The sequence below is a fragment of the Triturus cristatus genome, chromosome 6 (genome assembly GCF_964204655.1).
Source record: "Triturus cristatus chromosome 6, aTriCri1.1, whole genome shotgun sequence".
NCBI lineage: Eukaryota > Metazoa > Chordata > Amphibia > Caudata > Salamandridae > Triturus > Triturus cristatus.
Window position 1 is genome coordinate 1870435746 of NC_140589.1, and position 72089 is coordinate 1870507834.

Here is a 72089-nt window from a genome sequence, read left to right on the forward strand (position 1 = left end):
ACCAGATGGCCGGGACCGAAAGGACTCCTGTTAGACCTGTCAGCCCTTTGGGTGGTCCCTCCTCATCATTATTTATTTTGTCCCACTTTTGCCTCAAACCCTGTTATAATTTTTCCTTTTTGGGAACCACCAGACTTTTTAGTGTTGATACAGGGTCAGGGAGCCATTTTCCCTACCCCTGGAACTTCTGTCTGAGGGCCTGAGACACAAAATGGTGGCCACCCCTTGTCACCTGTGACATCACCAAAACCTCCTGGAACATTCTAGAACCCTGTGACAGTGGGAGGCAGTTAGAATGTTGGGAGGCCATCTCAGAATGGCAGTTGGCAACTGACTGGAGAAGAGAGAGGACAGAGATAGAAGGAGGTCGGAGTAAGGCAGCAGAGGTGGAAACCAGTGCTTGGAGTGGGGTCCAGAAACCCACCCTTGATGCTAGTCTCTACTGACCAAGCCCAACCTAAAGCCCTGTGTGGGATCAAGACCAGAAGAACCATCTTAAAGAACTGAATATTTGGAACAGGCCTTAAAGAAGAAGAACAGCAAGTTCCTGACCTGTTCAGCAGTGTCCTCCTGGAGTCCTGACGTCGAGAAGCCTGGAGACCTGGGGCCTGAGGTAGAGAAGCGGCACTGACAGAAAGCAGACGTCGTACCCGGAGCCGCCAGAGGTCGAGTGAGGGCACCGACGGAGGTCGTGGAGAGGCACCGGAGGTCGAGTAAGGAGTCACCCGAGGTCGAGTGAGGGCGCCGACGGAGGTCGTGGAGAGGCGCCGGAGGTCGAGTCGGGAGTCACCTGAGGTCGAGGTGAGGCGTCGACGGGGGAGTGAAGTCCGCCCACCGGAGTCGCCGGAAACTGAGGTGAAGCGCGACGGAGGTCGGGAGTGGAGATCGCACTCCGGAGACACCAGGAAGTGGGGAGTCCGAGTCCCTGCGACGCCGGAAGGCGACATTGAGATGAGGCCGTCCAGCGACATCGAGCCAAGGCCGTCCAGCGACATCGAGCCGAGGCCGCCCAGCGACATCGAGCCGAGGCCGCCCAGCGACATCGAGCCGAGACCGCCCAGCGACATCGAGTCAAGACCGCCCAGCGACATCGAGTCGAGACCGCCCAGCGACATCGAGTCGAGGCCACCCAACGACATCGATCCAGAGCCGCCTCACGGCGTCAACACCGTGCCGAGCGGAGCCGATCATCTTAAAAAGGACAGTAAGTGGTAGAGGGGGCGTCTGACGTCCCGTGGAGCCCTAAAAGACCATTCTAGGGGCTAAAGGGGTGTTAGAACCAGCCTGGGAGTGCCAGGGGTGAACTGAGACTGGTACAGTGACCTCCATAAAGGGTTGTGTGGTTTGGAGGGCCAGATCTTTAGGTTACTCTTGTTCTGCCTCAGCTTAGGCCCCAGCCTTGATCAATCTAGGTGGGACACCCCCATGCCATCCAAGTGTCCTTAAGTTGTGTATGGGCAAAGTAAGACCAAGTGACCTCATGAAAATGATTTGAACTGTAACTGTCATTGATTGTTTTACCTTATTTATTGTGGTGCTTTATTTATTGTCATCCACTAATTTATTCCTGCACTATACTTATTGTCTGACTGTATTTATTTGCCGTCTGTATTTATTGCACATCTATTTATTCCTTGCTTAATGATGACCTGAACCTATTTATTGAAATTCCAAAGTAGTATTGTTTATTTGACCTGCTCTTTTGAAGGAAAATCTTATTGTATTGTATTTATGTTTTGAAACCTGCAACTAAGAGAAAATAAGATAAAGACATATATATTTTCAACTTGACTTCCATAATTTTTACGGTGTAGTGTCGTTTTTGGAACGGATGAACGCATGGTTATTGTGTGGGTGTGACGTACGCTTAACACGGTGCTGGGAACCTGGTGACTGCTAGCCCGGTTGCCCGGTTTCCAACAACTCCCATCTGTCCAACCCTGAGCCTTCACGCTAGGGTTCCCGCCTGCCCACGCAGGGCTTGGGGGCTGCAGGGCTCGGGGGCTGCAGGGCTCGGGAGCTGTAGGGCTCCGGGCCTTCAGGGCTCCAGGGCTGCAGGGCTCAGGGCTGCAGGGCTCTGGGGCTGCAGGGCTCTGGGGCTGCAGGGCTCCAGGGCTGCAGGGCTTCGGGGCTGCAGGGCTCGGGAGGGGCTCGTAGACCCCATGCTGGGCCTCAGGCATGGGAGGCCTGCAGGAGCTCCTGGAGCCCGGATGCCCGGGGGACCAATGGAGCCCGTCCCAGGCACTTTGCCTCGCAGCGGGCTGGAGGAGGGAGCACCGGACGCCGGACGCCCCGGGGAGGTGTCATCTGGTCCCCCCCTGAGAACAACCATCCCCAGGAGGGGCGTCCCGGCATACCCTGCCCCTAGTAATCTGGAGAAAGGCTACCCCCCTTTCTAGTAAACAGTGTGCACCGAATGACAGAGGGGACCCTAGGCCCGGACGCACCTGACCTCCTGGAGCCCTGGCTGGGATCCGGGAGGCAAATGAGCCCTCATCGGGACTTCCAGGCCGGCCCGGCCATCTGGTCGCCCCATTGGAAAGCATTGCGCGTGACCAGATGGCCGAGGGGAGAGGTGCGACCAGATGGCCGGGACGAAAAGGACTCCCATCTGTCCAACCCTGAGCCTTCACGCTAGGAATCCCGCCTGCCCACGCAGGGCTTGGGGGCTGCAGGGCATGGGGCCTGCAGGGCTTGGGGTCTACAGGGCTCGGGAGCTGTAGGGCTCCGGGCCTGCAGGGCTCCATGGCTGCAGGGCTGCAGGGCTCTGGGACTGCAGGGCTCCGGGGCTGCAGGGCTCCAGGGCTGCAGGGCTCGGGGGGGCTCGTGGACCCCATGCTGGGCCTCAGGCATGGGAGGCCCACAGGAGCTCCTGGGTCCCGGACGCCCGGGGGACCCATGGAGCCCTCCTGGGCACTTTTCCTCGCCGCTGGCTGGAGGAGGGAGCACCGGACCCCCTGGGAAGTGTCGTCCGGGCTTAGCCCATCTGGTCCCCGCCTGAGAGCCGCCATCCCCAGGAGGGGCGTCTCAGCATACCCTGCCCCTAGTAATCCGGAGGAAGGCTACCCCTCTTTCTGGTAAACCGTGCGCACTGAGTGACGGAGGGGACCCTAGGCCCGGACGCACCCGACCTACTGGAGCCCTGCCTGGGTTCGGGGAGGCGAATGAGCCCCCATCGGGACTTCCAGGGCAGCCCGGCCATCTGGTCGCCCCATTGGAAAGCATTTCGTGCGACCAGATGGCTGAGGGAAAGGTGCGACCAGATGGCTGGGACCGAAAGGACTCCCAGCTGCCCACACCGAGCCATAGCGGTAGGGCTCCTGCCTGCCCTTGCAGGGCTCCGGGGCTCTGCACCAGGGACTCTTGTCCTGGGCAGATGGACACTTGGCAGGCCGCAGGACTTGGGCTCCCAGGCCCTGACCGAAACTCAGGAGACCCGGGGCCGGTCCCTGGTTCTCAACACAGCCAGGTCGGGGAGATCGGGGAGCCTGCCCAAGCACGAGGGACCCCAGTCCCGGGCACACGGTCCCTCAGGTTATGCGCTCGTTTTCCACAATTTCTTACAAAATTGTGCGTAGTTGCGCTAGGCAAAGTCCGCCCAGCCTTACTCAGGACATGCGCTCGTTTTCCACAATTTGTTTCAAAATTCCACGCAGTGGAATTACGCAAATTCCGCCCAGCCCTAATAATAACCTTGGGCCCTTTGTAGTAAAGAATTTTCACTTCCCAAAGCCTGTGCTGTGTAAACTAGCAGGCTCTATGAAAAGAAAACCCAAAATGTAATGAACTAAAGTTTGTGGCACTGGGCAGCACAGCTAGTCTTTTTGCTGTGCTTCCCTGTGTCAAAACGAAAGAGCAGAAATGCACCATTTCTATGATATATGGCCATTCCTGTGCCTTTCAGCCAGCACTGGTGCATAATTTGGTGCCTAGCGCTAATGCAGGCATGCTTGCACCATGGTGGAAACGTGTCTGTGTTGTTGTCAGGATTGCTTTTGTGTAGGAAGGGACACCTTCCTGCGCACAAAGAATCCTATTCTATGTGTGCTGCAGAATGCAGCACACATGAAAAGAGGAAAAAACGAGGAGAAATGAAAACATTTCTCCTTGTTGCGCCTGCCCTAGGGAGGCGTGAGATTTTGGTGCAGCCCAGGTTTATGTGATTTTGTAAATCCTGAGCAGCATCAAAATCCATGAATGTTGAGTGGAACACCCATCGCAATGCCTATGGAACACCTCATTGACGCACAGTAAGGCAACATAGTGCTTTGCACAGCCTTGACCTACTCCATATCTATGAGGCTATGCGAATCCACACAGGCTGGCTTTGCGTCACCACATATATTTGATTGAGAGGCCTTTGCCACAGGGGCATAAAAATAAGTGACACTCCGTCATCGCAGGCCTCTTGCAAATAACCCCCTTTGCATTAACAATTTGGGAGGGGTATGGCCAACAAGATGGCCAATTGGACACCCTGAGCTAGTGCTCCTGGCCATTAATATAGAATCCTAAGTAATCCTCCTGTCCCCAGTGGATTACCAGGCCTGATGACCAGGTGTTGCAGTGTATGAAGGCCAGACACAGCTGATTGTTCCAGTTGGACCCCAGGTGCTTCCATCTGCAGCAAACAAGTGAGGAGGTGATGGGCCTGCAAGGGTTGAGTCAGCCTTGCTGTCCGAAAGGCTATGGGGAGCGGAGGGCACCCATAGGAGACGGAGAGGAGTGGTGCTTGGAGATGTGGGAGGAGATCAAAGGACAGAAGTCGCTTTGCACGTGACCAGGGGAGCTCTACCGGAGTTGTGCAGGACAGAGCACTGTCCCTCTAATGAGGGATCCTTGGGAGGCGTTACTGGGCTTACATGGTTGCATTAGACCGCTCTACCCGGATGGCTGCCTGAAGTGACAGACCGTCAGATGCAGCGACAAAGCAAGGTGCCTGGATCCGCTGGGACTGACAACAGAGCTGATTGGTGCCTGGCATTGCTGTAGCTGATCAAAGGGTGGGGGTGGCCTTGCGGGAGACCTATGGAGCACTGCGGCTGTGGCCTGGATCAGACTGCTGCCCCCTGCCACGGAGGCCCGATGAGGTGACAGTAGGACTGTGCTCTTATCCTGGGCCTTGTGGTGGGAGGGGCTGTCTGGGAAGATGGATGTTTGCCTACAGTGGTATAGCATGGTGCCTGGAGGTGCTGTGCCTGCCCTAGTGGCCACTCAAAGCTGTTGCCTGGAAAGGGCCACAGGACTGATCTGACTGGAGGCCTGCTATGCCAGCCTGGGTCGTTGTGCTGTGATCCTGGGGCAAGATTGCTGCTGGAGTCAGGCCCAATTGGAGCTTCAATAAAAATAAATATAACCTCCCAATTTAAGAAATGCCCAGAGGAGTGGATGGACCCTGGGGAGATTGTTGATATTGACCAGATACCTTAGGCATTGTGGGGTGGCTGCCGCACACATCTAAGGAGGGGCTGCTGTGGTGCCTCTACCCCATTGGACCATGAGGCAGTGGTGCGGTCGCGGAGTGAAATCTGAGGGGCGCAGTGGAGGAGCTTGGGGAGTATCTTCCCCGAGTTGGGCTGTGAGGGCCCTGCCTCTTGAGGAATGCGTGATGAATGAGGATGTGGTCTGCCCCTGTTTGGCCCACGATTGCAGAACTACTGGAGGTACGGCAGCAGGACTCTTGTGGACAGTGTGGCATGCCGATTGGCGATAAGGTCTACCCCATAACACCAGAGGCTGGAGGGACTATGGGCCGAGTGCTGTGGGGCCTTCTGTTTACTGGTAGGGTGCGGACCCTACGGTGGGTGAATCTTTGTCTGCAGTGATGTCCCCCCTCTCTTGAAATTGCCCTTGATGGGCATAGTCCAGGTGCCAAAGACATAATGCTACTTTTATTGATCTAGGTAGGTGGAAACAGTGTTTGTGGTGGTATTATAAACTGTGTGTTAGCTGCCACTTTGTCTTCCATTGTTCCAGCACCGGATTGCTGGGTTGCTATTGCCTTTGTGGACACAGGATGGTTCGTGATAAGAAACTGCGCGCATTCCAGCAGTCACGATGGATCAGTACGTGGCCGCTGGTGCAGCATGGGCCCATCGGGTGATGGATGCTGATGCTCTACAGACCGCTCAGGGTCCTTCTGGAGCCCACTTCCTGGCGGCTATCGAGACCTTCTGCGCAGGTAACTGATAGAGATCTCACAATCTGAATTTTATTCATGCAGAAAAGTAACAGAACACTCTGTTAAAACTGAACACAATGATTCTACAATGCAAGCGAAGATGAGGATACTAAAGGCCAATGTGCTGACTCTGAAAGCCTAAACACAAAGGTTAGAACTGCATGCTGAAGATGCAGAAGGTAGATCCCGGATATGCAATCTGCACTTCATGCGTGGAGGGATCTCGTCCTGAATTCTTCCTAGAAAAGTGGATCTGTGAACAGCTTCTAGACATTGGTTTATGCTCCATTTTTGTTGGGGAATGTCCCCACAGATTGCTGGTGCACTCCCCTCTCACTGGGGCCACCCCTAAAGCCATCAAAGCCAAGATACTGAATTACAGAGATCGAGACACTATATTGCAGGGTGATCCCACCTTCAAAATCACATAATCCGTATATTTTCTGACTACACCAGGTCTGTGCAACAGCAAAGACAATCATTCACTGGGGTCAAGCAGAAGCTGTGGGCCAAGAGACTGCAGTATATGCTCTCATATATGGCCTTGTTCCCAACTAAATTGAGAGTTGTCCATGGAGGCCGCACGCATTTGTTTGCATCCCTGGTGCTGTGTGGGACTGGTTGGAGGTACGTGGAGATGACTGGATTCCATTGGGATGATGGCGCGAAACAGTGGGAGGAACGGGGGACACCTGAAGAACACTGGCAAAAATCAGGAGGCACAGAGGATGGAGGAGACACCTGAGTCTGGGTCACGTGTGGTGGTCTGAAGGGATGGTACTTTGGACCTTGAACAGCAAAGACAAGAGCATGAACAGGCCAGGGCCCTCATGAAATCAGTGCAAACAAACAAAAACTTCTCCAAAAACTTCATACAATGAAGACAATGTGTTCTAATATGCAAAAGCTATGAATCGGAACAGTAATTTATATAGTTCATTCATCTTAAATACAATTCTTTTTTTATATATGAGTCCTAGTACAAATGGTTATATAGTAAATATACATGATTTGTGAGCACCTACATCAAGGAGCAAACAGTACATATATTCAATCGAATACAGCACAGAGACACTAAACATATAACCAATAACAATACAGTGATAACAAAAACAACATACATCAAGAAACTATACATCACAAAACGTCGCATAACAAACATCAAAATTAAAAAATATAAAAAATTTTGCTCATTATGCTAATTATTCTAGTGTAATGAGTATTGTCAGAAATGTGCCTGTGCGTGTTTTGGAAGTTAACAATAGATGTGATCAACCTTCATCAGGACGCTGACTGTGTAGATTGATTCTGTGGCAGAACGCCATCCTATTCAAGTTAAGATCAATAAAGTTGTGCACTAGGGGGCTCACAATCTTCTCAACAACCGACAAAGCCAATAGCCCTGGATTGCAAAGATTTCTAACTAACTGTTTTATGTCACGCCCATAATTATATTGGCCACTCCTGATGTGAAATGACCTTTACAACGCGGTTGTTACACCACAAAACATTTACATTACAGTCATTACGACTTGCGCTGGATGACGCTCTACACTAAGGAATAGTATGATTTACTATTCCAAAATCTTCCCTACTGTTACACACACTGGAGTTGGAATAATAAATCATACTATTCCTAAGTCCAGTGCCTCTAGCGCAAGTCGTTGTAACGACTTGAGTTGTAACAACCGCGATGTAACGTACCGCGATCTAAATGATCGCGTTGTAGCGTCACATATCCCTCCAGACTGCGACTCTCTGCGATCATTGTTTTGGGGAAAACATGCATCATTTACAAAAATGTAAGTTTTAAAGATGTGTTTTGCAATTAAATTTCTATGAAAAATAAATAAATAAAAATGTTTCATGAGAGGAAAAAGAAAAGAAGGCAGCACTCGCCCATCTAGAATCACACTGATGGCAATAGCAATATTTATGCGAAATTGCATAACCTGAACAATCATAGAAAAATGAAATGCGCTTAAAACTTTTCACACATCCGGTGTGACCGACAAACTGCTTCAGCTGCTCTGCTTGTTGACTATATGATGTTTCAGCTACTCTGCTTGGCGATTATATTCACCTATATCAGCATTTGTCTAAGCAATGTGTTCTGGGGCAACGGAAAATCAATGTGAAAGTTCTTTAATGTCACCTATTTTCACGTCTCCCCTCTACATCGTGAACAATTAAGAAACAGTGTCTTTTGGTCCATATTTTGGCACATGCCGGTCATTCTCAGAGTCTGTCTCGTATTACAGGCTGCAGGTCTTAACCTCTCTGAGTCATGGAAGCCAAGAGGTGTGCTTGCTTGACGTCAAAGGGCATATGCAGGAGGTTATGTGTCATATGATGTTTTTGTCCCGCAGAGGCTATATATAAGTCCTCTGTATTCCAGCTACAACAAATACAAGAAAAGGCTCACAGATGACCAAGAGCACCCTTGAACGCGTAGTGATGGCCAAACAAGGTAAACAATAGATGAAACCGCCTAGGAGTGAACCAAGCACATAAAGGCAGGACAATTACAATGAATGCACCAATAACAAGCAAAGATTTCCAAATGCCACAGGTAGAAACCAATGGCAATCAGTGGGTTTTCCCAGAGCCCACAGAAGAGATTACAACAGGTGGATTGAGGCTCGACCTAAAAAAGGAGGGGCTGATTATCTTCCTCAACACATTCTTCATACGCTAGGGGGATCTCCATTTGTCTGGCACCCGGTTGCCTGTTCCTACACCTGGGTCATTTGGCTTATGTGGTGGGGAGATATGTATTGGTATACGGTAAGCTGGATTGGGTAGAATTGGGCTTCCTAAATGTCTATGCCTCAAACGTGGACGACAGAGTTTTTTCCCGCTGTGGAGACTGAACTCCTTCCTTATGTGGCTATGCCTATAATTTTTTGTAGTGATTTTAATTGTGTTCTCAACAGTGTCTTGGATCACCATCCTCAGTGTGAGGGCATGAAGCCTGCTATGTCGACTGGCCTTGCGGAGACTATGCACAGTTTACAATGTTGGGACATTTTAAGAGACCTACTTCCCCCAAATACCATGTCCATTTTAGACTGGATTGGTTTCTTGTCACCATGGGGAGGGTGCTGAATGTCAGGAGTGCATGCTATCAGGTTTGGTTTCTTTCTGATCATGCCCCCCTACTATTGGAACGTGACATCAGTAGGAACCTCTGAAGTACTGGGTATTTTAGACCCAGCGGTGCAGGGGCACACACCCTATGACTTCTGGGTTCACCCTGTTCCGGACCTACAGAAACACAGAGTCTTCTGGGTGAAGTCAAAGAATCGTTTATTGGCTGCAGACCAATGACAGGTATCCTAGAAGTACAACAGCGTGTATGTTCTCAGGAGACTGCTGAAAATCATAGGAACGGACTTCATCTTAAATACCCTTTTCCTTGCCTCAAGCATACATTCCTAGGTTTTATGATACAGCAATATACAAGTGTACATTACAAAGAAAAGGCAGAGTCATGATGACCATCCCACATTCCAGTTCGGCCAGCCCACAATGATTTATACAGTAAGGTTCAGATCCCACATCGTATGTCAATAGACCCCCCAATAAACATGATCATCTCCTGTTTTGGGAAACAAGTCATAAAGCAGGAACAAGCAGGTGTGGAAGAGATTAGCCGGGGGATTGTGTAGAATGAAAGGGTTTTATGACGGGTCAAGCCCTGATGCTAATCACAGGTGGACGGAGGAAGGGGAGCTCGTGAGACCGGTTTGACCCGGGGCAGCAGAGCCAGCTGCCCAGGTCACAGAGAAGTCAGAGGGAAAGCCCATGTACTGTGAGGCCCGTATTTACTCCATTATAGCCTATGTGAGGGCAATGACAAGATGGCCACTGCTTCCAAAATGGAACCCGCGTAGTGAAGCAGAATAACGTGTACACAGTGCATTCATAGCTAGAACGATATATAAAGCACTCGTACATGCCGCATTTACCATTTGCGGTTCGCTAATACCAAGATAGACAGGGGTAGGGCCCTGTCCCCTACGCGGTCCCGAATATTAAAGTACGACAGACCCTCCTTTTGCCATTACATAGGCAATCACTATACTCATCTTAATCCGAGTCTAGGTCAATGTCCGCAAAGTCATGGAGATGTTGCTGTAGCATCATCCTATTACTTAGTTCGTCCCTCGATACAGGTTTCCTTACACATAAGGTAGCACAGAGGCCACATATCGCAGGAGCACACTGTATGCACAGACAGAACAGGAAAAGAATGGCTAAGATCATTCCAATGACCATCAGAACTTTCCAACCCCAGGCAGATATCAATTCCCAGAACCACCCCATCAGTGACCAATCTCCCTTATCCACGTGTATGGATTCAGATATTTTATGGAGTTTGGAGATGGCTTGATACACTGTTGGAGCATTATCTGGTATGAAAATGCAGCAACTGGATTGGATGACCTTGCATACCCCACCGCGGTCTGCAAGAATAACGTCTAGAACCATGCGGTTCTGCAGAGTCATAAGGCGATCCGCTTGGAGCTCAGCTGTCAGATTACTAAGGGCACCAGCCGTTACATTGACAGTGGATTCAACCACACGTGTCAGCTGTCTCAGGTTCCTACTATTGACCATAGGTCCCCAAAACGGCAGAAAACCCAAGAAGAAGTCTCCCGCTTCCTGACCGGCAGTATCCTCCTTACTAATCACACCTCTCACAACTCTGGTCTTGTGATAGTCAGAGGCAGCAGTAAATGTCGGCGGTAGCAAGTTCGCAATATAACATGTGCCCGAGAAATCAGGGGGCAGCCATGTATATGCTCGGTCATGACAGATGAAATATGTGCCCTTGGCAGCCAGAAACGCAGGGGAAAACTGTGACGGGAAGGTGTACGTTTCAGTACAGTCACTCCTTCCCAGTTGAGCTCTAGGATTCTGACCATTACCCTGTAAGCAGAACCGACCCATGTGGGGTACGACCCAGATTGGAGATGAGATTTTTCGCTGTCTTTCACCCAGACTAATACTATACCCCGTCGCGTTCCATCCTACATAAGGTCTCAACTCTTCTTTGGGAATGGATGAGTATGCATCGATATCCCTACTCATATCGGCAACTCCTTTCATCAAAGCATTATTATTGGTGATAGGTCTGATGGAACGCGGTTGGCGAGGGGAGTATGTATCTAGAGCATAGAGGAACATGGTTTGGAATGCCCATGACGATCCATTGTAACTATACGGCAGCACCAGGTAGGGAATACCCTTGTTAATGGTATGTGGCATTAACCCACATACCCAGCAATTGGTCGTATTCATTATCAGTTGGTGCTGGTGCAAGAGCTGGATAAACGAGTTATTTACGAACTCTGATCGTCTGGTCTGTTCGTGCTCAGGCAAAGGGTGAAAAGAGTGAGAGGAGGCAGTAGAAAGAGGTATAGGCTGTTCAGTGGGTTCAATGGGCTTTTGAGCGGAGAAAAACACAAATCCTACAATAAACATTGTTATGCTACACAGTGTAAAAAGGCACAAAAAGACAAAACATTTACTTTTTACAATTCTACACATCCTTGCGTTAGAGTTCATTTCCTCAATTGGTCTCTCCATCTTAAAAAACTCCATCCTCTACTCGGGCCGCTCGCGGTGGATGAGTTTCTTCTGCTGAGGGGCACGCCTGTCAGTCCAGGGAAACGCCCTAGACCAACCAGAACCGTCGACCTAGCGTCTTCGGCCTGTACCCCAAAGTCTTGGCACCGCGACCCTGCGGCAGAACCCGGATGGTGGTTCGAAAAACAAAAATCAAGAAAGTCCTTCAGATGGGAGAGCAAAAAATGTTAAAAAGGAAATAGTAAGGAAATCTTTATTTGTCCATGGGCCTTGGTCTCAAATTATAGCGGAGACGGCCAGGTGCTGTTTGGTCTTGAAACAAAAGTTCAGGCTCAGTGGTGTCCAGTCGACTTAATGGTGGCACAGCTTCCTGCAGAATATTGTCACTCTCTTGGTCTGAAACTGTGCCTCTTATGCGTGCGTCACTGAATGGTACAAAACGAGGTACAATGTCTGTCTCTGAGTCGGCGATACCCTCCTTGACCCACTGGTCATATGGCAGAGGCAAAGGGACTACTTTGCAGTGGGTACCATGAATCCAGTGTTTCTTCCCTTTCACTCGCACTGCTGATCTTGTCGAAAGAAGAACAAGATGAGGGCCGATCCAGCGAGGCTCGTCGTTGCTCTTGCGCTGGAAATTTCGGACTAGCACCCACGTACCAGGGTTGATAGGGTGACCAGGAGGTTCAGAGGCTTGGGGAAGAGTATCATGTACCTGTTGGTGCAAAACACGCAGTTTAACAGTCAAATCATACAGGTAATCGAGCAGTACTGGATGCTCTATCTCACTAAATTTCGCCGGTCTTGGCACGCCCCATACATTAGCCGGGCGGCCAAAGACGACCTCATAGGGACTATGTCCCACTCGTGAGTGTATGGTCATTCTGGTGGACAGGAGTGCTAAAGGCAGAGCGTCAGGCCATTTAAGACCGGTGCTCGCCTGGATTTTGGCCAGCTTGAGCTTTAAGGCTCCATTGTAGCGTTCTACTAATCCAGCTGATTGGGGGTGATTTGCAGCATGGAACTTCTGCTTTATCCCTAGCCCTTCACATACATTCTTCATCACTTTACCCACAAACTCACTTCCGTTATCACACCACACCATTCTTGGCATCCCAAACCTAGGGAAAAACCTCTTCACAAGGGCTTTGGCTGTGGATAGGGCAGTGTTATCTTTCAGAGGATAAGCCTCTATCCATTTGGAGAAAGCACAAACAACCACCAGTACATATTTCAGGTTGTTGCATCTTTCCATGTGAATAAAGTCCAGCTGCAAAACTTCAAATGGACATGATGGGGGTGCAAAGTGACCAGCCGGAGTTGGTGTTCCCCTACCAGGGTTGTACTTCAAGCATACTATGCAATTCTTGACCACATTCTCTGCACACTTGGGAATCCCAGCATTCTGCCATACTGGAGCCAACAACTTACATATACCTTTCGTACTGATATGTGCCATTCCATGTGCCATATTAACCACTGGGAGCACATATGCATCAGGCAACAACCATCGCCTATGTTCTGTCAGATCAATCCAACAACCATTCTCATCCAACTTACCCATACTTTCTCTCCACTTGCTTAACTCTTCCTCTGTGGCTTCAGCTTGAAGCGACTTCACACTCTCTATTGTGTTCTCACACATTCCCACATCATTAACCCATCTTGCGGGGCCTGCAACATACATTCTAGTCTTCACATTCTGTGCTGTTTCTTTTGCGGTCTCATCAGCAAACGCATTCCCACGTCCAACATCATCTGTGACTTTCCTGTGCGCACTGCATTTCATGATCGCAACTTGCAACGGTAGGGTCAGTGACTCAAGGAGATCATTCACCAACTTGCCATTCTGAATTTTAGCTCCATGCGACGTCAGGAACCCACGCTCTTTCCACAAACGCCCAAAATTATGAGCCACGCCAAAGGCGTACTGGCTATCTGTGTATATATTCACTCTCATTCCTTCGGACAACACACATGCTCTCGTGAGGGCGATTAATTCTGCTGCTTGGGCCGAATTATGTGGCACTCGTGCAGTTTCCACGACCGTGTGCAAAGTCGTGATAGCATATGCAGCAGTCGTGTCACCATTAGGGAGCTTAAAACATGACCCATCTACCCATAAAGTGCCATCACACTCAGTCAGGGGAGTATCTTTTAGATCTACTCTCCCTTTCGTCTCTTCTTCTGTTCTAAACAGACAGTCATGTTGCTCAATCTCATCTGAGTCTGCTGGAATTGGCAACAATGTAGCTGGATTCAGCGTATTGTATCTCTTTATGTGTATGTGATTAGCTAACAGTGTAAGTTCATAACCTGATAACCGCGCACTAGTCAAGTGTTGTGTCTTGGTCCTATTTAATAATGTGTCTACAGCGTGTGGAACCATAACAATCAATGTGTTGTCCATTACCAAACCAGCAGATTGTCGGATAGACATCGCTGCAGCAGCTGTCGCTCTCAGACAGCTTGGCAATGCCCTCGCTACAGGGTCCAAGGTTGATGAAAAATATGCGCATGGGCGCGGTCTGTCACCAAAAGGCTGTGTTAACACTGACAACGCACATCCATCTTTCTCGTGAACATACAATGTAAAAGGCTTACTATAGTCGGGGGTACCCAACACAGGTGCTGAACATAATGCATTACGCAATTCTACAAAACTTTTCTGGCACTCTTCAGACCATGGGATAGGATTCGGTGTGTCTTTGCATGTTAAGGCTAACAAAGGTTTTGCCAATAAAGAAAAACTAGGGATCCAATGCCTACAGTATGAAGTGATGCCCAAGAAAGCACGCACTTCTCTCTGTGTTTTTGGCACACTCAACTGTGCAATGGCTTGAATTCTTTCTGGGGTCAGTTTCCTTCCCTCCTTCGATAAGAGATGACCTAAGTAGGTCACCTCTTGTCGACAATATTGCAGTTTAGAGAGAGACACCTTGTGATGGAAAGCGGATAAATGGCGCAACAATGACAATGTGGCTTCTTTGCAGATCTTTTCAGTATCCGCGGCAATTAGTAAATCATCCATGTACTGAATCAGGATAGCGCCACTAGGTAAAACAAGTGCATCAAGCTGCGCTTTCAAAGCCTGACTGTATATGGATGGACTCTCACAGTAGCCCTGGGGAGCGCGTTTGAAGCAGAAGCTTCGGCCTCCCAGACTAAAACCAAAAATGTCCCTACTCTCTTCTGCAATTGGGATACTAAAGAAAGCATTCTTTAAATCGATCACTGAAAACCATGCCGCAGAGGCTGGAATCATCGTTAACAAGGCAGTTATATCGGGGACAACCGGAAACTGTGGCACAACAATCTTATTAACCTCTCTAAGATCGATCACAAATCTGTAAACAGGTGGCTGTGAAGGATCCGTTCGTTTTAAGACAGGTAAAATCGGACTATTGCAAACGTTGCCTCTTGTCTCTTCAATCACACCCTTATTAATCAAGTCGCTGACAATGTCTAACAATGCTTTCTGCCCTTCATTAGAGATCTTGTACTGGGGAATACGTGGCAGTCTGACATTAGCCTTTAGAGTCACCACATATGGCGGTATCTCTAAGAGGCCCACATCATTGGGACCAGTAGCCCAAAGGGCATCCGGAAGGGATGACAATTCAGGTGGCATTGTATTTTTAGACAAATACATTGGGGAAATCACTTTCTTGCCTAATGTAAGTTGTACTCCTGAAGGAGAACAATACAGTGTAGCATGCAATCTTTTCAACAAATCTAATCCCAGCAAATTCTCACCACAACCTGTTGTCAGAATCAGGGGTGCTTTCAGCTCGCAAGGTCCAACAGAAAGTGACATGGGACTAGAAATCGGGTTCCTAACAGGGGCGCCAGAAAAACCTACTGAAACATTTATATCGCCAGACAAAGGTGCGCCAGGGAGTTTTGAATGCATGATTGAACTCTTTGCAGCACCAGTGTCTAGCAGAAAAGGCTCCGTTACATTTGCTGTAGTCACCTCAACATACGGTCCACTCTGATCCACTGGCACCGAAACAACTCCCTCTCTCTGTCTACGGCTGTCCTAGTAATCATTATTCTCTGCATCACCGTCCTCTGTATAATAATCATTATTATAATACTGAGCCGTATTACTAATCGCGTTAGCTTGCTGATCAAAGCTATTGATGGTATTTTGAGGCGGCAGAGGACGCGCGTTCTGGGGAACACTTCCACGCCCTCTGCCTCTAGGAGCTTGCTGACCACCCCTACCTCTTGTGCTATACACATTACCGTTCCGCTGCATTAATTTAGGGCAACTATATTTAAAATGACCTTCCTCTTTACAGTATGAACATTGGTTGGGACCTATAGGGACACGTGGTTGGTAATACCCGTTCATTTGCTGGTTGCTCTGAAACTGTTGGGGTTGGTGATAGACACCTTGGGGTTGCCTATAATTATTCTGACCTCCACGTGGCGGATAGGCCTGCTGTAAAATGACCTTTGTCTTCAGTTCCTTCGTTTTCTTTTCTGTTCTATCTTTCTCGTCCTTATCTCTGTTTTCATAATACTGTGCAGTAGCCAGTATTTGCGCTGAAGAAGAAACAGCCCAAGAACTTTCTGAATCTTTTAACTTTTTACACAGGTCAGGAAGTAGATTCTGCACAAACTTATCCACAAACAGCCGTTGGCCACCCTCAGTACTCATATCTTGCCCACTGTGATCAATAAACGTTTCTTCAAACCTAGTAAAGAAGTCTGACACTGTCTCATCTTTCTTCTGCTTGCATGCAGATAACTTGTCCCAATTTACGCGCATCGCAGGCATTATTGTCTTCATATACGTGATGATTCTACCAGGCAATTCAGCTACTAAAGGTTCTGGTTTCGCACCACCAGTTTGTCTAGCATCAGCAGCAACAATGTTAGCCCATGTATCCCCTAGCTCTGCATTGTGATCTACATTACGAATTGATCCCCATAGAGGCTGTGGAACAACATTACCAAACAACATGTCTATGTCGGCCAGATTCATAATGCATGACCCTGCCGTCTGTGACAACTCTTTATAATAACCTGCTGGGTTTTTACGGGGATCAGGCAAGGACTGCTTAAGCGCTAACACCTCAGAGCGCTTCCATGGAACATGCACTCAAACACGCTGGAAATGCGCTGCCACAGCGGGGTTACCACCGGCAGCTGCAACCGCTTCCTTCCATACCGGGGGAACTTCTCTCATAGGGTATTGTCGCGCTTTTGCCTTTTTCCCCACAAGGACATGTTGTTCAAACAATGACTGTTGGCAATCATCATTCCTAAAGGACAATACAACCGCAACTGCTTTATCTACTTCGCGGTCCACAATTATACCAGTTCCAAAATCGAACCTCACTCTACACAACTCCTGCGGGTTCGGATTTTTACCACTATCCTCCAATTCTTCACAGAGAATTTCGCACATTTTCTCAAACACATATCTCTGTTTCGGGGCATCCCATTGATGGAAAACGTTAACAACTGATTCCACATTATACAGTGAAGGAAAAACGATCCATCTACGCGCCATGTTATCTATTACCTTTTTCTCATCGGGGTTAGGCAATTGGCTGCGCAACTGCTTACGCTGTAAACCAGGAGTCGCACCAGATGACTCAAAGAGAGGAGACATTAATGTAGTAACCACATTAGCTAAGCGCTGTCGCGCTGAAGGAGAAGCTGAGGCGAGAACAGGGGGAAAAACAGAGGGAAGAAAAGAGGATGTAGAGACGGGTACTGGAGTGGTGGAAGGAAGAGTGTTAGGGGAGGCAGTTGCTGTATTAGGCAAAGTCGCAGGAAGTGCGGGGGCAGTTGGAAGCACAACTGGCGGCGCTTGAGAGGGCTGCGCTACAGGGATAGGAACCGGCTGCAAAGCAACTGGCGGTTGCGGCAAGGCTTGCAGTATATGCACTAGAGGCGGCATATTTACAAGCTGGGGAGGCGCCGTGGCAGTTTGAGCATACGGGGGTGGCGAACTCAACAAATGTGACATCAGGGGATCTTTCTCCTTTTCTTCGGACTCATTCTGCTTAGAATGCGGTAAAGCTGGGTAACATTTGTCAATCCCTAACTTATGCTGCCTGTGCAATTGCTCATTCATTTGCTCCTCTTCATTGTCCTTGAATCGTACAGCTGCTTGCATTACTGTCATACCTTTCTCTCTCTTATTCTTTTTCGCTAACTTAATTTCCTTTTGTTTGGCTTCCTTTCGCCATAAGCGGAAAGAGTCAAACATCGCCGGCCGGGCTTTCTTCTTAAACAATTTAATTTCCAAATTATCTAAAATATCGGTATCAAAACTACCATTTTGGGGCCATTTTAAAACACCATCTTTCCTGGTGTAGTGGATCCACACTTCGTTATATGCAATGGGGCCTACGCCATGTTTTACATAGAGCTCATAAGTTGGAGTTCCAACCGGAGGAACCGGACATGATTCCTCTAGCTGGAAATCTTTTCCACAACCCAAACAGAATAATCTACCAAATAGTCCAGAACCAGGCATCTTTGCTCACTAGTCTAGATCCAAACGTCAAAGGATTATCGAATACGATATTCTCGTGAATACACGAGTCCTCTGGTTTTGGCGTTTGCAAACTCCAAAGTACCAAATTACCAAATCAAACGATCCCGAAGGATACCAAAAACAAATGGGAGACGCTCCACTTATACTTAACTGAAGCGATGATCGATGGCGTCACCAGAAGACTCTCTCGATTGTTTCGCTCTCTCAAAACTCGTCAAGGGTCCAAAACAGGTCGATTAATCAGGGCAGCAGTCCTTCGTAGCCGTCGGGACGCGGAGAACCTCGCAGAAAAGACTTTCGGACCACGTCGACATGCAGGGGTCGATAAAGTGGCGGCCTTCCTCCGGAATTTCCACACGAAGCTCCTCACGAACCTTTGGCTTGGACTGGTACCGCTGAAATCGTCCCGAGTTGGGCGCCAAACTGAAGTACTGGGTATTTTAGACCCAGCGGTGCAGGGGCACACACCCTATGACTTCTGGGTTCACCCTGTTCCGGACCTACAGAAACACAGAGTCTTCTGGGTGAAGTCAAAGAATTGTTTATTGGCTGCAGACCAATGACAGGTATCCTAGAAGTACAACAGCGTGTATGTTCTCAGGAGACTGCTGAAAATCATAGGAACGGACTTCATCTTACATACCCTTTTCCTTGCCTCAAGCATACATTCCTAGGTTTTATGATACGGCAATATACAAGTGTACATTACAAAGAAAAGGCAGAGTCATGATGACCATCCCACATTCCAGTTCGGCCAGCCCACAATGATTTATACAGTAAGGTTCAGATCCCACATCGTATGTCAATAGACCCCCCAATAAACATGAGCATCTCCTGTTTTGGGAAACAAGTCATAAAGCAGGAACAAGCAGGTGTGGAAGAGATTAGCCGGGGGATTGTGTAGAATGAAAGGGTTTTATGACGGGTCAAGCCCTGATGCTAATCACAGGTGGACGGAGGAAGGGGAGCTCGTGAGACCGGTTTGACCCGGGGCAGCAGAGCCAGCTGCCCAGGTCACAGAGAAGTCAGAGGGAAAGCCCATGTACTGTGAGGCCCGTATTTACTCCATTATAGCCTATGTGAGGGCAATGACAAGATGGCCACTGCTTCCAAAATGGAACCCGCGTAGTGAAGCAGAATAACGTGTACACAGTGCATTCATAGCTAGAACGATATATAAAGCACTCGTACATGCCGCATTTACCATTTGCGGTTCGCTAATACCAAGATAGACAGGGGTAGGGCCCTGTCCCCTACGCGGTCCCGAATATTAAAGTACGACACCTCCCGTGGATTCCGCTGTGGCGGCTCTGTCCGGAGTTGTTGGGAAACCCTGAGTTTCAAGTTGACATGCAACAGTTCAACCAGGGCTTTTTTAATACTACGGAGGGCTGGTGTACTGAATGGGGTGCCAGTAAAGTGGTGATCAATAGGGAATGCCTGGGTAAAGTTTATAGGACAAAGAGGAAGCTCGAGAAGGAGTTGTTGGAGGGGGAGGCCCGACTTCCTCATCTACAGCGAGGATTGAGGGGAGGAGAGGAAGATTTGGGGTACAAGAGGAAGAAATACGGGATAGACAGTTCCGACATGTGCAGCGTAACTATCAACAGCGACTCCACAGGGAAGGAGACATTCCGGTCGCATGTTGGACTGGTTGTTGTGCAAGAGAATCCCCCCTGTGATACTCTTCTTGACAATGATAAATGGACTGGTTGTGGTGGGCCAATTTACTTATAACTGGGTACTGAGAGTTTATTTGGCTGAGGTTTAAAGAGCCATATCAAAAAAGGTAACGCCCTAGTGAAGTACTTAGAGATCTAGGTGCAGAGGGGAAAAATACTAATAGGGAAGAAAGAAGCCCCTACTTGACCTGTATTTCTTCAACTAAGCTAATTTATGCTGTTGGTTCTGCTTCATTAATAATGAAATATTTACATATATACGGTTTTTCATAAGATCAAGTTTATTTCGGTTTTTTCCATATTTTTTCCAAACTGTCTCTAAATCCATATAAGTTAATTGGAAAACAGCATAGTTCTTTATACAGTCTTCAAATACATTTCAACAATTCTTTCAATGTATTGTGACATAGCTGTTGTATCAGGAATAATGGTATTACCATTACAAAAATGAACCACCTCTCATCATAACCAAACCTCTCACTCGAACAAACATTCAGACTGTAACACTAACATACTAAGCATTCATGCTAACGTCCCAGCATAGTACACATACATGAAAACAAGCCTCAGCAGAAGTACAGAATGATCCGCCGTGGTGTTGTGGACTGGGATCTACTTTCGAACAATAGGTCAACACACGTTTCGGTGTAGGCATATGATACCAGCAATCACCTTCTTCAGGACCACACAACAGTATTATGGCGCCATACATTGGTGGATATGGAGAGAAGAATTATTATGTTTACAGGAACGTCCCTAATCTTTAGATGCACTCATTCCTTTAGGTCATATACAAATTCAGAGGCGTGGCCTTAATTTTAATATAGTTTGAAGTTTCCCTTAGATGCGTCTCTACGCTATATATCCTTTGTGAGCTACTAACTGAGTAGGTTCAGATCAACTTGTCAGGCTCCTAATTTGGATGATGGATATCCTATTATGATATAAATTTGAGTTCCTCTTTCACCGGCATGGAGGTCTGCACAGGTGTTAGCATTTGGGGTACATTGTGGCTGCACATAGACAAGTGGAAGAAATATGGAATAGAGGGGACTGACATGTGCAGCAGAACTATTGACAGTGACTCAACAGTGAGGGAAACCGTTCCGGCTGCATGTTGGCCTGGTTATTGTGCGAGAGAACCCCCTGTAATACTCTCATTGACAATAATAGATGGATGGGTTGTGGTGGGTCAATAAATAAATAAAAATAACTGGGTAATAAAAGATTTTTTGGCTGAGGTTTAGAGAGCACCCGCAAAGGACTCGGCTTAGTTCTTAAGAGAGATTTCTATCCCATATTTATTGGCATCTGATAGAGAGGACTTGGAGGAGGATATTCAGCTTGAGAAGTTGAAGGTTGATCTCCAGTATATATCAAGGGGAAGGTCTCCTGGCCTGAATCACCTTTGGATGGAGATCTATCAGATGTACTCAATGGACCTCTTGCCTAAACATTTGGGAACAATCCAGGAGGCGGTGTCTGTGAGAATCCTACCAGGCCATCTGAGGGAAGCCCTTATAATGATGCTGTTGAAACCATGTAAGGACGCTAACAACCCATGGTATTATAGACCACTTTCTACAATAAATGTGGACATTAAGTTGTTAGCGAAGGTTCTGTCTATGCATCTAAGGCAGGTGGTCTCAGGATTGGTGCACACTGATCAGTGTGATTTTATGCCAGGTAGGGGGGCACACATGAACCTTGGAAGGTTTTCACATGTTATGCATGCCATCAGAGGCATGGAGGTGGGGGCGGCAGTGGTCGCCTTAGATTTAGAGAAGGCCTTTGACACCATATCAGGCGCAGTGGGTTTGATCTGTGGTATATGGTATGGATGCGCTTGCTATACTAGGTGCCAAGGGAATGAGTGAGGACAGGACAAATGATCGCGGAGGTTTTTGTTATTGGGCGTGGCACCCGTCAGGGCTGCCTGTTGTCGCTGGTCCTCTTTTCCCTACCCATGGAGCCTTTGGTGAGTTACCTGCAGTATAACCTCAGTGATAATGGGATGAGGGTGGGCAACACAATGCATATATTGTCGACGCACGCCGACGACATGTTACTTTATGTGACAGACCCGACTTGGTCTGCCCTGATATTGTTACAACTTTTGGACAATTTTGGAGGAGTGTCAGATCTTTGTGTGAGTAGTCAAAAAACAGTGCTGTTTTACTTGGCTGCATTGGCCTTGTGCACGATACATGTCCTTCCAATCCTGGATGTTCTCTGGGAGTCTAGCAATTTTAGATATTTAGGAATCCAGGTGACTCATAATAATCTTCATTATGACCTGAACATGGGCCATGTGCTGATGGAGCTTACACGATCCGTAGAATTTTAGAAGACTCTACCGCTGTCGGTTATGGTCTGTGTGGCACTGAGCAAAAGGGTTTTACACCACAATGCTTATGTGTGATGCAAAACACGTTTTGCATGCACTCTGTTGCACTATTTAGGAAATTGGATGTGCTCAGGTGTTATTGGTCTAGGCAGGTATGCACACACCAACTGGAGACCCTGACGCAAGATCAGGAGCATGGTGAGTTGGTACTCCCTCACCCCCAAATGTAGTACTTTGCGGGACTGTTTCAATATGCCGCTTTGTGGTGTGAGGAGGAATCCAACTTGGAGAAACAGCTTCTGGAGAGATTGGTGCTGATGGGGGGACAGCAAACCCCAGTGGGCACAAAATGTATAGTCGTACATGTGGCGTTGATTTAGGAGAGGGCGCTGACATATGTGCTGAACTGAGCACCATATGCTACGATGCTTCCACTTTGGTGGCTTAGGCCCTTTTTATGCCTAAAGGTCACTATGAATATACAGCCCTGGATTGAAGGGAACTGCTGAACCGGGGGTGATTTATAGCTTAATGGTGCCTTCATCACATTTGTGGAGGCGGGTGAACTGTTTGGATAGGCCCGGGACAATTCTTACAAGACGCGTCCCTGTCATGTATGGCCTGGGTGGTGTATACCGGATATCCAGACAAGCCAATGGAATCCCAGACACTAGGGTCCCGAGTACGACTTTTCGCAGTGCAAGGGCAGGCGACTCACCACTGCTGTGCCCCCAAACCATCAAGACTCGCCACTGCCCGCCTACAAGTTTTTTGTAGTCTGCTGGGCAGACAACATGGCATTTCTAAGGCAGTGTCTCTTTCAAAGGCAGCAGTGCCTTTGAAAAAGGCACTACAATGGGAACGCCTCACAAAGTCTGTATGCGGCCATGAAAGTAGATAGGCCATATTATATAGTAAAGTTGCATCATAATTGGGACATGGATCTGGAGGCCCCTATGACTGATGCAGAATGGTGTAGATCAAGGACACTAGTGCATGAGACTGTAAGTAATGCAAGATGCAAACATACACAATGTTATTATGCCCTTAGAACTTACTTAACAAATCAGCGCCTGAGTCGAATTCACCCTACTAGAGTGGTGGATTGTTTGAGAGGTGGGTTTTCCTAAGCTGAATTTACATGTTACATGGGACTGTATACTGTTGAGGCTCTATTGGGGAGAGGCTTGTTCCAAGGTAAACCGGGTGACGGGGGTCCGATTGGCTCTCACCATTAAACTCTGCCTGTTGGGTCTCCTTACCCTCACTAGGGAGGGACCCAAGACGGGTTATACGTTTGCACTCTGAGCCCTAGTACTTGCCATGCAACGGATAACTATTCATTGGGCACGGTGCCACCCCCAACACACAAAAAATAGAGATCTCCCCAATTGGAATGGGACATTGTGAAGGCCATCTCCACAGTGTCCGTACAGATGAGAATACGGAGAGAAATCTTTATCTGATGATCGATCATATGTGGGGATAACAGTAAGGAGTCGGTGTACTCTAACTCTAGCCACTCCCGCTCTTTCATGGCATCTCAGCACTCCACCACTTCCTCCAGATGTGATTTGAGATGTGGGAGGCATGTGGATAATATATGCCTTGCGGTGGCAAATGTATACCTTGCTCAGACTGAAGGATTTGATCGAGGGTCTCGAGCTGGTGTGGTTTGCATTGAACCATTTTTGCTCTCCTGTGTGGGCCTTTTATCAGGGCCACAAACTGCGTCCTCTCCCTCCCCCTATGGTTGATGAATATCATGTGACTGTTTCTACTGATTCTGTGCCCCTTGTACCATTTCTTGCCCCTCTCCTAGGCCGATATGATTCCTTTTCTTGATAATTGAATATATTTCAATGTATCCTTACATATGATTATTGGGGAAATCTGCAGTCACCTTCCAATGTATTTGTGCTGTTGTGTATTGTCTAAAACCTTTTTGGGATAAAACAGCGAGGATGGTATTTTCAGGCATCCCAGCATTCGTGCAGATGATGTGACTGCAGTTTTAGATTACCTTATCAAGCGGTTTCTTTAACACGCCACTTTCATCAGCAACACAGTTGTAGTTAGTTCTTAGACAGCAGCAAAATTGAGACTGAACCTGATGGACAAGGCTGACAATGGTCTGGCACAGTTAGGATGGCTCCCAGTGTTGCTCTTTTAATACTACTGGCTGAAAGCATTATTTCCTCTGTGTAGCGCCAATCCTTTACAAATCTATCTTCTACATGGTGTAGTGGCAGTCTCCTATCCACAAGGGAGAAATCAGAAATGTAAACCATGTCAAATAAGCGCTCAGCGAATGACTGAGGCAAACTCACCTGGTTTCAAGGGAAAAAAATAGAAAAAATACCATATGGGGATTAAAAACCAGGAATTGGAAGTTAAAATGAAGAGATGTAGACGGAGTCCAAGGACAGTCATGCACATGCGAATTGATTTGATAAGACAAGTGATGACCAATTGTATATACATGGTGAGAGTCAAGGACGGTCATGCTTTTGCAACTTGTTTTGATAAGATAAGTGATGATTAGTCACATTGCCACATGGTTATTTCCCTTGCCCCTTCTTCCCATAGATCAGCAGGCATTAGTCTCAGTCATACATGCCTATGTCCTGATGACAATGCCGGGACTCTGCATGTAAGGGAGCGAAACGTTGTCGACTTTTTGACATCTTGACACTGTCATATGAATTATCTAATTAATTGTGCTATGGTGTTTGACTTCATATTTGCTTGACAATTGTTTACTCCTTTTCAAGCATTTAGAAATGCCTGAGCCCCCCTTTTTTGTTTCCTTTTAAATGTCACAGTGTTCACGTTCCACTTGATTGTCTTTTTGTAAATATAATATATTAAAGAATTCTGGTCCGGACGGACAACTTAACATAGATCTCATTGTATTGCTATACTGACCCTTTTTTCTAATCCTTTCTGTAAGGGACTAGGGGTGGGCGGAATTTGCGAAACTAACTTTCGCAAATTATCGCGAAAATGTTTTATCGCAAACAAGCGGAAATCTCGCGAACATGCGGGAAAAAAACTTCTGCATCTTCGCGAGATTTTCTGCATGGTTGCGGGTCGCCAACTTACCCACGTGGTTGCTTGCGGGCACGGCCATCTTGTTTTGAGTTGTCTCGCGGTGCATGATCGCGAGAAGAAAGACGTGATCGCGCGACGCATGACGTCACTGCAGGCACGAACTGTCGCGAGACAGCGCAAATGGCTAAAAACAATACAACATCTCATGGAGAACGCGACCGGATCAAGAAAACTTGTCGGCGAACGCAGGGATTCAGGTAAGGCGATCGCGCGCGCGCGAGAATGTATTATTTTACAGCGCGAGCAAGAAACAAATTATCGCCAAGCTGCGGAAACCAGAAATTTTGATATTTTCGCGCTCTCCGCGGAACGCGAAAATGTCAAATTATCGCAATTTCCGTGAACGGAACGAAATTTTCGCCCAGGCCTATGAGGGACCACTGTTTGTATAAAATAAACATACCCAAGGTCCCTGACCTTTTAAATTGGGTTCCCTTGTTTACATATAATACAGCTTTTTAAAAGTGGCAATCCTAAAGCAGTAGGTTAAATCCAACCTCACCAGTAAGGAGGGTTATCAGTACCATTCCAAAGATATAAAACATGGGTCATCTGATCCTTTCTAATGAGGAATTACAACCTAAAAGCATATTAAGGAATAACCAATGTTAACCTATAAGCAGCAGGCCTCACCGTAGTGAAAAACAAATTTAGCTGTTTGTCACTACCAGGACATGCAAGAGATAAAAGTACATGCTCTACCTATTTACTTACATAGCACCCTGCCTTTAGGGCTACTGAGGGCCTACAATAGGGGTGACTTATGTGTAATAAAGGGGGAGTTTAAGGCTTGGCAAGAAGTTTTAAATGCCAAGTCGAGGTGGCATTAAACTGCACATACAGGCACTGCAATAGCAGGCCTAAGACAGGTTTGAAAGGCTACTTATGTGGATGGCAGAATCAGTGCTGGAGGCCAACTAGTAGCATTTAGATTGCAGGCCCTGGGTATATGGTATGCCACTTTTCAAGGGATTTACAAGTAAACTAAAGATGCCAATCATGTATACACCAATATGGCCATGTTTAGGGGAGAAGCACATGCACTTTAGCAATAGTCAGAATTGGTAAAGTACTCAGAGTCCTAAGGTCAACAAAAAGAATCATCAAAATGAGGAGGCGAAAGGCTAAACGTTTGGGGGAAGACCACCCTAATGATGTCAAGTATAAAAATATCACTGTATGTGCCAATAGATGGGGAGAAAACTTCCCTTAGAATACCCCTTTTGCAAAAATGCCACACCCCATCTATTCCCACAAAAGCCTCGGTGAACATACATCAGCAAATATCTCCACCGAAATAGGCAGTGTACAGTACTGAAGATCAAGTGATGTAAATAATGCTCCTGCTCCAATGTACATCACGTATCCACTGCTTGGTACCCTTCATTTATCCAAACTGCATTGCCACTAGCACGATCAGCTGAGCCCAGCTCACAAAATGGCAATTGTCATCCATACAATTCTTCAAACCTGGATCCTTTCTGTAATGTACCATCACTCCCTTTAAAAGGGTGCTACCATACACTGCTACCAAACTTGCAAGGAGGACCTATATACATGAAAAGGGTCCCTAACTAGCACCTGATCAGAGGGAGACAGCACAATCCCTAATTAATCAGATCTCCCACTAAATCTGACACAAATACAAGTGCCTTTCACTTGTGTACTCAGATGTGATTTTTGCCCAGTTTATATCTAATAACTTGTGTTGCCATGACAACAATAATCTGATCATATAAAGTCAGGACTTTGTGGATTGACTCTTAGCAATGGAAGCTCACTCCATTCCTCCCCATGGCTCCTCAGTTCAGTTCAAAACTGCGCCAGATTTTGCAAACTTTACCATAGATTTTTCCAAAAACCAAAGTTGCACAACTTTGTGCGCTTTGATAGGGCATGCTGAGCACATGGATGCTAGTGCGAGATTCTCCAGTAACAATTCAAAATAACCGCCACAGGGCCAAGAAGCAGGGTCTTATGTTCAGTAGATGACATCCATGGACCGGGAAGACTTACTTCCCTTGACCATCACAAAAGCATTGGCAACAAGGGTCATATACCTTCTCCGAATAAAAAAAAGGATTGACTGTGTATTGACCACGACAACATCTGAAATCTTGCTAACTCATGATTCCAGCAACGAGCAGTCACTTTGTAGGACCAGCGTCCAACCGTCCCAAAGCCTATTAGGTGGCCCCTCTGAGCGTCCCTCCGAGCGCTGCTAAAACTCTGTGGAATATTCATTCATGGCATCTAGCTGATTTAAAGGCAAAACTTATGGATCCCGATTGGGGACTTTATATTGATGAGCACGACATATGTGTTTTTCGGAAAACATGGTATCTGGAACCTTGTTTCATATGGGGCTATTCAAGATTTTTCTGCCCTGCTTTAGCTCAGGATAGAGGCCTTCCTACAGGGGGCGTACTAATTTGGGTGAGAAACTCATTGAACTGCAAAGTTACTTTACTTCGTAGGTCCACACCGGCTCTCTTTGGACTCAAGCTGTGCAAAGATAATACTTGTTTTTACCTTTTTAACGTGTATAATAGGCCCTTGGGAATGAATGAGGAATCCCCTACTCCTACACTTCTGGATGACCAGCTCAGTTCTCCGCCCCATGAAGCTTTTATAATAGTGTCTGGAGATTTTAATGTGACAATGGAACCACTGCATAATTTCATTCTGGACACCTTTGCGCATATCCCTGGAGTAGGCATCTCCCAAGAAAAGAAATGCTCACCCTTGTCCCTGCAGTTGTTGGGCATCACACTGAGATCTGGGTTAACGGCTTGCAATGGGAGGTCTCTGTTAGATCAAGAACAATACAAGCGGGATTGATTATATATTTCGATCCTTGCATCTTTGGACTCACATGGGTTCTATGACTGTAATAACAAGAGGGTACAGTGACCATAATGCTTTGAAACTGGAACTTATTGTGCTATTTGAAGTCTATTCAGTAGCAATTAAACCTAGTCTTCTGGGGAATGTAGTCCTCTCTAGTAACAAAAATGCCCTAAAATGGGAGGATATGCAGGCACACACTGAAATCTTCAAACATGTGTATGCAAATGTGAAACATTTTTGGAATATGAGCTTTCAAGTGAAGGGAAAAGCCTGGCAGCTAACATTTTAGAAAAGCGTGCGCTACTCCAACCTCCTAATTCACTGAAAAATCTACAATCCATATTGGGATTCTTAAATTTTGGCAGAACATACATTTTGGATTAATCAGAAAAAGTGAACCCTTTCTACAGCCTGATTTTTCAGTTAGGCATTGGACACAGGAACACAGAGATATCATTTGTTTCCTCCAAGCTGCCATGATAGCATCAAAACACTTGCAGACTCGCGTAAATGACTGCAACCTGGTGATAAGGGTCGTCCCCGGGTTATCAGGATATACCTACATCACTTTCAATAAAGGTGAGACAGTCCAGATTGCATACAAATCACACCTGTACACAAACTCAGAAATGCGTTTTGCTTCAACTGAAAAAGTTTTTACAGCAGTACAGACCACTGTAGCAAGAAAACGTATACTGGTTTGAGGGAAACGAATAATTATTGTAACTCCAGTACCAGCTTTAGAAGCTGTTACAAAGGATATCGTTCCTAATGGTAAAGCCTTACTTCCAAGAAGGTTTACTGTTAGAAATGGGATCTCTGGTTGGCTAAGGCTTGCACCAAAGCCAGGCAGAGACCACCACTCTAGTCAGGGCAAGGAAGTTACACGCCGACGATAACCCCTGCTCACCCCTTGGGTAGCTTGGAACGAGCAGTCAGGCTTATCCCGGAGGCAATGTGTAAAGCATTTGCGCAACACACACACACAGCAGCAACACACTAGGCACACCACAAAAGGAACTCCACACAAGGTTATATGAAACATAGCCTTTGTATTATCACAAAACACATCAGATGGTAATCACACAATATACACTTTGCCAACTGGCACTGGGCAACATTTACCTGGGATTATATACACATGACAGGGCCACATGGACCACTGTCAGAATCATCACTTAGTAGAAATAGTAAAAGTAAGACTTATCATAAATGTAGTGCACAACCAGTAACTACTGTCACAATAATGACCTCAGCATTATCCTATTAGGCATAAAACATATTAGGATCACACCTTATGCACCAACCTCAAACGTACATTATGTAAGAATCATGAGGCATGAAACAGATTAGGAGAACGCATTGCGCACTAGTCATCACAAGCATAAATACATTATGCAATACCCAGCATAAACCTTAGGAAATAAATTGGCATAAAAACAGTGTGCCCCAATCGGGGGCACAACGCACTGAAACTGGCCCCAGGCCAACTGGCCTCTCACAGGGGCTCAAAATGCCCAATGTCCAGAATGTCAGGGTGGGCGGAAAAAAAACAGCAAAGCAAAGTGCGCAATTGCGCCGGCCTAAACGTTGCAGCTGCCTTCTAATTGCTGGGCAGCTGTGAAAATGAGCACAGGCACCAACATGCCCCCTGAGCCCCTCTCTAGGACTCTATCACCCAAAACCTGCCCCCACGTTGCAGCTTCCACAGCCGCTGCCGCCGAGAAGACCAGCAAGGTACTGGCACGTTGGAGTCCCCTCCGGGACTCAGAAATAACCAGAGAAATGCCAAGAGGTTGCAGCGCCGATCAGTAATGCAAACACGGGCACCACTGTGCTTCTGGGTCCCCACTGGGGCTCTAAGAGTAAATTATGGGCACCGTTGCAGCTGCCCACTATGGCGGTGCAGCTGTGGCGAGGAAATGCACTCTGGAGCTCTTGCAGCCAATTTGCCTCCTCCCTCCCCGACGTTGGAGCGGCCCGCTCTCCTGCAGGTCCGCTCAGCAATCAAGGCACCAAAAAGAGAGCCCTCGCTCACTGGGCTCTTTGCTGGAGGGGGGGAGTCTCCTCTGGTCCTCTCGGCAGCGGCGGCTGTGGAAGCTGCACACAGGGCTCTCCTCTGGTTCCGCCTCTGTCGCCCTTCAACTTCGTGGGACCGGTGTCTGCAGCTGGCAGACTCTCCACCCACACGCAGGGCTCTCCTCACTCCATGGGGAGCCCCCACCTTACGGAGCAAAGTCTCTGTTGTCTTCGGGCCATTTGCGAGTATGGGGTAGACTCCCGCCTTGCTCCGTATGGTGATGCGGGGCTCTCACCGGCACGGGAGCCTCGAGGGGCCTTGAAAATCACATCCCAGCGCGGGGTGGGCTCCTGCCTGGTTCTTCTCCTAGGGCCGCGCTGTGATTGGGCGGCCTGTGCAGCTTCCGATTGGCCCGCCCCCAACCATGCAACGGCGCCTGTCTTCCAGGTCACGCTGATAGCGGCCCAGAGGGAATTTGAAAAGCAGCTTGGGCCGCGGCGGTGATTGCGTTTTCTTCTGGCGGCAAATGAGGGGTAGGCTCCCTCTCAAATCACAATATAAAGCGGGGTGGGCACCCGCTCAGAGTGGAAAAATGCGGGGTAGGCTCCCGCTCCCCCTCAGAGCACGGGGCAATCCTCCACACCTCGGGGAATTCTTTAAAACTGCTCACGAAGCACAGTGCTATGAAAAATAAAGCAAAGCTTTTTTAAGAAATAAAAGCAAACGTCCACAGTCCAAGGGAGTCTTTTAGGATGAAGGGGGGGCAAAGGCTGAGCCCAGGCAGGCCAGCTCACAGGGCCCTCCAGCAGGGAGGCAGTCCCATGTGGCGGTTCCTCCTGGAGCCCGGCAGCAGCAGGCCCCCCCAAAGTCAGGAACAGCACCCAAAAGCACAACATTTCCATGGGGTCACAGCCCCCTCTTTTATAGGACATTTCCTCTGTGTGTAGGTACAGGGCTGGGGGAGAACCAGATGCAACTGGTTCAGGGGGGAAGTGTAGCAATCTGTTTACCCAGCTCCTCTTCCCCTTTTTCCGGTGGGGGCTCAGTGCTCAGATGCACCAAAGGGGATGGGGCCAGCATTGTGGAGGGAAGGCACAGCCCTATTCAGGTGCCAGGTGCAACTCCTACCTCCCATCTAGATGCAGATCTCTCTATTCACCACTGGGCTGACTCACCCTGTCTCCTGGAGCCACCCACACCCCTCAGCTCCTGTCACTCACAAGCCAGGCATGCACTCCACATCAGGCAGGCAGACACATAGCACACAGACATGCCAACTTCTAAAAGTGGCACTTCTCCACCAGTCACCATAAATCTGCGCACACCATTGCGCAGCATTTATTCTCACAAACTCATACATATTAAACTCACCCCTGCACGCCTCTCATACCAGGAATTACCATGGACACACTTATCCACCGTGCATTCCTATGGGAGAGCAGACCAATCTCACCACACGTACTCAGAGCGCTCACGCACTTTACACTGGGCCAAAGGGTGCAGAGGCCAAAAACTACCAACATCAGGTCACAAAAAAGGCAAAAAGTTTAGGGGTGAACCTGCCAAAAGGGCCAAGTCCAACAGATACAATGGGCAAATTCTCTCACTACCACAGATGTAAAATACAGATATGACTCTGCACTTAAAACACAAGCATTTCTGCAATACGAACAAGAATATCCTCTCCTGAATGAAAGAATGCCTCTAGATCAGTATGAATACCGACGAATCTGCTCAGCTGGCCATAGGAAGTAAACAGCAATACAACGCCACATGTGCGATTGTAAAGGGTTGTATGCAGGAACGCAAGTTCCATCCTAGCAGTATGAAGACACAGTCTCTGGGAGACTGCACAGCACAGCTAGCAGAACTAAAAGCCCTGTTACTGCCACTAATAAATACGGATCAAGAATTCCCCACACTGGTCGTGTGCAATTCTTTTTTTTGTGTCTAGTCATACAATGAGTATCTTCACTACTGGGGGCAGAATGTGTTTAAAGACTCAAAAGGTTGCACAATCAAGCATAAAAAAGCTATGGGAACAGGTAGCTGAGTTTGAAAAACAAACTACCAAAAGCCTGCATGACACACATGCTAAGTCATCAATGTGATGGCGTTCACGTTGAAGGGAATTCATTGGCTGATGAAGCTGCAAAGGGGGCAGTACAAACTGCTGCTGTAGATGCAAACCAAAATGAGAATAGACGGACAGATAATGGCAGCTGTCATTGCTTCACGCAAAAACAGCACAGCCTTACCAAAAGATTTCCCACTCAAGTACTCCTACAAATTAGATGCAAATAACATTATGTATACTCAAATCAAGAGTGGGGGATTGAGTAATACCAAACATAGATTGCAGATTAGGTTTAATTCTAGCTCACACAAGGGTCTAGGTTCTGCACATGCAGAGATTACCGCAATCGTTTCTTTATTGAAACAGCGCTATTGGTGCCCAGGGTTAACTAAACAGACAAAATATTTTGTCCTACATTGCGACATATGCCAGCAGATAAAGGGTTCCACCACAACACGTCCAGCGCAGAAAACATTACTGATATCTGACAGACCACTCGCTTGTGTTTATTTGGACCACTGCAGTCCCCAACAATTGGATGGGGCTTACAAGTACATCTTGCTGGCAGTGAATTCATCCTCTAGATTCCTATGGGTATGGCCTCAGCACTCGGCTGACGCTCGAACTGTTGTAAAAGATTTGAGAGTCTTCATAGGGACATATGCAGTTGCCACATGACATTCTTACTGTGGCCCCACGTTTAGCTCTAGGGCTTACAAGAAAGCCATGGGAGGTTTGGGTGCAGCATTGCGGTACTTTTTTCCATTCCATCCCAAGGGAAATTCAGTTGTGGAGAGGAAAAACCAAGATGTAAAGCAATCTTTAACAGCAAGAGTATTTGGTTCGGGTAGCAGTTGGGTCAATCACTTATACAGGGTCCAAAGATCCTTTAACAATATACCAAGAAGTTCCCGCGTAGGTGTCACTCCTTAAGAGGTCTAATTTGGGATGAGAATGTGGGTACCTGATCTCGATTGGGAAAGCACAGTGGCAGATGAAAAACCATTTGACTTCAATAAACGTTTGGTTGTTTTACCGGATCTCAATGAATTCTGGGCACTACAAAGCGACATGCAAGTAAAAAACATCCCCAGTGGGAAAGTCAAATCAGTCATGGCAAGACCTGCCTGGGTCCCAAATGTCGGGGATCTGTTCAGTGAAAAGATTGTGGACAAAAAAGAATTTGGGCTATCATACAGAAAGCCAATCCTTGTCTTGGCTGTCGAAAGAACAAGAACAGTACTTCTTCCGGCTCTTGCCTGCAAAAAAGAAAATACATTTGTCTCCATTGATCTGATCAAACCACACTATGTGGCCGATACTGAATAGTAGGCCTCGTGGGCTTCTAGGTAGCCGACACTCTCCTCTTACTACCATACAGGAAATTCAGACAGAAAGACTCATAACATTTGAAGAGTCACCAATACCAAATAATGGAATTTCCAACAATGAAATGGAACTCGTTCTTCTGCAAACAGAATATCAAAACACAAATGAAAGAAAAATATCAATTTGGCCTACAACCGATGTCTACATAAATATGCCTTTACAAGAGATGTCTGCCAGTTCAACAAAACCTGCTGAGCTACCAAAGATAAATCGAACTGCTTCAGGCTACTTCATAGATTTTGATACCTTCTCTCATGATCCCAGTGAACCTGAGACAATGCCAGCTCCAGTTTCCCATAAGCAACACATTTGTACTTTCTACACTTTTCTGAAAAAGACTTACCTAGTATCACCTTGGCTACAGCTCTGGATAATAATAGGTATAGTGTTTCTTCTTTTCTGAATTGGCATAGTGACTGTTTTTTGCTTACTCGTGAATTGTAATTATCTCCCAGAATGATCTGCAGTTTCCAAAGTGAAGTTGGCCCTGAAACATCATACGTCATCTCATCGTGAACAGAGAGACCTGTACTTCGTGAACATTACAGCTGTCCAATTCCTGATGGTATAGTTTGGGACAAGGTTGAATATGATGTATTTGGTCCCACTGAACTTTTGAAAATACCACATTTATTTAAAATTTCTCCAAACGATATCATTACCTCCAGTACATTTCCAAGCATTGAAATGTTAGAAGATACATCAGACTATGACACTATGTACTCTTGCCATCATTATGGTAATCACTTTTTACACAAATACAGTATCCCACACAATGTTTTTACATACCACCAATGGGAACATTGCCCAACACCACCAAAAGGTAGTTCAAAAACGCTTACACAGAAATTTTAATATTTTTCAGGGTTTAACACTTCTGACCTTACCTCATATTACTATAAGGTTGCAACAACAGCGCACAGAAAAATATGCTAACTAACACCAAACAGATTTATTCTGCATCCTTTATCACCCAAGAGTCTGAACAGGATTTCGACTTATGGAAGGACATTATAGACATAAAAACGATCTGGGGTTCAAAGGAATGGCAGGTTCAGGGAACAGAGGCTCTATTTTGCGCTTGCCTCATCCCACAGCAAATCATCTTTATGAATGACACAGTGCAACAGAGTTCCTGTCTTGGACTAGTCAAGAACAAGGATTTGAACACACCTCGGGTTCCAACACCTTCACATACCAATTTTACAACACGTAGAGGGGATACAATAGATGACATCATGCAGTACAATACTTCAGACCCCAATTGGAAGGGATGGTTAGTTTGGCCCACAGACACAAACAGATGTCAATCAAGATTCAGGGGTACAACTGAAGGGTTGAGTATAAATAGGCCAGACCAACGGTATGTACAAAGAGACCATCCGGGGGTAGTGACATCATACAGTGCTGGGAAGTTATGCCTCGATTGGCTAAAAACCTTGACACTGTCCCAGGTGAAACAACACTTATCCTTACTCAGAGATGAGGTGGATCTAAGGTATTTTTTAATTAGGTCCCTGAAAGCCACATCAGAAATATTTCTTATATGCTGTCTATAATGAAATACGGAAAATCTCTCAACAAGAAGCTGCAGAGAGACTCCATGAAATAGATAGGATTAACCTAGAGAAAGCATTAGCTGTAGTCGACAATGGTATGACTACATTAACATCCAGGATTTATTCAGTGGACAACATTGTATCTGCTGCTATAGATATACTAGAACAGGACTTGTCCATACTACAACACGGACAATCTCAACTACATTCTATTATGTTATTAAGCTGGATGCTGCAATCATTATGCACTGGTTATGTACCTTGGCGATTTATCAACATTGCATCTTGGTTCTCTGCATACAATCTAACTACATAACAGATAACAAAGGCACAAAGGGGAGCAAAATATACAATGCTGCGTATTGAAAAACTTGACCAATTACCTTTTACTGTAGCAGAATCACCATCCACAGAATGGTTAATCCATTGCCATATAACGCGACCGGCCACAACTTTCCAGTTTCAGTACTGCCTAGAACAACAACAGGCAAGCAGATATGAAGCAATGGGTAGGGAATTCATCAAGGAATCTTGGGAATTGCCATACTGATTTCAATGCAGGAGTGGGGACATGGAAGTGCTTTTAAGCGGTACTAACTGCAAGAACGCTTCAAGTGGATCTCTCATATGCCAGGATATCATGCTTCACGGGGCCTGTAATGGTTCAGTTGCTAATTTATCCTGTCACTTAAAAGGGTCCCTGGCTGCCGTGTTTAATCCGGTGTTCAGGTTACTTTCAAATAGGAGTTACTTGATGCTGAATGATAAAGATTGTTGTCGGATTCTCCCGGGCATCGCATGTCTTGTCACTGTAAGCTTCAGGGTTACTTACTGTTTGCAAGTATTGTTTCCACCAACCCACACAGTCAGGGACTCATCGTTATGGCCTTCGTTGAATTTTTCCTTTCTACGGTTTGATACTCTGAGCAGAATGAAAGCCATGCTTTTACAGAAAACCGTGCCCTGAACGTCAGCCCTAGAGACTGTTGATCTTCTGGTCGCAAGGTCCTCAGCTGGGATACAGGTACTTGAACGAACAAACTGCCCGTTCTATTTCACGGAATATGTACAACGTATCTTTAACATGTCTGATCTGACTAGTATAGTACACCTATTTAAGACCATAGGTTCTGGACTGTTAAGCACCTTTCAGAAAATCTTCAGAGTTATTCCCAACTTTGTGTTTGGAAGTATTTTTGCAGGACGTCCGCTGATCCTGTTTCTAATGGCAGGAATCCTGATTGTAATTTTTTTGCTACGCAAAGGACGTCCCAGTCACCAAGGAGATTAAAAAACTCTCTTGGAGCACTAACACTGTGATCGCATGGCACACCTCGCTGTCGGGAACTAAGCTCGTTTTGGTTCCTATCATTTCGACCAGTCTGGATTGACTGTGTTCTGCCTGTTCTATGAAGCCTATTCTGCAGACAAGAATGTGTTTTGGATCTCTGTCTAACACTTCCATCAGTTGCGCCAGCTGACATGGATGCTTTATTAGGCTGTTAAAGGCCCATGTATTGCTGTGTCCTCAGCGTATTCCCATGTTGATGTCCGCATTCTTAGAGCCACCCACAGGATGCTTCGGCTCTTTTTGGAACAGAGACCGGTTCCTCTACAGGCACACAAGTCATGGATGCCATACAGGCTTCCCCAGCATCAGCTTTGGGCACTGCAGAAGATCATCTGTGCTCGATTGACCTGATCTGTGAGGTGTTGCAGGGATTGTCGTCTGCGTTGGCAAGCAACGGTGATGTTGCGTTTCCCAGCCAGGACACATAAACATTTGCCTCATCGTCTGCTGGAAAAAATCTGGCCTTTTTCAAAACAACCAAAATTTGGAATTCTAAACAATAGACTCTTTTTCAGTACTGCATAGCTTTCAGGCACTCATAGTTGTTCGGACCATATATTCAACCATATTTTAAGATTCTTCTAAAGCTTATACAAGAATTTTTAGCATTTTTTACGCATGTTTGCTTATTAGATTATCTGCGTATTTTAGAAGTACATGTAGTATTTTTTCATGTGTTGTGCAGTCGCATGAGGAATGGGTGTTATGTTTCTTACAGGTGCCCGATATAGGCTCAGATAGCAACCAGACCTTGCACCCATATTCCCCTGATATTACACTACATAAGGGTTTTCAGTACTGACCGTTTACCTAGTTACGGTAATGCTTAAATGACATGGAGTTTTCTCTGAAAACTAGCCTCATTCAGCATACATGAGGATTTTCAGCAGGACTACCATCTCCTGCATAATAGCTATGTATAAGGGTTATTCTTTCTGTCATCCTAGTCTTACATGACACAGCAAGTTTCTTGATGTATGTTGTTTTTGTTATCACTGTATTGTTATTGGTTATATGTTTAGTGTCTCTGTGCTGTATTAGATTCAATATATCTGTTTGCTCCTCGATGTGAGTATATAACCACCATATATTTGCTAAGGCAAGAGAGGAGAAAAAGTCATCCATGCTGACACACTGACATGAGACGGTGAGGTTCCTGCACGCAAACACTCCAGCTCGTAGTGGCTGACATCCCTTGCGTGGCATCCTACTCGAAACCAAGACAGGGTCCCACCGTTTCTCACTTCAGGCAATGGGGTTGACTTTATCCTAGAGGGATTCTTGGCTTCTACACTTACATACATGCTAGGTACACTAAGGCACATCTAGTAGGCTTGCATCGTAGGAGTTCACATTATTACCATCATGTATTTTTATACTTGCCTGTATTCATTGTTCTAGCAGTATGGTAGGAATCTACCATCCTTTTACTCTATTGGTGCTTAGGATCATTTATATCTGTTTCTGTCTTATGGTTGTTTCAGCACACCTATTTAACATTAGAATGATGCTTGTTCAATAAATGCTTATTGAATAACATCCCCAATGTTTATTCGGTGTATCTCTCTGAGACAAAGTGAGCATGAGTGACTGAGTGAAAAGTTTTGCACTGTTTCCATGATCCCTTATGGGAAAGAGTTGCCATGTTCGATAGTTGCCAAGAACTATTCTCTCCTTGGTAAGAGGGGTTTCTAGTGGCACTGTGAGCTGGCTGCTATACACATAAACATACCCGGTGGTGGTGTCTGGAATCAATCTAGACACCAATCCCACAGAATATGTTGTCTAAACGTGCAGATCTTATATAAGCTTATAGGAAGTACACAACACTTTCTGGTTGTTTGCTACCCACGTATCTCTCAGTTATAGATTGTTGTCTAAATTCCAAGCTCTGTACATACTGCAGGATGAGGAAACAATGTGAAAATCACTGCTTAATCTGTTTTTGCACATATCATATTGGGCTGGTGTATGTGAATGCACATGAAACTTTGAGCCAGTGAATCAGTAAGCATTGCAGTCCGACAGAGTGAAGTAGGAATGTGAGGGACTTACCTGCTCGTCTGGTGAGCCACAGAGTTGGCCATAATGGGGGAGGACCTCTTCCACAAGGGTTTCCAGCTCCTCTGCATAGAAGGCTGGAGCTCTCATGACTTTAGAAAGAGACATGATGGCTTACAGATATGGCAAACAGCAATTGAAGTAGAGGAGATGTAGATCGCGGCAGAGCCAGCAGGCAAGTGAACACTTTAGGCCATCGCAAACTACTTGTACTTGTACACCACATCGGTAGTTTCGGCATGCACGGACACTTCCATTGGTCCGCGAGATTCAAATAGACCAATGTAACACAAAGGGTTCAGCTTCACTAGCGGGCAATTCCAGCTGTGACTTTTGAATTTTAAATGTTCGGAATGCAGCGCCAGGCAAACTCCATTTTGGCGGCTGTTGACTTTCATAAAATATGTTAATTGAAAGCGTCACAAACACTAAAAGCATGGTAACAAGTGGGATGTTGAAACATAGGGTTCTCTTAAAGGGGCACAACTGATATAAGTAATGTTGTTGTTTAGGAAATACACCATTAGGAACAATTGCGTGGTTAGCATAGTGTTCTGCCCGACTGGTTTGCTGCTGTGCATGTCATAGCAACATGATATAGTACCAACTATGGCTTCATTATTATTCACTTTGAAAAAAGATTCATACATCAGTTGATGAGACAATGAAAGGACTTGAACGAGTTTCTAGTAAGCCGAAAGGGAGCTGTCTTGGCATCTGAATTTTAATGCTAGCTGGGCTAAGTACCGGCATGACCCTGCCCAATTAAATGCCTAACTACAAGCATGTAACATCATGTCTACACGGTGTACACCTAGTTCATAGGAAAAGCAGTTCACAAACTGCTACATAAAAAGTTCCTTCTGATGTCCCCAACAGTTCTGCTGTGCGTACGACCACAGTGAAGATGGATGTAACTGTGAGAATAGAAAGTGACATGGGACCCAACTGTCTGGTCGTTAGAATCAGAGTATGTGCCCAAAATTGCCCAATCAAATGCACACATGTGGAGCCCAGATGAGTGAGATATGGGGAAGCAATGTTGTAAGTATGCAAAAACATTGAAGAAGTGTAATACTGAGATTTCTTGTACTGATTGTGTTGTTGGTGCCATAACTAGTGTCACACCAGACACTGGCATTTATGTCAAGATATGTGTATGTCACACATATTGTAACATTTGTACAATATGTAGAAGATAACCTCCACTACACCTACCATTCCTAGTAGTCAAACAATTTGTAAATCAGAACTGTCAATATTATATACAGTACAAAAAACTACTTTCCAAAACATGATGTCACTCACACCACCACTTGGGTACATGTCAGCCTGAGGTCTATGGCCACACCCAAAGTTGCACATGCTGCTACATTCCCATGTGTGCAGTGGCTTCACCGTTCACATGGGAGCATGTCAAGGCTTTACCATCAGATATGTAAGGAATTGAGGGCCAGATGCATGGCCCTTGTAAATTGCGCCTCGCAATTTGCGCTCGATTGCGAGTCGCAAAATGCGAGGCTCATGAATCTTAATGAGCCACTCACAATTTGCGACCCCACTGGGAAAGGCTGGCCCTCCCAGGGATTGTGGCCTGCTGGGCTCAGCAGACCACCATGTCTGGGACCGGTTTTCAATGAAGCAGGTATTTTTTTTAAATGTAGACCCGTTTTCCTTAAAGGAAAACGGGATGCATTTTTAAAAATTATTTTACGTTTTTGTTTCATTTTTTAAGTGCAGGCAGCGGTACCTTGGACCACTGCCTGCCCCTAAAATATATTGCAATTGCGGTTGCAAAACATTTATACATGGCTTTGGGGTCGCTATTAGGAAGGGAACGACCCTTTTTAATAGCGACTCCCAATTCCTAAAAAGCGAGTCCCAAATAAATTGCGACTCGCAATTTAGGAATTGTACATGGCCCTGTGACATTTTGCATGTGCAAACTGGTCGCAAACCCGTTTGCGCATGTAAAATAGGGTCGTACATCTGGCCTGGAAATGTGTATGTCTAGTTGGGTAATCAAACCTAGCAGAGATTGTGCATGTGACACAGGGAGATTAGTCATGTGAAAGGAGATAACACATGTGTATATCTTCCCACTAGTACTCTACGAACATGAGGCCTACTTATGTAACTCCAAATGTGGTAACCAATGATTGTTACTGCAACTCATCTGCCACATATGCAACACACATATAGGAGCATAAACACGTTACACATCACAGAGACCATGACAGCTACACATTGTGATCAGAAACAGTGGCAGCACACTTGTGTAAAAATATATATCAAACACACATCAGGCCTTTGGCCAGTCCATTAAATAGATGGTGAGGGCAGGTGACCGATAGGTAAGGCACCTTACTTGCCTACTCAACACTGTCAGCTCAACTTCCCCAGGAGGGGCATCAGGTGGTTAAGGCAGGCACCTCAGGGATCTCATATGGGAGTGGGGACTAGGATTTACAAGTTGGGATTGGTCTTAATGGGGTGTATTTGGGAGGGTTGGACTTTGCCCTGGGAGTACATTTCTTAGGAGTAAAATGGGGACTGCCTCTTTTCATCTTTCTGGGGTTGGTTTTGGGATGGGTAGCTTGTGAGATGGAATGATAGGCAATGAGGATTGTAAAAGCAAGTCTGGGTGGACAGAGGGGAAGGAGGTTTCCTACAGGGCAAATTCCAAGGGGGAGGAAGAAATGGTCATGGGTAGAGGTGGTGGAAACTTCAGAAATGGGGTCAGGTTGGGAGGTAGAGCTAGTTGAAGTGCCTGCTGTATGTAGATCTCATCTGGTGGCAGGTGTGGGGAGTGTTATAATGGGGTGTGGATGGCCATATGGCTGTAGGTGTGGTGTGGGTTGTAAGGGGGGGTGAATGGCTATGTGGCTGCTGGTGTGGTGTGTGTTGTGAGTGGGGTGTAGATGGCTGTATGACTACTGGTGTGGTGTGTGTAGTGATGGCTGTTTGACTGAAGGTGTAGATGGCTGTATGGCTGCAGGTGTGGTATGTGTTGTGGGAGGGGGTGTGGATTGTTATGTGCTGCAGGTGTGTGTTTGGGGGACATGCACAGGTGTACGCGCGCATGTGTGTGTGTGTGTGTGTGTGTGTGTGCTTGGGGCAGGCTGAGGAATATGTTTTTTTAGTAGGGATTGAACAGACAAACGTTGAGGAATGGAAGACTGGGTTTCTGTGTAATGCTGGCATTAATTAAAGGGCAGAGCCTGAAACGATCCCTTTAGGGCACACATACCATTGTGAATGCCACCCAAGTAAGCAGCCATCTGAGTACATTGACTGCCCAGACCCTGGATGGAATTCAACAGTTCAGCCTGCCCAACAGAGATCTATTTTAGGAGTTCAATAGCCTCCTCACTGAGGGCATCTGGGGGTGCAGGGGCGGCGGTCCCTGCAGCTGAGAAATTGCTCCCCTCTTAAGGAACTGGTTGGTGAGCAGCAGGAAGGGCAGAGATGGCATAGGGTGGCTGTCAGTGATGGCACTGCACCAGGTTGGGTGGGGGCACCACCACCAAAGATGGGCCAATGGAGTCTGACTAGCTGGATGTAGTTGTGGGGTCTGGATCCATTATGGCATTCCCCTTGCCCTCTTGGCCACTGGGTCATACAGTATCAGTGTCCTGACCAGACTCACTTCGGCCTGCTGCTTCCTCAACATCCTGGGCCTTGTCTCCTCTGCTTGGCTGGAGGGATGCTGGAATGGAACAATAGCTAGGTTAAACTTACCAGCATAGACTCAAGGAGGTACAGCTTTTTTACATTTGGCATCCTGTGATGTGAAGGTATCACACCACCTATTAGGGTTATCACAATTTCTATTTCCTTAGCAGGGATGCATGCATGTATACAACATGAGCTTGTCACAGTTCCACTCATGGAGGTATTGAACACAGTTTTCCACAGTTGTTTGAGTCAACTTGTCACTACTCTTTCTCCATGTTGAAGCAATTTCTGATTATAACCTGTAAACTTTGTCAGTTTTCACAATCTACATTGATAATGTGACTCCAACTAGCATGGCAATGCTTAATGCAGTCCTACACATTCCATACAAGGACCTGCTAAATGCACAATATTGTTGTGATATCTATTTCCATATGAACTGATGTGAGCGTGCCATAGGAATCTCACAGCGATATGTTGATATGTCGATATGTCGAACTTTTGCCTGGAAAACTTTTGATCTTCATCATAAGTTCACTGTCTATACACATATAAATGGTGATTAGAAAGTTGACCATAGTTATTTAAGAAGTGCCTCACACTAGAGCAACCTGGAAACAATGTGCCTTCACTTTCATCGACAGGCATCCATATAACCTGAAACCATCTAGACAATTGCACATCCCACTCTAATTTTGAGTTAAATCCCCACCTATTTCCTAATCGTACTTTTTGTAGACACTACAACAGGTAAGGGAGATGATATCAAGGAATTGTCAGGGTCTGGTAGATTATGTCGAACATGGAGACAGTAGTAAAGAGTTATCATAGCACCACTAATATGTCTATTATATATATCCAAATGTATTGCTTACGGTACACACTCACATATATGCATGACAAGTCTGACTTTCAGTACCTGCTACTTGTCAGCAGGCAGTAACAGTTTTTCCCAACTTTAACATGTGTCTGTGGTATACATGTCTACTGACAAGTCACCTGCATTGAAAATCACTTTGTATGACAGTACTGTCAGTCCTCAGACCATGTTTGTCTTAGCCAGTCCATTAGCTCTAGATGTTTAGCAAAGACTCATGCGAGTGGATATGTGTGTCATACCCACCAATGCCCACACACCCCTGTTTGTGATGAAACATGATATGTACCAATTCACCATTCACATGCGTCATTTTCACCTTGATGATCTCCTTCAATTGAGATGGCCACAGATGTCATACCATGTTGAGCCATAAATCTTGTAGCATACTCCTGTATTTATGATAGTATGACACATATATTTAAGATAAGCATAGCAGCACTACACATGAATTTACTCTGTTATGGGGATTAGCATTAGTCAGAATACAGACTGATGCGTTTACAGGTGCCTGGGACAATAAAAACTTGGTTAGGTGTTGACCCAATTGTCCAGCCCATTACTCACCCCCTCCTAATTGCTGTTGGGCCCTCAACTGCCCATTAAGCTCAGGGTAGGGCATCACCAGAATACTAGCCAAGGGGGGTGTCAGGGTCCAGAATGCAACCCTACGACAAGTGGAGGACTTACCCCAGCTGGACTTGGGAGAGTTTTAGGCTCCAGTGTATGATATTCTCTCACCTCTTCCCTCAGTGGTAGCTCCCAGGCACTGCAATTTCAGGGCAATTGCTTTCTAAAGCCTTTGCTTATGATGAACGTTTACCTGGATCAATGCAATAGATAAGGATACCCGGTGAACATGCAAGACAGAAATCATATGTGAAGATGATCAAGAAGTTGGGGAGAGCTTACATGTACCAGTAGTAATTTACTAGACCTTGGATGTTTGGACTACATTGATGGACAAGCACATTGACGTGAGGCTACATTATAACAATCCCCTGAAGAGTACATCTAACTCATTTAACTTTTCTCAAGGACCATGCCAATCTAACTATAAAACAAAGGGCAGGGCCTCCACCCATACTCTGTGGATTTACCGAAGGGGTTACCCTACACACCTGAGGGAGTACATGACAGGTTAGCTATATTTGCATGACTGTTCTGAGAGTACAACAGGACAGAAGTATGACTCTGTACAAGTAGTCCACAACATGTCTGTTAACACAACTATGATACATCCCAATATCTTTGAACAACATGGAAACTCTGGCATGCGTTGCATATTGAACTCGCAATGAGCAACATGTTGTCCATGTGTATAACTTTAGGTGTAATACAGGTCTGACTCATTGAGCGTGTGGCCGATGTCCTAGCAGCTAACTTAACCCTTTTAGGTTTGTCAAGCACTGTGACAGGGATGAGTGTAACATATCATTGACATACAGTGTAGTACAGCCATGTGAAACATGTGGATGCTATGATGGGTGTGACTCCTGTACTTATTGACTATTTTCACAGTACATGATACAAGAGTGCATTTACTCTGCCCAATGTGTGCAAGAATCCTGGACCTTTTAACCCACAATGGAAGTAGTGAGGGGCTTGTCCTAAGGCTGTATAACAGAATTGATATAGTGATAAGAGGCACGTTGCCTTAGCTCTGTGGCTCCAGTATGTTGTTGGTGGCTTATCTGCAATGAGTTAGAGCCATTTAATAGTTCCTTTTTACTATTTTACCAGTGCCTCTCAATCTGCAGATGTCCTGGGAGTGGTGGACAGTGTGCTGCAGAATGAATTCATATATTTGTTTGCTACATCTTGGGTATGTGTCATTGGCAGATTTGACTGTTTGCAATGTAGGTACAGTGTTCCTCCACTACGTACATAAGTGCAAGTAGAACATGATTTATAGTTCATCTAATGGCCCGGCAAAACAGGACAACAATGTTGTCTTGATCGCAGAAGATATTTGTGATTAAACGTCACTCCCAGTGTGTTTGTTTGTGCGGACTGATATATGCTGGGAGATGTGGAGGAGCAAACACAGACCTGCATCATCTACTGCTCTCCATCCCTTTTCACTGTACTGTGATGCATAGCTACATGAACACTTACTGGCAAATTGAACATAATTCCTGTGTGTAGGCCTATTTAGACAACAATCCAACATGCATGCAGTTGAATATCCATGGCACAGTGGTCGGATATGCTAGTACTCAAAATTCTATGTTGGATAGTGTTTGCAGCCAATGTACAGGGTATCATCTACCAACACAACTCTGACAATAAAAAGGGATGAAAGTGCCTGACAAATGTGTAAGTGCTTCCAATCTGAGACTCAGAGGTAAATTGTCAGGCATTGAAAAGTCAAGATTGTGACATTGGTATCCTTCATACATCATGCTAAGCTTACCTGCTCCTCTAATGAGCCATAGAGCTGGCCATACCGGCGATAGACCTTTCCAGCATGGGCCTCCATGTACCTGTTTGGCCTGGCATGGTTGCTCCCAGAGATGGCACATAGAAGCTGACGGTGAGGAGGTGTTAATGGCAGCAGTGTCTATAGGCAAGTGAGGGCATTTTCAAACTGTGGTGTACATCTACGGTGTAAAACGCGGATGTGAGCATAGACGCACACAACCATTGGATGACCCCAATCCCATTCCCAAACATTGGCCTATGGGAGAGACTGCCGTGCAGGTAACGTCCAACCAGTGGACCTATACTGCTGTTGATAGAAGCCTCTATTTGTCCTATATACAAGCTCAGGCATCTGCCATGTCAGTGGTCGAGTTTAATGTGTTACATATTGCATAATAGCACACAACGATCCATGTTAAAACAGGGCCCTTCATATCAGAATCCATTCGGATGGGTTGTGGGACACGACAGGGATGCCCACTCTCCCCGCTTCTCTTCTCTTCGGCAGTGGAGCCATTAGCAACATTTATTCATGCCCAAGTGGACATGGGCATCGCTTTCGGTGACAGCATGCATACAATCTCCCTATATGCTGAAGACCTCTTACTATACACTAGATTCAGCGCTGTCGCAGTTCACCACAGTATCAGGGCTTAAGGTTAACGTAACGAAGTCCACTCTCTTCCCGTTTTTTGTTGGGGATACTAGAATCCAGGTGCACAGGTAAGTTCCATTATTTGGGTTTCCACATAAGCCGCACTAGAACTGACCTATTTGATGGAAACATCACTAGGGCCACTTCCTCTATTTACTCACAGATGACACTCTGGAAAACGCTGCACTGTCTATTTCAGGTAGGGTGGCCCTTCCATATATGGTGGTTCTCCCGTGCCTTCTTTACTACTTCGCTACTTTACATCCCACCCTCCTATTTTAAAAAACTTGAGGCAAAAGTTAGGGATTTTCTTTGAGGCACATCTAGGCACAGAGTGTCAATCAGGAAGATATACCTTCTGGTTGGACAAGGTGGACTGGCAATGCCTAATTTTGAACATTATTTCTTATCATCTCAGCTGCAATAGATAGCCAGATGGCTAGCATCATGACACCTAATAGACAGAGCCACACTGCAACCTCCCATGGCCCTTCATGACTTGCTTCAACTGTTTCACCCGTGTGCTAGACCCAGGAACCCGGATTCTCTGTTGCTCTCCATAGCCTTCCAAAGCTACTGCAGAAGCTCATTCATCTCTCGCGCCACCACACCGTATGCTCCTGCTATTCCTCTACTAGGGTCACCAAAGGGTGGATCACACATCACAGCGGCTGAGTAACATGGATGGGAGGCTGCGGCCATACATGACACAGGGGACCTCTTTAGGGATGGCACCCTAATCCCCTATGCAGACCTTATCTCAGATGACAGTCTGCCTCCGGGGCAATTTCTAATGCACTGCACTCTCATAGCTTCACTTACAGCTTGGTGGGGCAATTTAGCAGCCGAACCTCCCACACATCACCTATTGCAATACCTACATGAGATGGGCACAGGTGGGCACTTGATATGCTGGTTCGCTTCCTCACTTTGCCAACACACGGTCATATCGCTGAACCCCTTGAAACAATACTGGGAGGAAGAGCTAGGTCGACCCCTAGCAGAGAAGGAAAGGTTGGCTATATTAGAAAGTTATCACTATCAAAGGAGAGAGAGAGGACTAGGTAGCTAGTCCGTATCCCCGGGGTTTATATGTGAGATCAAAAAGGACTAGATTATTTTTGAGTTTACATAGACTCAAGACTGTAAGGCAGGGTACAAACCATTTTTTTTGTTCATGAAGCCCTCACCCGCCAACCTAGTTGGTGGCATGCTTCATCATCGGGCCCACCCAGTGACACCGAGTGTGTCCCAGGTGTGCTTCGACGCCTGGATACAGCGGAGCAGGTATGTATCTGAGTGTGCAGTGTAGTGACGTGAAGGTGACGATTTAAAAGCTATGCAGGGATCCCAGTACCCGAGGGTAAATTATATTTTAATAACTGGGTCACTGCTAGCATTAAAAAAGGCTGTTGGATGTTATAGGAATGTTAATTAGGGTTTCCTACATCCAGGTGTCGTCTACATGTTTCAGCCAGGCCTTTATGATTAAAACTGGCTTTCCTCAGGTCCAAAGTGTGTAGGTGCAAATTACTTAGATTTAAGTGATTGTGTAATTTTGAGAAATGTATAGCACTCGCTAAGGTGCTTTACATGTGAGAGGGGGATTCCCTCTTAGAGCATTACTGGACATACAACAAGTATGACAGGACATACATACGGGGGAGAGTCTCAGTATGGTTACATATTCACAAGACAGATTGATTGCCGATATCTATTGTGCTGTGTAGACGATAAATGAGCGGCAAATGGTGTAGCCATATTGGTGGTATGGCTAAGGTGAGAGTTATCATATGTATACGAAGATTTGTGGTGGGCTAAGCATCGTAAGCCCATCAACACACAAATAAACAGTGGAAAGTGCATGAAAGGAAGATTATCCTCACGTTGGCTTGTTGCCAAACATGCCCCATGGAGTAGTCCGGCAGAGGAATGGACCCTGGGAAGATAAAGGGTCCTTAGGGGGTTAGGGACCTGTGGAAAAAGAGCTTACCCGGCTTGTAGCTGAAGCGCTTGGTTTACTCATGATACTTTCGGTCAGTGTCTGCGTTGAGCCTCCAGTAGTCTCTTCGGCCTCCGTTGGACTGTCCTCGGCCGTGTTTGTGCTTTAAATGCAGGCTGCATCATTCTGAACACCTGTGCGGGGAAGGACAGAGAAGACAGACTGTGCGAGGACACGCTGAATCATGGCTGCACTGCACATGTGCGGGAGAGCAGTGTATCCTGTTGTGAGCATGCCCAGAAGAGTATCCTGCTGCGAGCATGCCCATGTGTGGGGGGAGTAGTGTGCTCTGCTGTGAACCGGGCCTGGGCCTGAATGACTCCATACCCTGCAGCTCACTAAAAACATGAATTTCTTACTCTTGATTCCCCCCCGTGTTAAGTGTCCCCCTGTTGTATTGGCCAGTTATAACACACCTGGCACCCCTCAGCGCTCTTTAAGTTCTCTCTTTCCCCAGTTAGCCCTCTTTTGTTTTACAACTGTACACTAATCTGTGTACACTGGGTACAGCTCACCCAGCCATCCCAATGCGCAGGCTCCGACATTCGGTACCGCACATGCTCACAGCAGAGCACACTACTCCCCCGCACATGGGCATGCTCGCAGCAGGATACTCTTCTGGGCATGCTCACAACAGGATGCACTGCTCTCCCGCACATGTGCAGTGCAGCCATGATTCAGCGTGTCCTCGCACAGTCTGTCTTCTCTGTCCTTCCCTGCACAGGTGTTCAGAATGATGCAGCCTGCATTTAAAGCACAAACACGGCCGAGGACAGTCCAACGGAGGCCACAGAGCCGACGGGAGGCTCAACGCAGACACTGACCGAAAGTATCATGAGTAAACCAAGCGCTTCAGCTACAAGCCGGGTAAGCTCTTTTTCCACAGTTCCCTAACCCCCTAAGGACCCTTTATCTTCCCAGGGTCCATTCCTCTGCCAGACTACTCCATGGGGCATGTTTGTCAACAAGCCAACGTGGGGATAATCTTCCTTTCATGCACTTTCCACCGTTTTTTTGTGTGTTGATGCGCTTACGATGCTTAGCCCACCACAAACCTTCGTATACATATGATAACTCTCACCTTAGCCATACCACCAATATGGCTACACCATTTGCCGCTTATTTATCGTCTACACAGAACAATAGATATCAGCAATCAATCTGTCTTGTGAATATGTAACCATACTGAGACTCTCCCCTGTATGTGTGTCCTGTCATACTTGTTGTATGTCCAGTAATGCTCTAAGAGGGAATCCCCCTCTCACATGTAAAGCACCTTAGCGAGTGCTACACATTTCTCAAAATTACACAATCACTTAAATCTAAGCAATTTGCACATACACACTTTGGTCCTGAGGAAAGCCAGTTTTAATCATAAAGGCCTGGCTGAAACATGTAGACCACACCTGGATGTAGGTAACCCTAATTAACATTCCTATAACATCCAACAGCCTTTTTTAATGCTAGCAGTGACCCAGTTATTAAAATATAATTTACCCTCGGGTACTGGGATCCCTGCATAGCTTTTAAATCGTCACCTTCACGTCACTACACTGCACACTCAGATACATACCTGCTCCGCTGTATCCAGGCATCGAAGCACACCCGGGACACACTCTTTGTCACTTGGTGGGCCCGATGATGAAGCATGCCACCAACTAGGTTGGTGGGTGAGGGTTTCATGAACAAACAAAATGGTCTGTACCCTGCCTTACAGTCTTGAGTCTATGTAAACTCACAAATAGGCTAGTCCTTTTTGATCTCACATATATTAGAAAGTTCCCACCTGCTGCAGATTGGGGGGCTATGGGGATCGAATTGCAGAAGTCAACCACACCTAGAGGAGACACACGGGAAGCGGTGGAGGTCGCCTCAGCACTACATGGACATTCCAATCCCGCTGGCGCAACGTCATAAAAGGGGGTTGCCTCATGTAATCTTTACATGTCTCACAGACACAGGGGGTCTGCATGTGCTGCACATGCAATTGCTTACTCGATGTTGCACTTCAGGGCCTTGGGTCACGGGCGTTTCTCCCTTTCCCTTAGTCAAGTTATTTTGTCCTCATTATGTTGTATCCAATTCCCTCCGTTCATTACGACTCAAAATTGCGCGTATTACAACACAACAATAAGTAGCGCTTGGTCTACACATTGGCTCATACTGCTCCTCAAGCGCTTCACAGCTGTAGATACCATTGTTATACCATAACAAATATGGTGCACTTTTGATATCGTTATTCGGGACATCTCAAATGTTTACTGCAATGTTTTCGCCTGGCAGTTGTGGTCTTTAACATATTGTTGTACTGGCATGTTTAAATACAAATGTCAATAAAGAGATTTAAACAAAAAAAATATTAATGGGACCTTGATACTTTAAATGCTCCTATCCCATCTCATATACTGTACAGAACTATATATATGCATTGCATTGATCAGCACATATCTGCAATGAGATCAGCGATATGTGTAATGTGGTACCCCCTTATACATGTCTGTAACGCCTCACTTTAGTGCTGTTTCCCCACTTTTATATGATTTTCTGCATAACCAAGTTACAGGGCTGAGATTGTGACTTTGTGAATCAGTGGTGCATGACTCAGGCTGTTCGGTTATGAACTCACATGTTTAGTCCTTCTGGATGCTAAAAATGTTGTGACACATGATTTTGCCCTTACAGGTCAGTTATATGTATATTTGCAAACTGAGAGCACTAATAATGTTCCATGTACTTCTCACATAGGTACCCTGGGAGAGGGAGGGGACTGCATCCTCCACTGTTTGGCCCATTTCCTGAACTGCAGACTATGCAGGACTGGCACGTTATCCAGAAATACTGATTAAATCAATAAACCATCCTGGATCTGACCCATCATTTGGAGTCAGACCTCCTACCTGAACTTGACAGTCCACACATTATCACCGCACTTGTTAAAGTAATGTCAGTTTTGCATTGTTTGGGCCATTGGCTCATTTCAATTCACTGTTGTTACTTTAGGTGGAATGTCGCAATCGATGTTCAGTCTTGTCCTGACAGAAATGCCCACAGCATTGTTGAATCATGTGGGACGCCACATCTAGTTGTCCAGACATGAGGCTTTAGCCACATTGAAGGCAAATTTCTATGGAATTGGGCTCATCCCACATGTTAATGGATCCATTGATTGTACTCATATTCCTTTAGTAGCACAGCATGACAGAGAGCAAGTCTATAGGAACAGGAAGAACTACAACTCTGTCAACGTGCAAATTGTCTGTTTAGCAGATCTGTACATCTCCAACATCTGTACCCGGTTTCCAGTATCTGCACATGATCAGTTTGTCCTGTGGAACAGTAGCATACCACAGCTGATGTAACAACTCTTACCAGTGAGGGCCTGGCTTGTAGGTAAGTGTGATGCATGTAAGCTATGTTGTTCGAAAAAGTGATGTAAAATGATCTGAGTGTGTGATTCAATGGTGGCCTTCTATCTATCTCCCACATAGGAGACTCAGCGTATCCCAACCAGCCATGGTTATTGCCCACGCTGAGGAATCCTACAACGGCAGAGTAAGTCTGCTTCAATGAGGCAAATGGAAGAACAGGGAGGATAGTGGAGTGGGCTTTCGGGCTCGTGAAAACTAGATTCAGATGGGTAGAGCCCTTCTCTACACACCTGGGAAGGTGTGTCAGATCATCATGGCCTGCTGCATCCACCACAATATTGCCATCCGATGGGACCTTACATCTCAGAGGATGAAGGCCATCAAGCACTATAGGGTGGTGGCAGACAAATGCCAAGTGAAGATGAAGAGCAGATTTGCATGAGGATGTCATCCACAACTACTTCTCCTGATGGTAAATATAGTGTGACATGTGCAACTCCAGAACAAACTAGGCACTGCTGGGGTGATGTTCGTACAAAGGGATTGTAGTTACCATGTAGTTCTTAGGTCAATTTGCTGATGGTGTATGTTTTGGTAGTGGAAGTAATGGAGCAGATGTGACTGTTACTTTGGGCAGGGAACTTGAGAAGTTGACCTTGTAAAGTATTTCATATGTATGTTTGCATAACTAATCTCTGTGTTGGTCTATTGTAGGTGTCTTCACCATGTTGTCTTCATTTGGACATTTCAGAGTTGCACTGTAATTGTTTGCCAGTAGCCTAAATTCCTTTGGACTTATGTATTGTGGTGCATCGTTCTCAAAGCACTATATTTGCCATCATGTCACCCTAGAAATGGTTGTATTGTGCCAAAATAATTCAATCCTGCCTTCACATTGTCTCATTTCTCATTGTCTATTACATGTATGTAGCCGTTTCTGTGTTTCATCATTGTTGGATAATTGTGCTTTCAACACATGACTGCCATTTATTTGTGTTATTCCACCAGATGGAAGCAGCACTGAATTGAGAAGACCCTGTGTTCAAGAACTGTATTACTGACTTGTCTGTGTACATAAATGATTGCTGTAGTAAAATATTTGTGGGGTAACCTACATATGCATGTCTGATGTTATTAAGCTATTTTGTTGTTGGCCATGATGAGAGATATTGACAGATTTGTCCCCTCATACCATGTAGTGTCTGTCTGTTATTACAGATGTACACATTGACTCTATTAACAAGTGATGCAGATGATGGTGAGGTGTCAAACTTCATGTCAGCCTATGAATGGACACATTTAATGCAAATGTATTGAGTCAAGTCATATGTATGCACGTCATTATGTGGCCTGTTAGTAAACTAAGGTAAAACTACTTTCTTTCTGACAATATATCCATGCTTCCAGTAGTCGCATCTGTTAAACATGAAAAACTGGACAGGGTTGTACTGTTACAAAGTAAAATGCATGAATGAGAACAAGAAACCTTAAAAGCTTTGGTGTATTGTACAATTTATTTACAGTACAAACAAAAGTGAGGGACATAAATGTGATAGGTGGCTACCATGAGGGTAAAACTTGAGGAATACAGTCATGGTAAATAAAAGCATTGGAGTAGAGTCCATACTTTTTGCAGTCCATAGTCCAAGATGCTCCTTAAATCAGATTGTGAAAAAGTGGGGAGGTAGAATCAACAAAATGAATGTGTCTCACATACAGGAACCACATTAAGTATGAGGTGGCTCTTTGGCAGTCGTACTAGTCTGGCCATCCTTCCCTCTTGAAGTCTTAAAAGGGCATCCCCTCTTTCTGGTTGAGGGGGAATTGGAAGCTGCTGAGTCAAGGGTGCTTGCTGGTGAAAATTCCTCTGTCAGGGCCTCCCTTCCTTTGGCTGCTGCAGAAGATGATGGTGGTGAAGTGTTTGGGCAAGAGGGAGGGGTAGTTGAAATTAGGAAAGCCATACAGAGGGTGCCATTGATGTCCTGCAGCACCCCTACAAAGGAAGCCACCTCGGTACAGAGGCCAGCCACCTCAGTGCAGACCCCAGACACCCTCGTGTGCCTTCATACCACCTAGTTGCGTAGGGCCACAACCTCAGTGCTAGAGCCAGCCATCTTGACCCGGATTGCTGCAACCTCCTAGTGTGTTGACTCTTGCAAATACTTCATTTCCCTGACTTGGGTTATGACCTGGCCCAAAACACCTTGAGAATCCTGGTAAAAGCCCAGGGGTTGTGTGATGGTGATGCAGCGTGGAATGTCAAATCCTCCCTTCGTCACAGACCAAATATCATACTAACACATTCACACAATACATTCATTGGTGGGGCCCTTAACACCAACATTCACACTTCATTGATTTGCTCTTACGGGAAGGATAAGGTTTCCAAACGCTGACATGAACGGAATATCTTTTCACCTAAAACCTAATATACATGAATATATATTGAATACCTTTATTAATTTCAAACCTTATGATATTCCCCTCATTTGGCGATGAATCAGTTAGTTGAATTTGGGTATTTAGTAATTCAATGCTTTTATTCTTAATTCAATCTTAATCTAATCTCTCCAAAAAACAACTCAACACATTTGTCTATTAATCAAAGCATCGTTTATCTAATTAAGTGCAAATTTTAAAAGATCATCGACCAAACCACAGAACATCATATTTACCTAATCTGGCTATTAGTCGTCCTCTAAGTCAATCAAGTCGTGGAAAAATCTTTAATTCATCAAAGTCAGGCCGCAATTCAGTCTGTCAAAGATTCAGGGAAACAGCTGTCCAGCAGTGTCTCCGTCCTCTCCGTCAGCATAACGTCAAGAAATTTGCAGCAAGACAAATGGAACGCGCGAGCTCCTTAACTCACTATTCTACCTTCTTTTATAATGATTTTAATGTCAAAATGTATCAAGAATGAGTTTTCGACAGTCCTCATTGGTGGGTTTGGGGTCATTCGGTGAAGTTCTCACATAGTCTATTTGATTAAGTCATCACACTTGCTGGTTCCGGTTTTAAAGACAGTCCTTTGTTTGGTGATCCTGGCAATTCTCATGGAACGGTGACTAGTCTCGTCACGTCAAATGTCGGCCATCTTGACGAAGGCCCAGTCGGTCAACATAAGCAAAACAAACACAAAACGTAATTAAAACATGGAAATAGCTTACAAAATGTTAAACCCTCACTAATTCCCCTATGTGTATGTAATTATCTAGCATAATAGCAACATTCAAAGCATTTATATTCACCCGACGATGTCATCTGGTGCGACTTACAATTACGTCACAAAAGCAACATATATCGTGCAATATTCTAGTTTCCTAGCATTAATATGCGTACATATATTAGTATACAAATTAGTTTAGCCATGCAAATGCAGAACCCACGTGTAATTCCTTCATTAGTACAATTGATTAAGTATCACTTCAAACAAATTAATATTATTACAATTAATAGATAATTCGGATTAATAGGAATATGCAGAAATGGGGGGGTATACAAAATGTTGTATTACCCACTCCGTCAATGGCAGCCTGGGCATCTGTATCATCAGTGAACTCACTCTGGGGCTCCACACTGGTGGCCCTCCAATGAAGACCTAGCTCCTGACTGACTGTGGTGCTGGTGACCATCTGAACAGAAGGCCTGGGGGTCAGTAGATGGTAATGCCTGTACTAGCTGTACTGGTTGTGGGATCAGATGACGTGGTGGGAGGTGGGGGCCCAGTGATCCCAACTGTTGACATCTGCCCAGGCTGACCAGATGGGCCAGGACAATCATCAACATCCAATGCTTCAGGATGAGGGCTTCTTCTTTTTCTTTATCTTGAGAGGGGTTCTGGTGGCTTTCCTGTGTCTGTTCTGCAGCATTGTTGAGTTTACCCGTTGAGGAAAATATTGACAGTCAATGGGAGAAGAGATATGTGATGTAGGTTGTATGTGTCAGGTCCATTGTGCAAATGGAAAGTGTGAAAATTGCTATTGTTTACTTCATTTAGCAATTTAATGAGGTCTTTAAATCAATGCATCTGATTTTCACATCTCATGGGATGTGTGGTTATCTGTGAAAAAGAGTTTATGCATTGTTGCATCCTCACTAACCTACACCACCAGTGTATCATTCTGATGTGTATCTATCCATTGTAAAGGCCATAGATGTTGAAATGTAAGCAACAATCAGCTTGGATACATGAGCTGCATAGTTATTCCTATTATGGGACTGTGAGCATGGGTTCACCTGACATTGGTAAGTGAGGTGTTATGTTATAACTCAGACCAACATCAGTCATAGTTTATGTGTACAGGACACTACGAACCAAAGCTAGCTTTCGTGTATTTGTGAATACAAATGTCTGTGCATTACAGATTTAAGGAGTAGTGACAGATCAGTAACAAGATGGCTGCCAGGTGAGAATAGGTGTAAAGGGGTGTAGAATGTTGTATGGAAGTGGAGAGACAAGGCCTCATGGTAGCTGTAGTCAATTGAATGAGGTTGACAAAAGGTAGGCTACTTAAATCATAATAGGTCAGTAGCAAGATAGCTGCCAGGTGAGAATGGGGGTAAAGGATTGTAGCATGCTGTATGGAAGTGGAGAGACAAGGCCTCATGGTAGCTGTAGTCAAATGAATGAGACTTTAGCGAGATCCGACACAAGGTAAGCTGCTTGAGTAATTATAGGTCAGTAGCACAATAGCTGCCGGGTCAGAATGGGGGTAAAGGAGTGCAGCATGGTATATTGAGTTGAAGAGACCAGGCCTTATGGTAGCTGTAGTCAATTGAATGAGACTTTAGCAACAGCTGACAAAGGGTAAGCTACTTGAGTAGTGATAGGTCAGTAGCAAAATGGCTGCCAGGTGAAAATGGGGGTAAAGGACTTATAAGCATGTGGTGTCATATGCACCAATAGTGATTGAAGCCAACAAACAGACATCTCCAGCACTTTCTATGAGGCAAATGCAGTGTTGATATCAAAAAGGGCATTGTAATATTGTGGCAGTTCACGAAGTGTAGTTCACCAGAGTCCCTTCCTCCATCTATTCCTTCCAAGCCCTCAGTGTACAGGATGGCCAAGATCTTCTCCTCCCGGTGTAAGGGTTGTAATAGCATGCTGGAAGGGCGACCGTCACTCCTCTGTGACTCCTGGTGGTGTTTTCCACACACCTTGCTCTGGAGTTCATTCCACCTCTTCCTAATGTCATTCTGTGTGCACAGGGTGTGCCTAACAGCATTCACTCTGTTGACTATACTCTCCCACATTGCCACTTTTGTACTGTTAGGAGTATGCTAGACTTGGGCTCCAAAAAGTTAGCGCTCTCCTCTAATGATTTTGTGTACCATGGCTCAATTCGGGTTCAGTGAAGGCAGGTTTCTTAGGTCCCTTGGTGCAGATAGGAAATGGGAAGTCGGTTTAACTGAAATATATAAACACAGGATGATGATTTAGGTTTAACCAAATGGTAAACAGGTGGTGAAAAATGATAAGTGAAAGTATTGAAAAAATAAAAAAAATGTGTGGTAAAAGGTGATGTGCTTGGTGTATATGTGTATGTTCTGATTTGAATAGCAAAGGACTCTGGTCAAGGGTGGAGTGTGTTTTATATAGTGTGAATTGAAGGCCTGCCCACTTGTCACAGGACTACAGGTGTGTGACATTTGAATCCATCCAATGGTTAGTGTCGAAATTAGTATTTTCTTTTAGTTCTTGTACCTCGGCAATTGACCGCCTATGTGAGAACGGCCACTGGCTGTGCACCACTGTGAGACCATCAGTGGCAATTTGCACTCATAATATGCCCAGTGGTCAGAACCCTATCCTGGTTGGATCCGGCACCGCACCGCTGACAATTCACACCGCCCGAATCCGCTGCAGGACCGCGGATAGGGCCTTCATGCTGGTGGTGTGTTTCAGACTGCTCAACTCGAAATACAGCCAGCAGTGTTGTGGAGTAGGCAGGCGCAGTTCCCTGGCAGTCGGACTGCCAAACTTGTAATCAGGTCCAGAATCTGTTAAGTCCAGCTTAATAACATGATGAATCAGAGCTGACTCTGTCCATGTGGTAAGAGGGACATGACACTCTGTATTATGTCAATTGCAGGCGACGCATTGTTACTCAGAATAAATTAATGTGGATAAAGTAGTCATACCTTTATCAACTACAGCTTAAACATTTTCTAAATTAACTTTGCCAGTTTCCTGCTGTGAAACCTTCAACAATCCATTGTAAATTGCATACAAAAACATTTTTGACATGGCTTTCCAGGACCTAACAAAACATCCTGTAAACCCATGTCATCAGAAGGGAGAGATAAGTGTTCTTTCACCTCATCTAATGTGCAATGTTTGATCCATTCAAAGCATAATTACCCATGTGATATGTTAATACTACACCTGCACCTGAGTGTTGTGTCTGTGCATAACATGAGTCTGGTCTGTTTATCCTAAACACCTTTGTGTTGTTCAACAACATGCATGACACCCATTAGCATCTAATATGAACAGTAGACATCCCTCTGGACTGGAATGTGAAGAATTGTATGTACCATTCTTGAGCATGTTGTTCAGATTTTTCTTAGTAATTTGTACATTGCTGCCAATTCTCAAAACGTGCAAATGTGGGAATGTTTTGTGTATTTATGACTTTTATCTTGGCCAGGCAGAGTTGTACAGTTGTGTCCAGAAAAATCATTTGCTTTGGTATTAGCATGCTCTAAACAAAGACTCATTGCCTTGAAATTGCCAGCCTTTAGCTCCCCAAACAGATTTTAAATCAATATTGTCTTCACAGTCAGTGTACCCTTGTGTGGGCAACTGAGAAATAAAAAGGGCAGAACAAACTAATTTCATGTTGGTTAGCATATTTTTATTTGCGGTGAAGGGAGAACCTTATAATAATAAGACTCTGGGCTATAGCCGGAAAAATATGCGAACATCGGTGTGAATGTTTTGTAACTACCCACAAGTGGTGTAGGGCAATGTTCCCATTATGTGTAATTAAATATTGCTCGTGGAGTACTAGCTCTGTACAAGTAATGGTGTGCATAGTGGTGAAAACAAACAATTTCATCATAATTAGATGTTCCACTATATATATCTTCTTGTTCAAATACAGTATGTTCTAGATCATCAAGCATGCATTTGACTGTGTGAATTTCCCAATCTTCAGAGATGCTACTAAGAGTAAAAATATAATTCAGGGATATTTTAACTACATACAGTATCTGGAAAGTCTCTGTTAGTCCAAAAGTATCATATGGTCCCTTATCCCAAACAATTCCATCACGTTCTGGGGCCACATAAATGTTCACAAGGGACAGGTCTCTCTGCACTTTGTGTGATGAAGAATGAGGCTTCAATAAATCAGTTACCAGTTCAACAGATGAGCATTCTGGAAAGAATTCTAGAAAAGAATCATGTAACAAAACTAATCCAAAGGAAAAGGAAAAGCAACGAAGTGTAAATCTAAATGTAAAGCCAAAGAGGAACAAAATATGTCTTTTTGAGCCAAATTATAAATGCAGAAGTTCCTTGTGATGATGGGCATAAGAAATCTGAGGGAAAGTCCTCAATATCAGAAAAATACCCAAAGACAGTCTGTGCAAAAACTGTGGCGTGGTGGGGTTATGCTGAGCTGGTAGTTAATTTCAATGGTGGATCATAATAAACAACTTTGTTGTTGGCTTGTGGTGTGGAAACATGTGAATTTGCCTACAGTGATTGTATGGAAGTAGCAAGCCTTCAGAGTCAGATATCCCCTGCCAGAGAGCATATAACTCAGTATTGGTTAAAGCTTTTAGTGGTATTTACTGTTTGGTAGTTATCCAGCGCAAGGCCAATACCCGATCAGGGATCAATACTCGATAATATCACAGAACAATGGCCCTGCACATTCACCCAAATCCCGGATGCGCTGAGGTCAATTTATATATATTCAATTATTTACTTCTAAAATCCATGTATGAGATTTCAAAGTATTTGTCTAATTTATTCATCAACTTTCCCTATATTTGGTTGATGAACAAATTAGTTGAATAGTTTTTCTATCTAACTAACTTTTCAGTCAGCTAAATAGTCACAGACTCTCGCTGTAGTTAATAAAATTTATCTCAAATTAAAAGGTAAAAATGCTCAATGCATATGGTTACAAGTGCAAACAATGAACTCACAATGGAGAGAAAATACATCAGTAATATCAGTTAGAGACAAACTCATCAATCAATAATGACATTATGCAAGAAGGAGTGTATAGATTAAGAGACATTAGTTTCAGCAAAATCAAATATGAAACAAAATGCATCTAACAGAGGGGATAGATGAAGAGACAATAGTTTCATCTAAATAATTCATTTCAATGCACCTATAACGGAGTGGATAGGTGAAAAGACAAAAGTTTCAGAAACAAAAATATATTGCAGGTAATTGTCCAGGAACGAAGCAGAATAATACCAACCTAAAGGTTTGTAGAAAACCACTACCCTGGCCAAGGTAATAGCAGGGTTTCCCTGAATAGAGACAGGGAACAAAGATTACAGGGACATGAATGGGACAGGACAGGAACAGCTAGGCCTCTCTGCAAACCGACGGACATCGATGCATCTCCCCTCTCTCTCACTGTAGTCAGTCTAACTTAACCACATTCCTAAAGGCAGCCCAGTTATACCCTAAAACCTACATGTCCATCCTACATCAGTTGAAACATTTCACTAAACTAGACAGCTGATTGGAGGGTTTAGGAGGTGGTCTGTCATACCACTGTGACCTCACTTGAAATTTCGGCTTATTCATTGTTCTACATCCTTTCTCATGATTTCATAATTGTTCCGTTCACCCATTTTAGTCATGTTTCAATTACACATAATTTCAAGTAATGTCCGTGGGAAGAGTCTTTCTGTCCCACGGTCAGTCGCATCTCTTGGCAGTCAATCATCACATTGACCTTCAACCCCTGCACTTCTTCTGCGTGCCTTTGACAGTTCAATCTCACTCCTTTAACCTGCCCCTCCCTTATTCGGTCAAGTTGAGGGAACATGGCGTCTTATCCAGCTCACTATAGCAAATGGAAAATGAACATTCATTAATTATATGATAATGTAGTTTTCACTGTTTACCACCCACCCTTGCACTATACCCTGTTAGTATTTTCCTAGCATAGCTAAGGGAATGCAGCATTAATTAAGATTTAAAATCAAAATGCAGCATGCCCATCTACGAAATGCACATGCGGCCTAGTCATGCATTTTCTCGTTTCATTCAAAGCACCAATGTAAATATTTTTTTAGTTTTTTCACATATTATTTCAAGTTAGTGCAAGCATGCACAAAGCAACTTTACCTTGTTGTTATGTAAGGTGTACGTTAGTTTTCTAATACTACTTACTGTTAGTACGTATTATGGGGGTATTCATTCGAGCAGGTTTCTTTTTGCAAAATCCTACTCCATCAATCCCCTCTTTGATGGCTTCCTGAAGCCATCATGAAATACCTACCATACCAAGTACCATCTTCACCCATTCATAATTCAGTATTCTTTTCTCTTTTTATGGCACGTTTGTCTCGATCTTTCATCATATCATAGTATTCTCCTTTCATGTCTTCTAATTCTATCTCCTCTCTTTTTCTCGTTCTTGCTCTACGTTCACTTTTTGATTCTGTCAATTCTCTTCTTCCACTCTTCCACTTGCAACACTTATATGTCATTATTATCACTAACGTTACTGTGGCTACTGAAACAATTGGTATTGTTATTTTACCTAATAAACTACTCTAAAAGGTGGAAAACCATTTGGTTTACGTGATAGACCTTAGGAAAAACTATTGCAAAATAACAACTACCATACCAATGTGCAAGCAACCTGTAGTAGACCTTCTTACCACACACATAATAGACTACTGGGAAGACAGGATCAGTACCACACTTCAATCCCCAACCTCCTGTAATTTTGTAAGTATGCTCAAATTCACTTGCACCAATGAAATGATTGTTATAGTTAGTTTTCATTTTAAGTAAACATATTTTTTCCTTTGAGACCAGTCCAAAGACATTGCAGCGTATGTCTCGCCTTCTCATAATTTCCTTCTGTAAAAGCGCACGGTGGTACCTGTGACTCCTGTTCAGCAGCTTTGCGTTGGACCTTTCTCTATCTTCTATCATTTCTTTAAAAATCTTTTCTTCAACCAGCAAACTACACGTTAGGTTATTTCTATAAGCATATTCTCTATCTACAGTTTTAGTAATATGGAAGAACTCTCCCATATAACACACATTTTTACTACTTAAAACTTTATTGTTTTTTTTTTTAAATACTTTATTGTTCAGTACATAGCATGTAGGATTTATACATCAATCCACTTAATTAATAATGTAGGAAAAAGGGGAACACAAATAAACGAAAAGCAATAAATTTCAAATCGATACCTCCATATGTTGAATCATAGGCTGTCAAATTTGAATCCCTAATTGTTTCTTCCTCATCGATTTAATACGATACAAACTAAATTCCAAATTAAATATATTGTAAAACTTTGCACGCCACATTTCATATGATGGGGCCTCTGATTGGAGCCACATAGAAGCGACACATAATCGGGCAACAGCGGAGGTCATAAATAAAAGATAACGAAAAGGATAACAACTCTGAGTGGGTTCAGAACCCTCACCCACACCTACTAACATTATCTCTCTAGATATGCACACATTAACCCCTGTAATTTGTGATAGGAATTCCGAAATGCTCCTTATAAGCTGTTTTAAGACTATACAATCGAAAAATATATGTACAATATCAGCATTCTCCGCCGAACACCTAAAACATTTCCCATCGTGGAGCCCACCCCACTTCATCATTTTCACAGGGGTATGATATAAATTAAACAAAGTTTTAAAATGTTGGGTACGTAAATTTGCAGTCAGCATGACTTTAGTAGCCATATCTATTGATTGTTACACATAGGAACCGGTGTTCCCAAATCGGTCACGCCTCTTTGCCTCATGTGTCTCAATATCATCCCGTTGAAGCTCCAACAATATGTCATACAGTACCCCGATCTTAGCTCGTTTAATCAGAGCCTCTATTAAATCGTTGGATGTCATAGGCGTGTATCTACAATGTTTAACAATAAAATCGCGAATTTGCAAAAATTTGAAAAAATCATTCTTAGGTAACCCATATTATTCGACCAAATCTGAGAAAGAAACAATTATCCCTTCCCTATAGATGTCCCCTAGACGTCGTATCCCCTTAACCCTCCAACTATCCATCTTTAAATCCCAAAAGATCGAGGGGAATATTTCCGTAGAGTTGAAAGGCGTATAATAACCTATACGACTTATAGATATAATTTTACGTATCGCCTTCCAAGCCTTGCGTGCAGCCCAGAATATTTTAAATCTCGTTTTTTTGAAGTAGCTTGGTTCATAAAACTTGAATAAAGCCTCACTCGCTTCAGTCCCCATTAGCATTTGATATATATTGGGAGCTTCAAATGCTCGCACTTCCATTTCGGTCACCAAATACTGCAAACTCTGTAGTAGACAGACTAAATAATAAAATGTAAAATTCGGGACCCCCCATCCCCCACGACCCAGTGGTAATGACATATATTTTGAAGCGCGCCGTGTTTTCTTCTGGCCCCATATAAACCTATCTGCCAATGACTGAAGTTGTGATAATTGCGATCGCGTCAGCTCTAGCGGTACCGTCCTAAAATAATACATTACTCTAGGGAGAATACACATTTTTAAAACATTACAGCGCCCAACCATTGATAAATGAAGACACTCAACCTGTTCCAGTTGCCTTTTTGTCGATAGTAATATATCTGCCCAATTAACTTCAACAATCTGTGACATCCTAATCTTTATACCCAGATATCTAGCTTCTGATGTTACACAAGCTTCTCTAGGACAAAGTCCCTCAGTGCATACAACCTGGGTTTTAGAAATATTTAACTTATACCCGGCCACTGCCCCAAAATATTGAGTCTGGGTCTCAATCTCCCTTAATGCCTGTTCAGGATCAGATGTAATTACCGCTATATCATCAGCGTTGGCAAGGACACGCACTTGGTGCCCACCCACTGCCATTGACTGTATATCATTCGTTGTTTCCAGTATTTGAAGCAGTGGGTTTATATAAATAGCAAAAAGTAACGGCGAACAGGGGCATCCCTGCCGGGTTCCCCTAGTTATGTATGTATACAAAAGCAGACTCCATCCCCATTGTACAGATTTTAGCCCGTAGACGTTTATACATGGTTTGAAGAGCTTGCAAAAAACGAGGTCCAAATCCCATCTTTTGCATTGTGTCCCAAAGAAATGACCACGATACGCGGTCAAACGCTTTCTCAGCGTCTAAGAAAATTAAGCCTATATGCTTTTGCTGTACAGTAGCATAATCTAATAGCGCTATCACCCTATGTAAATGATTAACAGTACTCCTACCGGGCGAAAAGCCATGCTGATATCTAGATACCAATGGGGGTATAACCTGCGCCAGTCGAGTTGCAAAAATTTTAGAATATATCTTGCCGTCTGCATTTATTAATGATATGGGTCTATAGGACGCCGGGAGTCTAGGAGGCTTATCCTTCTTTTTAAAGATCACAATATTGGCATCGTCCCAAGACAGTGGAGGGTTTCCGTGTTGGGCCGCTATGAAAGTAGCCAACATATCTTCCTTTATAATAGAAAAAATGATCCAATATATCTCCAATGGAAGTTTATCAGGCCCAGCCGCTTTCCCTGACGCTAAACCATACAATGCTGTCTGAAGTTCTAACATTGTAATTGGGGCTTCTAATGCTTCTGCAAAGATGCAGGTATGGCCTCGTATTACATCGGATCATGGACCTGTGATATTGGATCTCGCCAGCTTTAGTCTTTCAAGGGAGCAGCGATCCTTTACATTTAATAAAAAACTTCTACGAGATGAGGAATTTACTCAACATATTCAAACTTGGGTTACACTTTTTATGGAGAGCAATAGAGGGTCCGTAACCTTACCAACAGTTTGGGATACATTGAAAGCCGCTCTAAGGGGTGAAACACTCAGCTATGGATGGGCTAAGCAGAGACGACAGAAGGTTAGAATGCTTGGTTTGCTCGAGAACTTAAAGAAAGCTGAGCAGGAACTCATACAAGCAGTCAGTGCTAAAGCTGGTAGCCAGGAAGCACAAATTAAGACTGCACGCTGTAAGGCCAAGATCAATGGGGTGTGGAGTCAGGAAATTGCCATTCAATTTAAAACATATAAGGCAGAAAGATATGAATACGGGGAAGCAACTGGCCGATGTTTAGCTCAGAGAATGCGTGGTAGACAAGCCGCCCAGCGGATAGCAATTCTTGAAGATGGTAAAGGTGGCACAGTTGAGACCACGGTAGGAAGACTGGATGTATTCCATTTTTATTATAAGGAGTTATATACTCAAGACCCAGTCGAGCATGATAATATAGTGAGGTTTTTACAGAATCTCGACTTAACTGAGCTCGGGCTAGCTCTTTTATAACAGGTATTTCTGAAAACACTAAATCTATGTTGGAGGTAGGTGGTGATGAGTCACCCCCTTTGAGACAGACAAAGGTAATCGCATGCACGCATAACAATCACTCACATTCATTGTGTCAATGTATTCATACAACATTTTAGTAAACACATTCAACAAGAAATCACGAATTGATTTGTCATGATGGAAAATGCTTTCATCCAATTGTTCTATATTAGTTTTGGGGGTTTTATTAGTGACATCACTCATTCTTTCTCTTGTTACATCATTAGTATTGTTTCTATCATTAGTTACTATTAGGATAGGTACAAGAACAGTTAGTAATATCCACATGAATGTTCATATAAAAACACTACATAAACAAGCCATCTACATTTACATTTTACACTAGATTTTGGATGTTCAGTCACTTCTGCTTTAGCCATTTCTGTCTTCTAAAAATTCTGCTCAAAAATGTCTAAAAAAATTAGTAGTGAAATCCTTCACTTCAAAAATGTCTTCTTTATCCCTTTCTTTTCTTTTCTTTCTTTGTTCAGGTTTTCTGAATATTTAAATTTGTTTTCTTTGGTTTGGCAAAGTTGCACCTTATCTTGTCACAGTTCTCTTAAGGCAGTCTCAATTTCCTTTCATCAATTTGCTCAGTGTCAGAACTGTCTTTTTCTTCACTTTGATCAGCGCTTTTGATTTCCTCCAAAATGAAGTAGGTCCATTCTGGTGCTTTGTATTTCCTACTTGGAATGCTTACTCTCTTTGTATTTCGTGCTAATTCTTCTCCTGACTCTTCTTGTTCTGTTTGACTTGAGAACTCATTATTTTGCTCTGGTCTTTTCTTTGACTTTCTCCTCACAAAAGTGTATTTCTGTCTTTTCACTCCGCCTGGCCAATTATCACCTTTTCTTGGTTTGCACCACTTTTTTACCTTCTGTGTCTGGTTCACTGGTTCTATTATTTGGCCGTTCCTTTATCTGTACCTGCTCCTGATCTTCAGCAACTTCTGTTTCTGCTGATTCAATAGTATTTTCACTTTCAAATGTGAATTCACTTCCTTCTGACTCAACAGCAGTCTTACTTGTTTCTGGGTTTGCTGTGAACTCACTTTCTTCTGGATCAACAGTGAACTCACTTTCTTCTGGCTCAACAGTGAACTCACTTTCTTCTGGCTCAACAGCAGTCTCTTGAGACCTAGTATCTGTTGTACACTTTACTTGACTTGTGCTCGGCTGTTCATCATCTGTTCGTTCTTCAGAGTTTGTCACTCTAGATTCTTCAGCTTCACACACTTCAACCACTTTTCTTCGACTTCGATTTACCAGCCGCTGCTCTTCTTGTCTTTTAAGTGGACTTAGGACTCGTCTGGTATGGCTTTCATGAATCCAGTTTGGCAAACCACCACACTTCACTGCTGCCGTTGTCACCAGTATCACCTCGTAAGGACCGCTCCACATGGGTTCTAGACACGATTTCCTCATGTGTTTCTTGACGAGAACCCACTCACCAGGACTCAGATCATTAGCTTGATTTGGCTGTGTTGTAGAGGCATTTTCTCCTACCCAATGAGACAAAGAACGCACCAGATCAGCCAATCCTCTGCAATAATCAAGCACTAGATCATCAAATATACTCATCAGTTTGTTCGCTGGTATGTATGCTTGGCTCATTGCTCTTCCCATTAGGATCTCGTGTGGGCTCATTCCCGCCTTTTTGTCGGGAATGCTTCTAAGACTCATCAGCACAAGGGGTAAAGTGTCAGGCCATTTCAGTGTTGTGGATGCACACACTTTCCTTAACCTAGATTTTATAGTGCCATTAATTTGCTCAACCACTCCAGATGCTTTGGGTCAATAGGCACAATGCAGTTTCTGCTTAATTTGTAAGGCTGCACAAATCATCCGAATTATCTCATTGTTAAAGTGCTTTCCCCTATCTGTCTCTAAAGTGGCTGGAAATCCAAACCTAGGAATCAGTTCTCTCAAAAGCAGTTTTGTTACTGTTAGGCTGTCATTCCTTCTCGTGGGATAGGCTTCCACCCCGCAAGAGAACAAGCAGACAACAACTAACTCATACTTCAGCCCATTACATGGGGAAGTTCAATAAAATCCAATTGGGATTGGGTAAATGGTCCTCCTGCTCTTCCAATTCAACCCCAACTAACAACTGTCTTTCTGCCTGGATTTTGTTTCTGACAAGTTACACACCTCTGGCAAAGGCTCTCTGCAATGCCCCTGAACTTTGGGTTATACCATGTCTGCTTGAAGAGTCTGATCATTGTATCTCTCCCATTATGTGCAATTCCATGGTACACCCTGGCCATATGGGAAAGTAATGAATCTGGTAAGACAGGTCTTTCATCAAAATATACCCACACTTTGTCCTCTGCTCTCTTTCTACAACCTGTATTACTCCAAATTAGTTTTTCCTTATCCCTGGCTTCTTCCTGCCTCACTTCATCCCAAGTTTCAAAAGTGGGTGTAAACATAAGATGGCATTCGATATATCCTCTTTCAATTGATCTGTTTAAAGCCATTTAATTTTGTGCACAGAAACGCGCAATTTGTTTGGCGTATCTGTTGCCCTTCGTCTCATAATCATCTCCTGATTTATGTGCAGCACATTTACCACTGTAATTCTCCTGGGTAATTGCAAAGCATCCAATAATTTTTTTACAGTTTTGCTGTTTCGGATAGGGGAACCAACTGAAGAAGTCAGAAATCCCTTTTGCATCCATAGCTGTCCAAAATCATGGACAACCCCGAACCCATATTGACTATCAGTGAACATGGTTACCCTCAGGCTTTTAGCAATTATGCATGCTCTAATCAGATTGATCAATTCAGCATTTTGAGCTGAGTTTACTCCTTTTAAACAGGATGCTTCAAGAACTCCCGCTATGGTGCAAACAGCATAGCCAGTGCATAGTTCACCTTTCTCATTTCTTAGATATGATCCATACGCAAATAGCTCACAGTCTGGCTCTTCCAAAGGAACATATTCTATATCAGGCCTAGGTTTTGTGCACAGTTCCATCACATCCAAGCAATCGTGATCCGCTTCTTCTCTAACTTCCTCAAACCGAGAATTCAGCAATAGAGTTGCCAGATTCACAGTTGTGCACCTCACCACAGTCACTTTTTCAGTACCAAGAATCACTCTCTCGTACTTAATCATTCGACTAGAAGTCAGGTACTGTATCTGAGTACGGGTCAGAAGGATCTCAACTGAATGTGGCACATACACCTTAACTGGATAACTCATCACAATTGCTTTACTTTGTTCCAGACTCATGCAAGTGGCGGCTGCTGCTTTCAAACAGCCAGGTAATGCTGCGGCCACTGACTCCAAGGTAGCAAAAAAATATGCTATTGGACGTTGTGCCACTCCATGTTTTTGAGTTAGGACTGAAAGTGCACACCCATCCCTCTCACAGCAATACAACACAAACTCCTTTGTATAATCTGGCATTCTAAATGCAGGTGCTCAACAAAGACTGCTTCTCAATTTAGAAAAAGCTTTCATACTTTCATCATCCAGAACAATCGGGTCTTTCACGTCTTTCCGTGTCAACCTCTGTAGAGGTTTTTCAATCAGTGAGAAACCACTGATCCATTGCCTACAGTATCCAACCATTCCCAAAAACATTTGCACTTCCTTCTGAGTTTTGGGTGGACTTATCTTTTTGATCATGTTAATTCTGTCTGGTGTCACCTTTCTGACCCCCATTTCTATTTTGTGTCCTAGGTACTGAACCTCTTGTTCACAGAATTGTAATTTTTTTGGTGACACTTTTTGTCCTCCCTCTGCCAAATGGTGCAATAGGTCAACGGTGTCTGTCATGCATGCCTCTCGTTTCTTTGATGCCACTAACAGTTCATAAATATATTGAACCAAAGCTGAATTTCCTGGCATGACTGTAGGGCCCGATTCATAGAACTAACTTAAGACAAAATCCTGAACTTACTACTTTTGGTATTCACAGAAGGCATTTAGTAGTAGTAAAGTTAGGATTTTGTCTTAAGTCTGTCTTAAGTCTGTCTTAAGTCAAACTTAAGACAACATCCTAACTTTACTACTACTAAATGCCTTCTGTGAAAAAAAAAGTAGTAGGACAGACTTAAGACAGACTTAAGACAAACTTAAGACAGACTTAAGACAGACTTAAGACAGACTTAAGATAGACTTAAGACAGACTTAAGACAAACTTAAGACACACTTAGGACAGACTTAAGACAGACTTAAGACTTAAGACAGACTTAAGACAGACTTAACACAACATCCTAACTTTACTACTACTAAATGCCTTCTGTGAATACCAAAAGTAGTAAGTTTAGGATTTTGTCTTAAGTTAGTTCTTTGAATCGGGCCCAAAGTCTTCAGACATTTTTTCAAGATCTGGTTGAAGATTGAGGGACTCTCTGTGTACCCTTGAGGAACTCGGCACCATGCCAATACACGGTTTCCGAACCGGAATGCAAACAAATATTGGCTTTCCGGATGTTAAGGAATCGAGAAAAATGCTTGCCACAAATCAATCACTGTGTACCATTCAGCATCATAAGGAATTTGGTAAAGTATTACTGGTGGATTTGGTACTACTGGACAACAGGGTACTACAATTTTATTAATCTTTCATAAATCCTGTACTATTCTGCATTTCCCATTAGGCTTTTTGATACCTATAATTGGCGAATTACAAGGACTGCTCAGTATTTTTTTAGAATTCCCTGTTCAATCATTTGGTTAATCACAGGAGCAACTCCTGAAATTACTTCTGGACTCATTTTGAAATGAGGTGTGTTTGGATATACAACACCCTCTTTCACTGTTATCTGAATCGGAACTACATTTGTCATTAAGCCAATTTCCTTTCCAGAAAAATCCCACACATCTGATCTAACTGTACTTTTTAACTCTTCAGGCAAGTTCTCTTCAGTGAGAAGTGAAAACAACTCATCCACTTCTGTCCCTTTCTTCGCTAGCATCATTTTGAATTCGACATCCTCATCAGGTGTCTGAAATGCAATCCCATCCAGCGTACAATAGACGGTGCAGTTCATTTTGCATAGTAAATCTCTACCTAAGAGATTTACTGGACTCGAGTCACATACAACAAACCGATGAATGTCTCTGAAGTTGGTAATGTGAACTTCTATTGGATTTGTGATTGGTGTTTTAATTTGCTTATTCGAGACTCTGACACCTTGGATAGTTTCTCCCGGGAGGATTAGGTTTGGAATTTCTGCTGCTCTCACAGTAGAACGTGTAGCACCATTGTCCACTAAGAATGTAATATCATTCCCTTCCACCTTTTCGTCAACAAATGGACCCGACTGATCTACCGCCAAGGATGCGCCAAGTACGCACTCTTCCTCCCCCCCAGACACAACCATTGAGATGAGTCTGAATCACTCCCATTGCACTGCAACCAGTATTGCGGAACCAATTGCACACTTTGATTTTTACCAAATTGGTCACTTCTGTGAAATCCAGTGTTGGCACTGACCCTCTGCACTTGAGCATTTACATTATTTGGCATGGGAGCTTGAGGCACCTGTAACTGTTGAGTAACTATCTGCTGCTGCTGTTCTTGATTTATACCCACCTCATTCTGCATCTGTGGAATTACATTTTGATCTGCCCAGTTATTCTTTTTAGCAGATCTACACTCGTTCTTCAAATGTCCATGCTTTCCGCACACATGACAAGAACATTTCTTATGACTTCCTCTCTGCTCATATTACGTCTACCTCTACCTCCAATGGAATTCTGCCCATTTTGATTCTGACTATTCATCTGGATATCAGTTTGACACCTTTGGTTCTTGGGTTGTTCTGTCAATTTTAACCCAATCTGTTTCCTTATGGGAAATTTTTCCCTTTAAAAGCATAATTACCTGATTATACTTTTTCATCACCTCGTCAGACAGTGCACCTGTTTTAGGGTCCCTAGGGTATTCTTCTTTCGGCCAGTCAACAGTGATCCTACACTCAATCTGCTGGAACAACAATCTCAAAAAACCCATTGAAATCCTTCAGCAAAACCTTTGAGGCTTTCACAAATCTCTCTACCTGTTCGTACCATTCAACGGGTTTCTCTCTTAATCTGGGAAAATCATTCGTAAAAGACAATATATCCTGTCTTGACCATGGAACATAAGCATATCCACCACCTGGTACTTCTCTCATCAGACACGCCCTTTAAACCTGCTCTATCTCTTTCAACGGAAACATAGACGCTCCTTTACTAGCTGCTTCTTCCTTCTTTCTCGTCCATCTATTTTTCCATCGATCTACATCTCCCCATTTCTTCAAAATATTCATCAATTATTTTATTTGAAACCTTTTTCCAGACACATTCAAACTCTTTAAGTCCTTATCAGTAAAGGCCAGTCTGTATGACTTCTGTAACACCTTTGACTTCTCTATGTCCATTCCATATTTCCTAACAGCTTCGGATCTTTTCTCATGAAGATTCCTCGCTCTCCAAGTAATGCCTTTACACAAAAATAACAGCTCATAATTTTGGTAAGTCCCTAGTCTGTCTAGACTTATTGAACCAATAATCATCTCTCCCAGATCTACTTTCAATTGACTCACATTTATACTATGGGGTTTAGGTTTCAGCTTTGCCATTTCTTTTATCCAGTTATTTAATCCTTCTGGTCAAGTACCTGCTGAACTCCCTGCTACTGGAGTGACATTCAGCCCTATTTTCCTATGGTCTATTTGTATGCTTCTTCCAGGGGTCTCTGTTATCAATTCACAAACTGGAAGATCTAATAATGTGGTATTCTAATCATCCTGACCATTCTCATTCATTACAGTCACCACTCCACTCCCGCTATC